This window comes from Mytilus trossulus, chromosome 3 (genome assembly GCF_036588685.1).
Source record: "Mytilus trossulus isolate FHL-02 chromosome 3, PNRI_Mtr1.1.1.hap1, whole genome shotgun sequence".
Lineage (NCBI taxonomy): Eukaryota > Metazoa > Mollusca > Bivalvia > Mytilida > Mytilidae > Mytilus > Mytilus trossulus.
This window is the reverse complement of record NC_086375.1, coordinates 82,027,692-82,099,780: the sequence shown is the minus strand read 5'-3', so window position 1 is coordinate 82,099,780 and position 72,089 is coordinate 82,027,692. Positions and strand designations below refer to the sequence as shown.

The window sequence follows — 72,089 nt, the reverse complement described above, 5'->3', positions numbered from 1 at the left end:
GTCTTTGGGTCCAGGCAAGCATAGGCAATTGCCTATCGAGTGTACCTAGTGTTGACAAAAGCTTTGCCGTAGGGACTTTGCTATGAATTAAATAAGCGGGATGGTAGGGTCACCCGACCCCAGCTATGAAACTCAACAAAAAAAAGTTCCGTAACTTTACCCACCTGGGTCTTTAAGTTCAGGCAACCTTAGGCAAGTGCCTATTAATAATTCCTTATGGGACAAATGATTTGCCGTCGGAAATTTTTTTTTTAGAATTAAGGGGGATAGTAGGGTCACCCTACCCCAACTTTGGACCTCAAAAAAAAAAAATCAGAATTTTTACCCACCTGGGTCTTTGGGTCCAGGCAACTTTAGGCAATATCCTATCGAGTGTTCCTAGTGTGGACAAAAGCTTTGCCGTAGGGACTTTGCTATGAATTAAATAAGGGGAATGGTAGGGTCACCCGACCCAAACTTTGGACCTCACAATAAAAAGTTCCGTAACTTTACCCACCTTGTTCTTATGGTCCAGGCAACCTTAGGCAATTGCCTATCGAGTGTACCTAGTGTGGACAAAAGCTTTGCCGTAGGGACTTTGCTATGAATTAAATGAGGGGGATGGTAGGGTCACCCGACCCCAACTTTGGACCTCAAGAAAAAAAGTTCCATAACTTTACCAACCTGGATCTTTGGGTCCAGGCAAGCTTAGGCAATTGCCTATCGAGTGAACCTAGTCTAGACAAAAGCTTTGCCGTAGGGACTTTGCTATGAATTAAATAAAGGGGATGGTAGGGTCACCGGACCCCAACTTTGGACCTCAAAAAAAAAGTTCCGTAACTTTACCCACCTGGGTCTTTGGGTCCAGGCAAGCTTAGGCAATTGCCTATCGAGTGTACTTAGTGTGAACAAAAGCTTTGCCGTAGGGACTTTGCTATGCATTAAATAAGGGGGGTGGTAGGGTCACCCGACCCCAACTTTGGACCTCAAAATAAAAAGTTCCGTAACTTTACCCACCTGGGTCTTTGGGTCCAGGCAAGCTTAGGCAATTGCCTATCGAGTGTACCTAGTGTGGACAAAAGCTTTGCCGTAGGGACTTTGCTATGCATTAAATAAGGGGGGTGGTAGGGTCACCCGACCCCAACTTTGGACCTCAAAATAAAAAGTTCCGTAACTTTATCCACCTGGGTCTTTGGGTCCAGGCAAGCTTAGGCAATTGCCTATCGAGTGTACCTAGTGTGGACAAAAGCTTTGCCGTAGGGACTTTGCTATGAATTAAATAAAGGGGATGGTAGAATCACCCGACCCCAACTTTGGACCTAAAAAAAAAGTTCCATAACTTTACACACCTGGGTCTTTGAGTCCAGGCAAGCTTAGGCAATTGCCTATCGAGTGTATCTTGTGTGGACAAAAGCTTTGCCGTAGGGACTTTGCTATGAATTAAATAAGTGGGATGGTAGGGTCACCCGACCCCAACTTTGGACCTAAAAAAAAAGTTCCGTAACTTTACCCACCTGGGTCTTTGTGTCCAGGCAAGCTTAGGCAATTGCCTATCGAGTGTACCTAGTGTGGACAAAAGCTTTGCCGTAGGGACTTTGCTATGAGTTAAATAAGGGGGATGGTAGGGTCATCCTACCCCAACTTTGGACCAAAAAAAAAAAAGTTCCGTAACTTTACCCACCTGGGTCTTTGGGTCCAGGCAAGCATAGGCAATTGCCTATCGAGTGTACCTAGTGTTGACAAAAGTTTTGCCGTAGGGACTTTGCTATGAATTAAATAAGCGGGATGGTAGGGTCACCCGACCCCAGCTATGAAACTCAACAAAAAAAAGTTCCGTAACTTTACCCACCTGGGTCTTTAAGTTCAGGCAACCTTAGGCAAGTGCCTATTAATAATTCCTTATGGGACAAATGATTTGCCGTCGGAAATTTTTTTTTTAGAATTAAGGGGGATAGTAGGGTCACCCTACCCCAACTTTGGACCTCAAAAAAAAAAAATCAGAATTTTTACCCACCTGGGTCTTTGGGTCCAGGCAACTTTAGGCAATATCCTATCGAGTGTTCCTAGTGTGGACAAAAGCTTTGCCGTAGGGACTTTGCTATGAATTAAATAAGGGGAATGGTAGGGTCACCCGACCCAAACTTTGGACCTCACAATAAAAAGTTCCGTAACTTTACCCACCTTGTTCTTATGGTCCAGGCAACCTTAGGCAATTGCCTATCGAGTGTACCTAGTGTGGACAAAAGCTTTGCCGTAGGGACTTTGCTATGAATTAAATAAGGGGATGGTAGGGTCATCCGACCCCAACTATGAAACTAAAAAAAAAAGTTTCGTAACTTTACCCACCTTGATTTTTGGGTCCAAGCAAGCTTAGACAACTGCCTATCGACGGTACCTAGTGTGGACAAAAGCTTTGCCGTAGGGACTTTGCTATGAATTAAATAAGGGGGATGGTAGGGTCACCCGACCCCAACTATGAAACTACAAAAAAAAAGTTCCGTAATTTTACCCACCTGGGTCTTTGGGTCCAGGCAAGCTTAGGCAATTGCCTATCGAGTGTACCTAGTGTGGACAAAAGCTTTGCCGTAGGGACTTTGCTATGAATTAAATAAAAGGGATGGTAGAATCACCCAACCCAAACTTTGGACCTAAAAAAAAAGTTCCATAACTTTACACACCTGGGTCTTTGAGTCCAGGCAAGCTTAGGCAATTGCCTATCGAGTGTATCTTGTGTGGACAAAAGCTTTGCCGTAGGGACTTTGCTATGAATTAAATAAGGGGGATGGTAGGGTCACCCGACCCCAACTTTGGACCTCAAGAAAAAAAGTTCCATAACTTTACCCACCTGGATCTTTGGATCCAGGCAAGCTAGGCAATTGCCTATCGAGTGTACCTAATCTAGACAAAAGCTTTGCCGTAGGGACTTTGCTATGAATTAAATAAAGGGGATGGTAGGGTCACCCGACCCCAACTTTGGACCTCAAAAAAAAAAGTTCCGTAACTTTACCCACCTGGGTCTTTGGGTCCAGGCAAGCTTAGGCAATTGCCTATCGAGTGTACCTAGTGTGAACAAAAGCTTTGCCGTAGGGACTTTGCTATGCATTAAATAAGGGGGTGGTAGGGTCACCCGACCCCAACTTTGGACCTCACAATAAAAAGTTCCGTAACTTTAACCACCTGGGTCTTTGGGTCCAGGCAAGCTTAGGCAATTGCCTATCGAGTGTACTAGTGTGGACAAAAGCTTTGCCGTAGGGACTTTGCTATGAATTAAATAAAGGGGATGGTAGAATATCCCGACCCTTACTTTGGACCTAAAAAAAAAAGTTCCATAACTTTACACACCTGGGTCTTTGAGTCTAGGCAAGCTTAGGCAATTGCCTATCGAGTGTATCTTGTGTGGACAAAAGCTTTGCCGTAGGGACTTTGCTATGAATTAAATAAGGGGGATGGTAGGGTCACCCGACCCCAACTTTGGACCTAAAAAAAAAGTTCCGTAACTTTACCCACCTTGGTCTTTGTGTCCAGGCAAGCTTAGGCAATTGCCTATCGAGTGTACCTAGTGTGGACAAAAGCTTTGCCGTAGGGACTTTGCTATGAATTAAATAAGGGGGATGGTAGGGTCATCCTACCCCAACTTTGGACCAAAAAAAAAAAGTTCCGTAACTTTACCCACCTGGGTCTTTGGGTCCAGGCAAGCATAGGCAATTGCCTATCGAGTGTACCTAGTGTTGACAAAAGCTTTGCCGTAGGGACTTTGCTATGAATTAAATAAGCGGGATGGTAGGGTCACCCGACCCCAGCTATGAAACTCAACAAAAAAAAGTTCCGTAACTTTACCCACCTGGGTCTTTAGGTCCAGGCAAGCTTAGACAATTGCCTATCGAGTGTATCTAGTCTGGACAAAAGTTTTGCCGTAGGGACTTTGCTATGAATTAAATAAAGGGGATGGTAGGGTCACCCGACCCAAACTTTGGACCTCAAAATAAAAAGTTTCGTAACTTTATCCACCTGGGTCTTTGGGTCCAGGCAAGCTTAGGCAATTGCCTATCGAGTGTACCTAGTGTTAACATAAGCTTTGCCGTAGGGACTTTACTATGAATTAAATAAAGGGGTGGTAGGGTCACCCGACCCCAACTTTGGACCTCAAAATAAAAGTTTCGTAACTTTACCCACCTGGGTCTTTGGGTCCAGGCAAGCTTAGGCAATTGCCTATCGAGTGTACCTAGTGTGGACAAAAGCTTTGCCGTAGGGACTTTGCTATGAATTAAATAAAGGGGATGGTAGGATCACCCGACCCCAACTTTGGACCTCAAGAAAAAAAGTTCCATAACTTTACACACCTGGGTCTTTGAGTCCACGCAAGCTCAGGCAATTGCCTATCGAGTGTATCTTGTGTGGACAAAAGCTTTGCCGTAGGGACTTTGCTATGAATTAAATAAGGGGGATGGTAGGGTCACCCGACCCCAACTTTGGACCTAAAAAAAAAGTTCCGTAACTTTACCCACCTGGGTCTTTGTGACCAGGCAAGCTTAGGCAATTGCCTATCGAGTGTACCTAGTGTGGACAAAAGCTTTGCCGTAGGGACTTTGCGATGAATTAAATAAGGGGGATGGTAGGATCACCCGACCCCAACTTTGGACCTCAAGAAAAAAAGTTCCATAACTTTACCCACCTGGATCTTTGAGTCCAGGCAAGCTTAGGCAATGGCCTATCGAGTGTATCTAGTGTGGACAAAAGCTTTGCCGTAGGGACTTTGCTATGATTTAAATAAGGGGGATGGTAGGGTCACCCGACCTCAACTTTGGACCTAAAAAAAAAAGTTCCGTAACTTAACCCACCTGGGTCTTTGGGTCCAGGCAAGCTTAGGCAATTGCCTATCGAGTGTACCTAGTGTGAACAAAAGCTTTGCCGTAGGGACTTTGCTATGCATTAAATAAGGGGGGTGGTAGGGTCACCCGACCCCAACTTTGGACCTCACAATAAAAAGTTCCGTAACTTTAACCACCTGTGTCTTTGGGTCCAGGCAAGCTTAGGCAATTGCCTATCGAGTGTACTAGTGTGGACAAAAGCTTTGCCGTAGGGACTTTGCTATGAATTAAATAAAGGGGATGGTAGAATATCCCGACCCTTACTTTGGACCTAAAAAAAAAAGTTCCATAACTTTACACACCTGGGTCTTTGAGTCTAGGCAAGCTTAGGCAATTGCCTATCGAGTGTATCGTGTGTGGACAAAAGCTTTGCCGTAGGGACTTTGCTATGAATTAAATAAGGGGGATGGTAGGGTCACCCGACCCCAACTTTGGACCTAAAAAAAAAGTTCCGTAACTTTACCCACCTTGGTCTTTGTGTCCAGGCAAGCTTAGGCAATTGCCTATCGAGTGTACCTAGTGTGGACAAAAGCTTTGCCGTAGGGACTTTGCTATGAATTAAATAAGGGGGATGGTAGGGTCATCCTACCCCAACTTTGGACCAAAAAAAAAAAGTTCCGTAACTTTACCCACCTGGGTCTTTGGGTCCAGGCAAGCATAGGCAATTGCCTATCGAGTGTACCTAGTGTTGACAAAAGCTTTGCCGTAGGGACTTTGCTATGAATTAAATAAGCGGGATGGTAGGGTCACCCGACCCCAGCTATGAAACTCAACAAAAAAAAGTTCCGTAACTTTACCCACCTGGGTCTTTAGGTCCAGGCAAGCTTAGACAATTGCCTATCGAGTGTATCTAGTCTGGACAAAAGTTTTGCCGTAGGGACTTTGCTATGAATTAAATAAAGGGGATGGTAGGGTCACCCGACCCAAACTTTGGACCTCAAAATAAAAAGTTCCGTAACTTTACCCACCTGGGTCTTTGGGTCCAGGCAAGCTTAGGCAATTGCCTATCGAGTGTACCTAGTGTTAACATAAGCTTTGCCGTAGGGACTTTACTATGAATTAAATAAAGGGGTGGTAGGGTCACCCGACCCCAACTTTGGACCTCAAAATAAAAGTTTCGTAACTTTACCCACCTGGGTCTTTGGGTCCAGGCAAGCTTAGGCAATTGCCTATCGAGTGTACCTAGTGTGGACAAAAGCTTTGCCGTAGGGACTTTGCTATGAATTAAATAAAGGGGATGGTAGGATCACCCGACCCCAACTTTGGACCTCAAGAAAAAAAGTTCCATAACTTTACACACCTGGGTCTTTGAGTCCACGCAAGCTTAGGCAATTGCCTATCGAGTGTATCTTGTGTGGACAAAAGCTTTGCCGTAGGGACTTTGCTATGAATTAAATAAGGGGGATGGTAGGGTCACCCGACCCCAACTTTGGACCTAAAAAAAAAGTTCCGTAACTTTACCCACCTGGGTCTTTGTGACCAGGCAAGCTTAGGCAATTGCCTATCGAGTGTACCTAGTGTGGACAAAAGCTTTGCCGTAGGGACTTTGCGATGAATTAAATAAGGGGGATGGTAGGATCACCCGACCCCAACTTTGGACCTCAAGAAAAAAAGTTCCATAACTTTACCCACCTGGATCTTTGAGTCCAGGCAAGCTTAGGCAATTGCCTATCGAGTGTATCTAGTGTGGACAAAAGCTTTGCCGTAGGGACTTTGCTATGATTTAAATAAGGGGGATGGTAGGGTCACCCGACCTCAACTTTGGACCTAAAAAAAAAAGTTCCGTAACTTAACCCACCTGGGTCTTTGGGTCCAGGCAAGCTTAGGCAATTGCCTATCGAGTGTACCTAGTGTGGACAAAAGCTTTGCCATAGGAACTTTGCTATGAATTAAATAAGGGGGATGGTAGGGTGACCCGACCCCAACTTTGGACCTCAAGAAAAAAAGTTCCATAACTTTACCCACCTGGATCTTTGACTCCAGGCAAGCTTAGGCAATTGCCTATCGAGTGTATCTAGTGTGGACAAAAGCTTTGCCGTAGGGACTTTGCTATGAATTAAATAAGGGGGATGGTAGGGTCACCCGACCCCAACTTTGGACCTAAAAAAAAAGTTCCGTAACTTTACCCACCTGGGTCTTTGGGTCCAGGCAAGCTTAGGCAATTGCCTATCGAGTGTACCTAGTGTGGACAAAAGTTTTGCCGTAGGGACTTTGCTATGAATGAAATAAGGGGGATGGTAGGGTAACCCGACCCCAACTTTGGACCTCAAGAAATAAAGTTCCATAACTTTACCCACCTGGATCTTTGAGTCCAGGCAAACTTAGGCAATTGCCTATCGAGTGTATCTAGTGTGGACAAAAGCTTTGCCGTAGGGACTTTGCTATGAATTAAATAAGGGGGGTGGTAGGGTCACCCGACCCCAACTTTGGACCAAAAAAAAAAAGTTCCGTAACTTTACCCACCTGGGTCTTTGGGTCCAGGCAAGCTTAGGCAATTGCCTATCGAGTGTACCTAGTGTTGACAAAAGCTTTGCCGTAGGGACTTTGCTATGAATTAAATAAGCGGGATGGTAGGGTCACCCGACCCCAGCTATGAAACTCAACAAAACAAAGTTCCGTAACTTTACCCACCTGGGTCTTTGGGTCCAGGCAAGCTTAGACAATTGCCTATCGAGTGTATCTAGTCTGGACAAAAGATTTGCCGTAGGGACTTTGCTATGAATTAAATAAAGGGGATGGTAGGGTCACCCGACCCCAACTGTGGACCTCAAAATAAAAGTTCCGTAACTTTACCCACCTGGGTCTTTGGGTCCAGGCAAGCTTAGGCAATTGCCTATCGAGTTTACCTAGTGTGAACAAAAGCTTTGCCGTAGGGACTTTGCTATGAATTAAATAAGGGGGATGGTAGGGTCACCCGACCCCAACTTTGGACCTCGAAAAAAAAAGTTCCGTAACTTTACCCACCTGGGTCTTTGGGTCCAGGCAAGCTTAGGCAATTGCCTATCGATTTTACCTAGTGTGGACAAAAGCTTTGCCGTAGGGACTTTGCTATGAATTAAATAAAGGGGATGGTAGGGTCACCCGACCCAAACTTTGGACCTCAAAATAAAAAGTTCCGTAACTTTACCCACTTGGATCTTTGAGTCCAGGCAAGCTTAGGCAATTGCCTATCGAGTGTACCTAGTGTGGACAAAAGCTTTGCCGTAGGGACTTTGCTATGAATTAATTAAGGGGGATGGTAGGGTCACCTGACCCCAACTTTGGACCTTAAAAGAAAAGTTACGAAACTTTACCCACCTGGGTCTTTGGTTCCAGCCAATCTTAGGCAATTGCCTATCGAGTGTACCTAGTGTGGACAAAAGCTTTGCCGTAGGGACTTTGCTATGAATTAAATAAGGGGGATGGTAGGGTCACTCGACCCCAACTTTGGACCTCAAAATAAAAAGTTTCATAGCTTTATCCACCTGAGTTTTTGTGCACAGGCAACCTTGGGCAAGTGCCTATCATTTGTAACTTGTGAGCAAATAAGTTTTGCCGTAGGGAAAATTTTATGAAGGAAAGAAAGGGGATGGTAGGGTCACCCTACCCCATCCGGGACTTTGCCGTAGGGAAATGTTTACGGATTATAGTTATTTTACATAGGCTTGAATCTAAATAATTTTTTGTTTAGATTAACCAAATTATTTATGTCAAATCGTTTTTGTTCTATTTGACGTGTGTAGTTCTTACACTTTTCGCTATCTTATAAGAATGTAATAAATAAATTACTAGAGTGATTATTTACTTTAGAATAATTACCTGAACTAGCTAGTTCTTAGGCGAAAAGTGAATATAATGGTTATCAGGTTTTCTGTCAATCGAATAATTTCTATAAGCTTGAAGATCTAATTGTATCGCTACACTAGTTTATTGTAACCTGTTGTTATCAATTGTTATTATTATTATACAGATAATAACCCATCCCTTATCACAGAGAAAGGAGAAAGGGTTAATAGCTAAAACGTTTTTTAGATTCCCGGCTTTAAAAAAAGTTGTATTTAATACACGAATAAATAATTAAACTTTGTATGTGTTAAAATGGAATTACATTTCATCTTCCTACTGGAAATTATTTGTCATCATATTTAGTTATTTGTCATCATATTTAAAAGTACGTTTGGTGTTATTGCAAGTCTTCGGTTTTTATGCATGATCATGTTGGCGCGTTTTCTTATTGTTCGCTGGCTTATTGTTCGCTAGCTTGAATCATCTTATTGTTCGCTGGCTTATTGTTCGCTAGCTTGAGTCTGGTTTAAAAACTTTAAAATTGCAATAGTTTTATTAGCATTTAAACACAGCCAGATTTGAATACAAGTTAAGAAATTCCGGTAAAGTCAATGATATCAAACCAGGGACGTCTATATAAGTCCTTGTATCAAACAGATGTACAATCATGGTAGAGTGGGGCGCTCATATTCGCCGTGGACACAATTTCGCCGTTTTATGATTTTGAGGTGTAAAAACTTCAAAGGATGGTTGAAATGGAAGAAATATGCCGTTAAATTATATTTTTATAACAAATAGGATTATTTTTGAAAATGAGACTAAATTTCGGTACTTACGGCAAAGGACCGAAAAATGGACAACGATTTTCAGCAAATTTCCTGAATGACAAAAACGATTTCAAAGAAGCATTCCTTAGTAATTCTTTGACTGATTGCCCGAAATTTAAGTTTTTTTACACCTTTCAAATGTCTGCTATTCGTCTATAATGAAATTTATTTGATAAATATTGTTTAAAGCTGCGGTTATATGATTTTGAATAGATTTGTAAAAACGGCGAATATGTGTCCCCCGTTGACAAAAAATTAGGAAATTTCAAACACCCTTTAATCCAACTTTTCAGATGATTTTACTCAAAACAAACACGTTTTCAGGCTAAGAATATGTTGCTTTTGAAGTTATCTTCATTTAGAAATATCAGTATACTTCAAAAACATAAAGACCTGAACATAAACTGAAGAAAACATGAAAAGATGTGGCGAAAATGAGCACCCCACTCTATAACAAATTGGGTCATATTGCATTTAGTTTTTATTAAAGATTAAAACTACTATTTTTTACTTAATATTTGAATCTTTACGCCAATTGCCGCTAAGAAAGTAATCAAAAATTGTTTCCTTTTATTTTTATACATTTTCGGAATTACGAATCAGTATTTTATTTTCAATTAATTTACACAATTTAATTATTGAATCTTTATTCTCATCGTGTGTTAAATCTTAGTGTATTAACATCGTGACATCAAACTCTTTCTAATCCTTTCTGTTTACAACATTTATACATACGTTTTGCATTTGCGCCGATTTGCATTTCATTTGCGCCGATTTTTTCTTTCATTTGCGCCGATTTTTTTCTTCATTTGCGCCGATTTTTTTACAGGTAAATAACAGGTAAATTGCAGGTGAAATGATATTTGAAGATGTGGTATGAGTGCCAATGAGACAACTCTCCATCCCAGTAATGTTATTTTGCATCTGTCATTCAAGAACTCTTCCGTTAGCCAGTTGTACATATGTTATGAATTGTCAATCATAACATGTATATAACTGTTGTCTCCTGCTTAAAACCAACAAGTAAAAAACCTAAGATAAAAGCACTTTGTTTATACTAACATGACGAATTGAAAATTATGTACAGCATTCAAATCCATAAAAACGAAATACATTCAAATCATAAAACTGTTCTTGCCGTGTATGTATAGGCAACACATCTAATAATATATTCCTTTCTTATGATTTCGTCTCTTCTATATTTGGCGTAATTGTCGATAACGAAGGCCAACTTTTCTTTGTCCGGCATACGCGTACTGGTCGGGGCATTTCTAGAGTTCGTATTTTCTCACAAGGAAGCTATTAAACCAAGAGTTCCAAATGGTGAAGTTGAAATCATCCCTTTGTTAATTGTATGGACGCCATCACGAATTGGTTGACCGTTATGGAATGTGTTCTTGTCTAAGAATGTATGACATTTGTTATCATAAGGAACGTCAGACAATGTCAAACGTGAAGCAGTCATCGATTTCATTTAGGGAAAGGAATGCATGGTAACCCGAAACATTGGGATAGCCATTTACCAACTGCATTTGTAACTTGATTTGTCTTTATACTTTGTTCTCAGCCAATGTAAAAGTAAGAACTTACCTGTAACTTACCTGTAAATCCAATTAGGAGAAAATATAAAATCGGCGCAAATGAAAAAATGAAATCGGCGCAAATGAAAGAATGAAAATTTTCAAAATCGGCGCAAATGTCATACGCCCCTGTGTACGCTTGAACTCACACCTGCGGCTAAATAGCTACAAGGTAAACGAATTGACCTCAAGCCGAGAAATATACAGTGACCTTTATAAAATAATATACACACTCTGCTCACACATTAGTTGCATTGAAATGATTATCAAAACAATAACGGTAAATAGAACTGAAATATTTTCAGTTCAATATCAGTAAAAATGTTCAATAAATATTTTATGAATAAAATCTCAACAATAATTTATTAAATTTATTCAAAAACATTTACTAGAGATAATTTTATAGGAGTTTAATTCAATCAATACAAAACGGTATATGCATATTCATTTTCGTTCATTCGTATATTATGGTTAATAACTACGACCATTCGTCAGCTGTGCGCTTTTAATTACGTATATTGTCGATAAGCTATAAGAGTTAAACAGATTTTATTTTTTCCCAGAATTCAATAAATCGGGCTAATACGTCACGACCCACTCGAGAATTCAACCAAAAAAGTTACAAATACTTGATTTTCTCCGTTATTAGAAGGAATATAAATTTAAAACTTTGCAAATGTGTTTTTTATGTTAAGATGAACATAATTAGATGATAAGTAAAAACGTCTTCTTTCTAGCGTTTACTTCGTCTGAATCCATCAGTATTTTGAAGGTGTGTTCCCAATTAATGGATTTAGGTAGTAGATATTTCATGTTAACATATCATGCCCGTCTTTCCTGGACTTATATTGTTTATTCTAATTACCCTTTTTGTTATTGTAATTTTTTTTTACATTTTTACATTACCTGAAAACATGATGAAACAGTATTAAAGCTTGCTTACCTTGGATGCATATTGGTCATAAGAAGATAGCTTATGGAGGGACGGAAGATACCAAAGGGACAGTCAAACTCATAAATCGAAAATAAACTGACAACGCCATGGCTAAAAATAAAAAATAAAAACAGACAGACACAACATAGAAAACTAAAGAATAAACAACACAAGTACTCCACCAAAACAACGTGTGATCTCATGTCACTGCTCTGGAAGGGTAATTGTCAACCCCATACATGATTCTAAACAAATACTCAAAATATTGCACATGTCGTGATGTTCAAGGAATGTTAAAATCTGCTGATTGACATGCGACAAGTTACTATAGGTATAGATATTCTATCTAGTCCTTCGTGTATGAGTGGCCGTTCATGTCATTTGCGCGATTATATACGCGTATATAATTTTCAACGCGTATATATACGCGTATATTGTGGTTTTCAACGCGTATATTGTGGTTTTCAACGCGTATATTATCGTTTTATACGCGTATATTGTTAAAATAAACACGTTTATACTTTATTCCAATTTATTTATCATATACGCGTTAATATACGCGTTATTTGCATAAATATACGCGTTAATATACGCGTTAATATACGCGTTATTTGTGTTAATATACGCGTATGAAATCATTATATAAGCGTTAATAAACATTCGTTTGTCTTATTGTTTTAACCAATGAAAGCTGCGTTCTTAAACTGGTTTGCATGTGACAATTGTATAACGGTCCGTGTAACACTTATCAAATCAAAGTTTTAAAAAGTTTTGAAATTTTAGATTTTTGGAATTTTGATCCAAGTTTTAAAATATCAAAATTTCAAATTGTGTTAAAGTTTTGAAATTTTGAAATTTTAACCAAATTATTAAAATATCAAAATTCTAAATATCGTTTATAAATTTGATAGTTAAGAAACTTGATCAAACTTTTAAAATACTAAACATAACGTGCAATTTTGATAATTTCACTTTTTGAAAGTTTGATTTTTTAAATGTTTGCTTAAAATATCAAAAATATAAAGGGGCGACAAGAGCGGTACCTGTAAACACTGATGTAAACACGGCTCTGATAAGAACTATTCTTAGTTATAAATAAATAGCATGAAATATATCAAAACATTCTTAATAACAAAATAAATAATGAAAAGAAGAAGTCGTTTTTTTTTTATGAAACATATTAGACATCACATGGGATAACAGTATCCTGAAATTTTAAGGTTGTGCATCTATCAAAAAAAAAACACGGCTCTGATAAGAACTATTCTTAGTTATAAATAAATAGCATGAAATATATCAAAACATTCTTAATTACAAAATAAATAATGAAAAGAAGAAGTCGGTTTTTTTTTATGAAACATATTAGACATCACATGGGATAACAGTATCCTGAAATTTTAAGGTTGTGCATCTATCAAAAAAAATATAATTAAACCTATTTAATCCGGAATCAACTACGTTGATTTAAATCTCTTATACATGTATAAGGTTAGTGTTTGAGATAAATAATTCAAAGCTATCTTGTGTTCCCAGTGCCCAACATTTAGAAGTACCAGTGAAAAATGACCAACTCGCATGCAGTTAACCAAATAGCATTATTCGCCTTTTTGACGTTCCTGATGAAGGTAGATCCAGAAAAAGCGCTTCGGTCGCATATACAACTTAAAACGTTTTCCTTCATGTTTATCGATTGCCTGATGAACATATATTGCCTTTTAAGATTTATTTCAGTTCCCAGAAATGATACGGAAGGAATACTTAATATATAGCGTCGCAATGAAAGTTGTGCTATGCGTGTTTCAGCTGGCCCCTAGACAAAAAGTGTACTGGTTCAGTGATTATAGACGTAATACTAAACTCCGAAATATAACCAATGAACTAAAATCAAAATCATACAAGACTTAGAAGGACAGAGGCTCCTGGATTGGGACAGGCGCACAAATGCAGCGGGGTTTAATATGTTTCGTGAGATCACAACCCTCCCCCTATACCTCTAGCCAATAAAGAATGAAAAACACACAGTAATACGAACAGTAAAACGCACTTTAATGTGTCAGAATAGGAAACAAAAGAAACTAATCAATATGACAATGATAATAAACTAACAAAGGACTTCTATATATAAGTCTAGCAGTTACTGTCATACGCCAGCTCGATACCTCAATTAAACTACTAGTAGATATGTTTTAACTTCACTTTGGTCAAAAACCTCTTTAATTGTTTCGTTCTTATTTTTCTTGAATTTCAAATTTCAGTTTCAGCGTTCCGTAGGTGAATTCTTTACTTAAAATTCAGCGTTTTACATTGGACTGGTTTTTCGAGAGCAACATTGGTGTACGGCCAAAAATGGAAAAAAAAATCATCATGCAGCTGACAGTGCGGCTTCTCTTTGCACACTCCATTATGACTGGGTGTACATGTGAACTTTTAGTTTGCTCAAAGTCGATTGTCGTACGATAACTTAAAAATACCCAAATAACAAAATTCAAATACGGGACAACAATATCCTTTAATACAAAAAAATCTATTGCTTTTGTTTACTATTATAAAACAGTGGTTGATTTAGAACCTATAATGGAGCTACGTGTGTGATAACCAGTCCAAACGTTGTCTTTAAGGGAGCAACCATTTAAATTTAAAAGTGGGGTAAGGTTGTTTTGTCGAAGCGCTAACTTTTTTAAAAGTTTTTCATCGCTATTAATCAACGTATCTGGTTCATATCTAACATTAAAGGCATGGAGAATTTTTCTTTTGTCCTCTGCTGGCACAGAATATTATATCATCAAATTGAGGATCATAATAATTTTAGTGTACCATTATCGAAGCCCCTAGTGGTAGTATCAAGTAAAAAAATAGTGACTATCTAAATATTGGTTTCCCAAAAGATTACTATTTATCGCTGATATAAACTTTTGAAAACAATTTTCAACTTTCAAAATGTCAACTGGATAGATGGGTGCTTAATGTAGTACAGCGGCAAATATTACATAAACATGAATGAAAGTTGGGTGCTAAATGTAGTACAGCGGTAACTATTACATAAATATAAATGCTCGTGAAAATAATGTTTATGGTATACATTTATATATGATATGAAAGGTTTCAACTTTTACAAAACCAGAGCTATACGTTGGATTTAAAAGTTTACTTTATTTGGCCTTTTCAATTTCATTTGACTTTATTTGCCTTTTTAACTTAATTTGGTTCGAGTGTCAATGATAAGTCTTTTGTAGACGAAACGCGCGTCTGGCGCAAAAAGCGGCAAAATTTATAACCTGGTATCAATCTATGATGAGTTGTTGTAGATACCTTGTAACAATATCTTGGCTCCAATTTTGTGATATTGGATCTTAGTACCGTCTTAATTTCAGCGTAAATAAGATTATATTAAAAACCTCCCACGTTGTGGACTAGCACAACCTTAATTAGGACACCGTGCATTCAGTATCATGAAGCGCTTTTCTTGACCAACCTTCTTACGGAACGCTTAAAGCTGAATATTTAGGGCAAACAACTTACAAAGAATAGATAAAAACGTTTAAGATGATCGTTCATTCTGTACATGAAATGACATATTCTTTAGCCAACATGATTGCAGAAAGTAAGAAGTCGTAAAGCAAAACAGAAAAAAAAATGAAATCAAAAGAAGTAATACATCGTGTATTGGGCTTTTTTATTGCTTAAGAGTTTAGTAGAAAATGTATATATACATGCTCAACATAACCATACTATATGAACTACTGCGAGTTGTTCAGTTTTTACTGTTACTCCTGTTTCTCCAAAAATATGGGTGCTAGAAAAACCAGCAGGTAAAATGGTCAATATCAGAGCCGTACGTCTGGTATCTTCTTTGAAGAAATATTAATTTTGTCATTATTTTTTCACCGCTTACAACTGTCCGTTTTATTTCATACATAAACTTTTAAGTATCAGTATGTTTTTAATTCATATTGTTTCTTATCGTTCCGCTTTTATTTCCTTTCGCTTTTTACAGGTATCCCTCTTATTGCCCCTTTTCTATTTTGATATTTTAAGCAAACATTTGAAAAATCAAACTTTCAAAAAGTGAAATAATTAAAATTGCGCGTTAGATTTAGTATTTTAGAAGTTTGATCAAATTTCTAAACTATCAAATTTATAAACGATATTAAGAATTTTGATATTTTAATAATTTGGTTAAAATTTCAAAATTTCAAAGCTTTAACACAATTTGAAATTTTGATATTTTAAAACTTGGATCAAAATTCCAAAAATCTAAAATTTCAAAACTTTTTAAAACTTTGATTTGATAAGTGTTACACGGACCGTTATACAATTGTCACATGCAAACCAGTTTAAGAACGCAGCTTTCATTGGTTAAAACAATAAGACAAACGAATGTTTATTAACGCGTATATAATGATTTCATACGCGTATATTAACACAAATAACGCGTATATTAACGCGTATATTAACGCGTATATTTGTGCAAATAACGCGTATATTAACGCGTATATGATAAATAAATTGGAATAAAGTATAAACGTGTTTATTTTAACAATATACGCGTATAAAACGATAATATACGCGTTGAAAACCACAATATACGCGTTGAAAACCACAATATACGCGTTGAAAACCACAATATACGCGTATATATACGCGTTGAAAATTATATACGCGTATATAATCGCGCAAATGACATGAACGGCCACTCATATTCGTGTAACTCGGTGAATGTGATGAATATTTTCAACTCGACTCCTCGACGTAGACGCAGCCATGGTCATCCTCATTTTACACCACCTTCTCTGCATGATATCTCTATTAATGACTTGCTGCCATTTATACAAAAGCCGTTAGGTATTCATCACATTAGCACGAAACTTTATTCATTACCCCTTTCAAAACCTCATTCTCTGTTCAATTTATGTTTGGAATCCACTGTTACAAACCCTCATTCAAACCAATAAAAACGTGAAGCCATAATTTCGGATATTGCAAGTCACAGACTTTTCAAACCAGTCCGCATTGGAAAAGATGAAAAGAGTAAAGAGCTGTCCTTAATCTTTCCTTTACCAACAAAGGTTTCGATGGCGTCAACTTAGGCAATATCTTTCATCACAAATTAGTTCAATCGAAAATACCTCCTTATTTTTAAGACCAGTCTGTACCAATCATTTCTTATACCTATACAAAACCTATTAATTTTCAATTACAAACACGTTTTGCAGGATCTCGATATTGACGACTTCAAGTCTAAACCTCCTGATTGCACTTGTACTAATTCCCAATTCACATATAATCCTGCTGGTCACGTTATTACAGGTGACGACGTAGACACTCTATACGAATGGATTAAGGCAGTGAGGTCGTTGATACAAATCAGAATTAAGAAAGTGAATGGGTCTATCAATGCCCATGCTACGTCAATCTTTAAAGGCCCAAATGTTGCAAAACACCTATCCTACCTCCACGACAAATATGTTGTTGTCCCCACAGATAAAGCCCCAAACAACATCGTTTTTGTATGTAAAACTCATTACATTAACTGCTTGATGAACGAATTAGGTATTGACAATTCACTTGAAAACTCAACATATACCCTCACGACACAAACCAAAGAGGAAATCATGGACAATCATAGGTCTGTTCTATGTTCCTTTGGAATTTCAACCAAAGATGATGAACTGGATCTTCCATCATTGTATTGGATACCTAAACTACATAAGTGTCCTTACAAACAAAGGTATATTGCTGGGTCTTCCAAGTGCTCCACGAAACCTCTTTCTAAATTATTAACATCTTTTTAATCAGCAATCAAAGCCGGGCTTCAAAGTTATTGTGAAACTGTCTATTCACGAGGTGGCGGGAATCAGATGTGGATACTCTTTTAGAGTACATACAATCTTTCATCTTGTAACAGTATTAAAACATTTGACTTTTCTACTCTTTACACAAGTATTCCACATTCCAAACTAAAAGACAAATTGAAAGAGTTGTTATTACTTTGCTTCATCAAAAAAGAATGGCCCACGGAGATACAAGTATCTTGTCTTAGGGAGGGATAAATTCTACTTTGTAAAGAACACTCTGATTGAAAGAAAAAAACTCTGAAACTGATATTATCAAGATGCTTGATTTCTTGATTGACAACATATTTGTTACGGTCGGAGGACGTGTTTTTCAACAGACTGTCGGCATTCCAATGGGAACCAACTGTGCCCCTCTACTTGCCGACTTGTTTCTTTATTATTATGAGGCGGACTTCGTGCAGGAACTTCTTAGGAAGAAAAATAAAAGTTAGCAATATCCTTTAACTCTACTTTCCGCTATAAATATGATGTTCTTTCACTAGATAATTAAAAATTTGGTGACTATGTTGAACGCATCTATCCCATCAAACTAGAGATAAAGGATACTACAGATACAGTTAAGTCTGCCTAATATCTTGACTTACATCTATAAAAAGACAATGAGGGTCGATTCAAAACTAAACTTTACAACAAAAGAGATGATTTCAGCTTTTCACTTGTGAACTTTCCATTTCTAAGTAGCAACCTTCCAGCAGCACCTGCATATGGGGTATATATCTCCCAATTGATACGATATTCCCGTGCTTGCATTTCCTAACATGATTTTTGTGATAGAGGGTTGCTACTCACAAGGAAGCTATTAAACCAAGAGTTTCAAATGGTGAAGTTGGAATCGTCCCTTCGTTAATTTTACGGACGCCATCACGAGTTGGTTGACCGTTATGGAATAACCGTTCACAAATGATATCGGATATGTTCCTTACGTGGTACCTACAATCCCCTTCCCTTTCATGAATGTGAACTACCGAATTAGACTTTTTACCGTATTTTTTATCACATAAGAAACACGACGGGTGCCACATGTGGAGCAGGATATGCTTACCCTTCCGGAGCACTTGAGATCACCCCTAGATTTTGGTGGGGTTCGTGTTTATTCTTTAGTTTTCTATGTTGTGTCATGTGTACAATTGTTTGTCTGTTTGTCTTTTTTATTTTTAGCCATGGCGTTGTCAGTTTATTTTAGATTTATGAGTTTGACTGTCCCTTTGGTATCTTTCGTTCCTCTTTTACTCATTTATAAATTCGAAGATGTTTTGTGAGACAAAATTCAATTTTGTCATTTTTGTTGAGACACAATTCAATTTTGTCATTTTTGTTGAGACAAAATTCAATTTTGTCATTTTTGTTGAGACAAAAGTCAATTTTGTCAATTTTGTTGAGACAAAATTCACTTTTGTCAATTTTGTTGAGACAAAAGTCAATTTTGTGACGACAAAATTCATTTTTGTGACGACAAAATTCAGTTTTGTAACAACAAAATTGACTTTTATGAGACAAAATTGACTTTCGTGAAATAAAATTGACTTTCGTGAGACAAAAATCAATTTTGTTGAGACAAAATTCAATTTTGTCAATTTTGTTGAGACAAAATTCAATTTTGTTGAGACAAAAGTCAATTTTGTCTCACATTGGTCAATTTTGTCTCACAAAAGTAAATTTTGTGTAACAAAAGTCAATTTTGTGTAACAAAAGTCAATTTTGTGTAACAAAACTCAATTTTGTGTAACAAAACTCAATTTTGTGTAACAAAACTCAATTTTGTGTAACAAAACTCAATTTTGTGTAACAAAACTCAATTTTGTGTAACAAAAGTCGATTTTGTATGCAAATTAGTTTACAGAAACCAAACTAAACTAATTTGAAAACAAAATTGACTTTTGTCGCTCAATTTTCAAATTAGGTAACAAAAGTCAAGTCTGTGTAACAAAATTGAATTTTGTCATGACAAAAGTGACTTTTGTCCGCTGATAGATAATTTTGTATGACAAAATTTTAAATTTGTAGTATGATACAAATTTTGTTAAACTGAACTAATTTTTGTTGAACAAAAGTCACTTTTGTCCGTACAAAATTGAATTTTGAGTACAAAACCACAAGAGTCCCATTCGGCGCCCCGTACTATCGACCCCCATTACGGGGCGCCGAATGGGACTCTTGTGGTTTTGTACAAAATTAAATTCTGTCATAACAAAATCATTTTTGTCTTACAAAACTATGTGCTACAGACTTGTTTTGTGAGAACTTCAATTTTGTGATGACAAAATTCATTTGTGTAGACAAAATTCATTTTTGTCATGACAAAATTCAGTTTTGTAGACAAAATTCATATTTGTCATGACAAAAGTCAATTTTGTCTAAAAGGTATGTAAATATAAACATATTTGCATACAAAATTGACTTTTGTTACCTGATATGGAAATTAAATCACAAAAGTCAATTGTGTGAGGTAAGATTCAACTTTGTCAGACAAAATTGACTTTTGTGAGACAAAATTACCTTTTGTGAGACAAAATTGACTTTTGTGAGACAAAATTGACTTTTGTGAGACAAAATTGACTTTTGTGAGACAAAATTGACTTTTGTGAGACAAAATTGACTTTTGTGAGACAAAATTCAATTTTGTCAATTTTGTTGAGACAAAAGTCAATTTTGTCAATTTTGTTGAGACAAAAATCAATTTTGTTGAGACAAAAGTCAATTTTGTCAATTTTGTTGAGACAAAAGTCAATTTTGTTGAGACAAAAGTCAATTTTGTGACGACAAAATTCATTTTTGTGAAGACAAAATTCAATTTTGTAACAACAAAATTCAATTTTGTAACAACAAAATTCAATTTTGTAACAACAAAATTCAATTTTGTAACAACAAAATTGACTTTGAAGAGACAAAATTTACTTTCGTGAGACAAAATTGACTTTCGTGAGACAAAAATCAATTTTGTTGAGACGAAATTCAATTTTGTCAATTTTGTTGAGACAAAAGTCAATTTTGTCAATTTTGTTGAGACAAAAGTCAATTTTGTTAATTTTGTTGATACAAAAGTCAATTTTGTCAATTTTGTTGAGACAAAAGTCAATTTTGTCAATTTTGTTTAGACAAAAGTCAATTTTGTCAATTTTGTCTCACAAAAGTCAATTTTGTTGAGACTAAAGTCAATTTTGTCAATTTTGTCTCACAAAAGTCAATTTTGTGTAACAAAAGTCGATTTTGTATGCAAATTAGTTCACAGAAACCAAACTTAACTAATTTGAATACAAAGTTGACTTTTGTCGCCCAATTTTTAAATTAGGTAACAAAAGTCAAGTCTGTGTAACAAAAATGAATTTTGTCATGACAAAAGTGACTTTTGTCCGCTGATAGATAATTTTGTATGACAAAATTTCAAATTTGTAGTATGATACAAATTTTGTTAAACTGAACTAATTTTTGTTGAACAAAAGTCACTTTTGTCCGTACAGAATTGAATTTTGAGTACAAAACAACAAGAGTCCCATTCGGCGCCCCGTACCCATCGGATAAAGGTACATCTTCAGAACAACTTAGCATCTCCTTAGCATAGACTAAATAATTCAACAACAAAAAATATATGGTAAGGATTGGACTTTAATCTTAGACTCATAGACTGGTCAATACCAGCATTCATCTTAGGCAAACCAGATGCTAAACAACAAGAGCTGTTACTAGATATAATATCAAATCATAACTTGCACCAAGCCACAGACAAGTCAACACGTAAATATAATTTTTTTTATCTTATTTTAGTAAACAATCCAACTAGTATCAATAAACTTAACACACTACCACCTGTCGCCTCAGCAGATCGCGATATAGTTTAGGTAGAAATAGTCATCTGACTTTAAAGAGAAACACCAAGAAAAATACTTAAATACAAAGAGGCCAACTGGAACAACATTTAAATTATCGTGCTACAAAACTTAACACCATCAATAACTTGTATGACTCGGGTGATGCAGATACACTATGGAATACCTTAAAAACTATCTTCTCAAATCAATAGTCAAATGTCCCTCACAGAATGTTCACATATAAGCATTGACTACATTTGATAAACACTGAATAAGCTAAGGAAACTCGTTAACCAGAAAAAAAAGTGTTATAAAAACAGAAATGGAAACCCTTCGAAATTTACAAGAAACTAAAACAAACAAAGCAAAGGAATGCATACTGGAAATAGATAGAACAAAGCAAATGGTCCAGATAACATCAATGGACGTGTATTAAAAGAACTAAAATAACAAATCGCACCTATCCTTACCACCATATTTACCAAATCTCTGGAAACAGGAAAAAGCATCAAAACATGCAATTGTTGCACCAGCATTTAAAAAGGTCGAACGATACAAGGCTGAAAATTATAGACCAATTTCACTCTCTTATATATTTGTTGTAAATTGAAGGACTGCACATTGTGACAAGTAACATCGTGGTCTATTTGGAGGCATATGTTATACTCTACGGCCTCCAACATGGTTTCCGAAAATCGAGATCATGCGAATCATAACTCGTTCAATTTATATAAGAACTTCAATAGGAAGTATAGATCAATATAGAAACAGACCTTATTATTATGAATTTTGCCAAAGCCTTCGATAAAGTACTCCACAAACTTTTACTCTACAAACTTAAATACTATGGCATTCAAGATAACACTCTAAAATTGATTCAGGCTTTTCTACCTGACCGTACACAAGCATCAATAACATCAAACGCAGTACCAGTTACATCAGGTGTACTAAAGGAACTGTGCGTAACCTTATAGTCAAACTTAGAATGGAACAATGACTATGACAACATCATATCAAATGCAAACAAATCTCTTGGCTTCCCGAAGAGAAACCTAAAAGTATCTAACACCAATATCAAATCCCGTGACGGTGCATACCAATCCATAGTGAGACTAAAACTTGAATATGCCTGTAGTTAATGGGATACACACACCAGAATACAAAAATAGGCTCAAAATGAAACAGAGGCGTGCGGACCGTTCAATGTGTATCTCTGATTACCTTATACTACATTTGAGCTCATATGTAGTATAACGTAAAATATTTTAATTAGACTGATCCATGTTAAACGATCTACAATAGCTCTCACTCACTGAGCGTCGTCTCAAAACCAGACTAATTATGTTCTACAAAGTCTTCTCATACCAGCAGATTCTAGAACAAGAAAATTACATACCAAATCATTTCGGCAAATATCCACCTCAAAGACAATATCAAGATCTATCAAATAGTTATTTTTCTACAAACAACTTGATAAACCAATTTATCATATATTTAGTACAAAATACAGCTATTTTGTATATCTAATAAAGGTTCTTTTTTCCAGTCTGTATCACCTACCCTGTATCGCATAACCCGTATCGCATACCCCGTATCGCATACCCCGTATCGCATACCTTTTTTTTTTTTTTTTTTTTTTAAACTAAAGTCAGTTTTTTTTTGTTTTTTTTTGGCTTAAGATTTTTTTTTCTAAAAATAGGTCAATTTTTTGAATGACATCATTGTTTGGTATGTGACGTCACGAACATCAAGTTTTTACAACAAATTTTTTGGCACTTGGGCTGATATTGATGTCTCGGGATGATACGACATATGATACGGATTTTGCCATGTATTATTCTCTATGTAATATGTTACCAGAAATTGTGGTAGCATGTAAAAAAAATAAACCTATAGAGATCAGTTGTCACCAACTGCATGTTCTCCACAAATATAAATATATAAATACCAATGTACATATTTTTAATCACTTAGTGTTGACTTTCTTCCGCCGAGTATTCTCAGACAAATTAAAAGATTTTTTTCATATACAATTTTGTTCAAATACTCCGCGCATGCAATAGTTTGAAATCTTCAATAAATTAAGCTATAACTTTATACTAGAAGGATAATCTCTTTTTCTTTATTATGACTTTGTTTTGCTCATCATTCCTATAGCTTATGCTAGTAGGCCTATGCAACATAATTCAAGTTCTAGGTTTTTCTCTCAGTTTCCTTAATCCCTTTATTCTCTTTTTTTATTGGTTATATTGATTTCATCCGTCCACTGAAGCTTCAATATTTTGTGGTGTTCTCTTTTATGTCCTCTAAACTAATATGCGCGATAATCATTATTGTTCGTATTCTGTACGTGTTCTCACCGTATTTAGTGTCGAAACTACAATTTCCAGTAATCAAGGGACATAATCTACCTGTAGATCAAATCTCAAATTTCCAAAAAATCCAACAATCGAAATCTTTTAGAAGAACCATTGATACGTTGTTATATCATACAAGTAATACAGGTGATTATTATTTATATATTGTATATTTAATTTATTAATAGATATCAACAAAACTGTTCAAAAATGCTTAACTGAAAAAAAGCTACTTTCGTTTTCGTATCCAGACTTTCGGTTTTAGACTTAGTGTCAAGTTTTGATGCAATTTAGAATTATGTTTGGAGACTATCGTTAATTTATCCTGCATACCTAAGCTTAAAATCAACTAAATTTGCAACTAGGTTTCAAGAAGAAAAATAAAAATAAGGTAATTGTTGAACACTCAATCAATATCACACAGTTGTCAAATTTCACATAAATAAGAGAATGGAAATGGGGAATGTTTGAAGTTGTGCTTATATAACTTTATGAAATAACTATTTAAATCTAGAAATTTGATAGAAAGAGCTGTCTAAACATTAACTGGGACTTTGAATATCTTAAAAAAAAAATGTACTTTCACTTTTGTCATGTTTGTAAAAAAAATTCTGAAGTTTTCTGATATATTTTTTGGGATAGTAGTTTTAGATGACATTGAAGCCCAATCAACATAAAACTTAGTACACACATTTCCTATTATCTGATCTTTCTAATTTAAATGTCAAATGAGTTTTAATCCCAATTTTACAGTCCACTGAACATAGCAAATTATAGTGTGAGTGGGGTATTCATGTATGTATGTGGTTATGGACACATTCTTGTTTTATCATAATTTTGTTCATATAACTTTTGTTTACACAGTTGCTTTACATACTCAAGTTAATGAAAAGTACAACAAGTTTTATTTTTAAATAAGTGTTCTCTTGTTGAAAGAAACAATCTTAAAGCTGAATAGTGACATTTTATAGATCTGACTTTTTGTCTGTGACTCTACCACAGTGACTTTTTGTCTGCAACTTTTTGTCCTGTGAATTTCTGTCCTACCTTCGACAATGCCTTGGCAAAAACAAAGAAAGACCTTAAGACAGTATACAAAACACAACATCAAACTGAAATTTAGGAAAGCTATTATCAATTGGTGTAATTTTTTTTTGTGATAGGAATAATCAAAAACAGGGTACAAAATACAACATCAAACTGAAATTTAGAAAAACTATTATCAATTGGTATTATACTTATTGGTTATATTGACCTATAATATATAATGGTTTACTTTTATAAATTGTTATTTGGATGGAGAGTTGTCTCATTGGCACTCACACCATATCTTCCTTTTTCTAAGTCATGAAAGATCCAATATAGACCATTACATTTCATTTACAATGACTCCAATAGTTTCTATTTACAGAAACTGCTACATGTATGTGTGTATTTAGATAAAAAAATATATATCCATGCTGAAAGTCAGAAATCTTAAGACAAAAAGCTGTTGAGGTATAAAGAATTCTTTAGAAATAAAGCTTTTCATACTTATATTATTAAACATGTTAAATTTAAAAAATCAGATTATTGTTTTAGATATATTTGAATTGTATCTTCCTGCATGACATGACATTTTTACGAGTCTTAGAGAGGTATAAATAAAGTCAATCTATGACTAAACTTTCACTTACAATAAGTGTTTACTATTGTAGAACTTGATACTAGTAGTGTAGAACACTGAATATCAACAATGGAAGATACCGCTGGAGCTAGTGGTACTGCACAAGGAGGGGAAGCAGAAAAAATGCTACCAACAACTAAGGATAAAGATAAAGGAAAAGAGTCATCAGGAGGAAAGTACATGAAGAAGACAACTCTGACCATTCTCCTGGGGATCCTTAATGTCTTCTTACTGGCCATCTTGATTTTCATCATTGCCTTTTTTGTGAAGGATAAATCCCAGAGAGTGATAATCAACCCTTCAAAGACATTTTGTCTGCCTTGTGATGAGGTATCCATCCACCCTGATGATGACCCAATCAATTTCAGGCAATTTTCTAAGAGAGATGAAAATGGAAAGGAGATTTGTTGTGCAGATGAGGGTCAAAACTTGGATAAACTGATGGAATTGGTAAGCAATAATGTAATACAATCTGAATACATGTCTAAGTAAAAGTCCATATACTTTTCTAGCCTCCAGAGTTCAATGAAAAATCTTTCAACATGTGTATAAAGCTGCTGTTCTTGTATGATTATTGATGTTGTTTGAAGTGTCTCATCTGATCAAGGTACAATGTATTAACTTTTTTTGGCAGTTTGTTAATTGTTAGCACAAGATTTGAAGACCTCAAGTCAGCCATATTATCTTATTATCTTTCAGAATGATGCAATAACAAACTAGTAAAAAAGAAATACACTTCTAAAAAATAATAAATAGTTGTATTTTTATTTTACAGTATGTTGAAAGGAAGCATGCTATGAAAGCATCAGGTATGTATCTTTGTAAAAGCATAAAACTGATGTGGAAAAAAATCTAATGCTTAGTCCAGTGCTGTATTTTTGACAAGACACATTATTACATGTATTTATAAATGTTATCAAAAATAAGTGTAAACACATTTTACTTGAAATACTGAATGGAATGATGCAGTAAGATCATCAACATTATGACTATTAACAACAATATTGAGAGAGTAATAAAAGGTTGGCTACTGGTTTTGTCTCTGTTCAATTTTACATTAATAAGTTATGAAAGTCATAGATTCACACATAATGAATATTATATGTTTACCAGTATTGCAACAATGATTAATAATGAGAATATTTTACAGCAATGAACACCCAGGAACTTCAGGCAGCTTGTAACAGTAAGGTGGATGACTTTGAACCAAGAGTTATAGGAAGGGTAGCTGGTATAGCAAATACAAGTCCAGGTAAGTTAGGGAAATATAGTAAGCAGTGAATAGGTACTGTCCTATGATCTTATAACAACACAAAAATAAAAGTGCACAAATATTTCAAATGCTTGAATACAGCCTATGCTAGATAATTCCAGTTTCCTGATTGATCAATTTAAATCCTTTGTAATGGTAGCTTAAATTATTCACACTCTTGTCACTAAGTTGCCAGGGAATATACATTATATTCTTAGCTCACCTGGCCCAAGTGAGCTTTTCCCATCACTTGGCGTCTGGCATCATCCTGCGTCAGTCGTTGTTAACTTTTACAAAAATCTTCTCCTCTGAAACTACCAGGCCAAATTTTATCAAACTTGGCCACAATCATCATTCGGGTATCTATATAAAAAAGTGTCTGGTGACCTGGTCAACCAACCAAGATAGCCGCCATGGCTAAAAATAGAACATAGTGGTAAAATGCGGTTTTTGGCTTATAACTCTGAAACCAAAGCATTTAGAGCAAATTTGACACGAGTCAAATTGTTAATCAGGTCAACATCTATCTGTCCTGAAATTTTCAGATTAATCGAACAACCCATTTTTGGGTTGCTGCCCCATAATTGGTAATTTTAAGGAAATTTTGCTGTTTTTGGTTATCTTGAATATTATTATAGATAGATATAAAGTGTAAGCAGCAATAATGTTCAGCAAAGTAAGATCTACTAAATAGTCAACATGACCAAAATGGTCAGTTGACCCCTAAAGGAGTTATTGCCCTTTATAGTAAATTTTTGTCAATTTTTTGTCAATTTTTGTTATCTTGTACAAAAATCTTCTGCTCTTAAACTACTAAGACTAATTTAACCAAACTTGTCCACAATCATTATTAGGGTATATAGATTGATAAATGTGTCCGATGACCCTGCCTGAGAACCAAGATGGCCGACATGGCTAAACATAGGGTAAAATGCAGTTTTTGGCTAAAATCTCAAAAACCAAAGCATTTAAAGCAAATCTGACAGGATAAATTTGTTTGTTAGGTCAAAGTCAATCTCCCCTGATATTTTCAGACCAATTAGGCAACTTGTTGTTGGGTTGCTGCACCTAAATTGGTCATTTTAAGGAAATTTTGCTGTTTTTGGTTATCTTGATTATAATTACAGATAGATATAAAGTGTAAGCAGCAATATTGTACAGCAAAGTAAGACCTACAAATAAGTCACATGATCAAAATGGTCAATTGACCCCTTAAGAAGTTATTGCCCTGAACACCTAAATGTCAAATAAACTTAATGTAATTTTTTTCCCTCCAATTGCAAGTTATTTCAAGCATAACTGTCAAGTTTTGTCTCAGTCAGAGCTATAGTTTCAGAGAAAATCACTATAATGTAAGGCCATATCCTACGGCAATTTCAGTCTAATTTCTTCGAAAAATCCTAATTTCAGTGTATCATTATAAATTGCAGTGTTGGCTAATATCTGATCAAAAACTCATGATCTATGCATTCAAACAATTAAATAGAATACAAAAGACAACTTTTAGATGATAAACAATTTTATTGCACCTTTTGGAGTTCATTTGAAGGTCTGTTTTGGTCTGTTTTGGTCCATTTTTCCTCCTTCCTTCCTTTTTCATCCAAATTTGATATCTTTTGTCTAAAAAATAAAACAAATGTGATTATTTCCCCACAAAAATGAAATAAATGTAATGTTAAATCAATAATTAAAGTGTTTTAGCTGAAAGAACTGTCTCTATAAATGTTAAGTCTACACGGAAGTTTCTAGAAGCCCTTATGTGTAACTCGAGTTTTTAGTCTGTTCGCCTAGTGTGACAAATAACGGTTCCCTTTCAGTCAATCATTTATTGTTACTGGTATCAAAGTCTTAAAAATTTATTTACTCATAACAGTATATTTCTAATAGATTTACACAAAGAGTCCACTTTTTTGTATTTTACATTATAAAATGGGGAGAAAGAGTAATACAAAATACCTCAAAATGTTTTTAAAAAGGGTTATGTCCCTTGGAATGCTGGTACAAAAAAAATAATTGGTAAGAATTATAAAGTTTAAGTATGTGAGACTGGATTCTGATGTGTATAAATCCAGGGCAAATAAGTGTTTAGATGATTTATTGTCTGTGCAAAATGTAGACGGCACAAAGGCAAATTGTAAACTTTTGCAGCCAAAAAAAAACCCAAAAACATGATGATAGTTGATACTTACTTTAATGCTGAAGTGTCATCTGCAGACCAATTCACATAAAAGATTTTTCAACAGAATGCTCTTCAGAACATGTGAACACTGAAATAAAAAATTCACATGTTGTATAAACAAAACTGTTAGGGTAATTTAAAATTTAACACAGTAAACTAGATACAGCTTTGTCTGTCCACCCATTTGACTTAGAAAACACCTGTAAACCCCCATTTCAAGGCAATTTTACCTCAAACGTGCTTTCTGTGTCTCAATCCATTCCGAATAGTCCATGTTTAAAATGTATGAACTGGTTTATTAATAACTTTTAAAAATGAAAGTACAATAAGGTCACGAGTGCACATGTAGTTTCCCTAAATAGGTGTAATACCACCATTAATTTTTCCCTATTAGTCTTTGTTAAATTGGTACTTTTAAAAAAATTGTACAGTATTTACCTTTATTTCAACCAAAGAAATACTTTGCATGTGTAAAGTTTAATCCTTTCCAGTGATACAGTGAAAATTTCACACAACATTTCATTGCATATAAGAAAATAATCATCACCAGAAGTAAACAACCCAATTTTTACACTGTTATTTTACTGGTTACCTGCTTTGGTAGCTATGTTACCCTAACGTTCCAAAATATTTTATAAGACCATGAAATAAAAAAGAATGATGCACATAGACTAAGGTGAGCGACACAGGCTCTTTAGAGCCTCTAGTTTAGTTGAATATGTAATCAGATGCATAAAAGTATTTTTCGACCTGTTATAAAAGAAATAATAACACTTAAACATAAAAAAATTATCTGCAAAATTATCAATCAACTTTCAAAATAAAAGAAATGTGGTAGGATTACTTATGAGACAATTATCCATCAAAGTTCAAATGACATAGATGAAATCAAAAATAGGCAACTGAAGGGTGTTGAACAATGGAAAGGACAGCAAATCTGGTGCTCTTTATAGGGACATTAAATTAACCATATTTCTTTTTGTGTTTCATAGATGGTGTTAACCATAAAGTTCACTGGAAGATGACTGGAAATGAAAGAGGCCTCTACTTCAAAGATAACGTCACCTATAGTGATGGTGAGTTTGTAATCAACAAACCAGGATATTATTACGTCTACTCCCAGGTCACACTGGACTTCAGTGCTGCCAAACAAGATCAGACCAAAAGTCTTTGCCACTACCTGTATAAAACTCCTCAAACAGGACAACCAGACAAATTGTTGGAAAACAGCCGCACTCGTTGTAAATTCCAGGGTTCCAGCACACAATCAACAAGTTATATTGGAGCCGTCTTTAATTTCAACGCGAAGGACAAATTGATGGTGAAAGTCAGCGATCCAAATATTCTTGACAAAGCAGACTCAAAGAGTTATTTTGGACTTCATATCATTTAAACACCTATTTATTTTCAAGTGGGGGGTATTCATTAAAAGATATTTTGGATTGACAATCAGAGTTTTAATGCCTTTAGAATTTTCTTTGTTTGGGAAAAATTAATGAAACTTTTCATTATTTTTTATAACTAATTGTAAAATTGAGATGAAATATTTAAACATATTTTAAATTGAGACAGTTGTGACAAGTGAATTACAAAATGTACTTGAACAGAAGAATTAGAAATGATTGTTTTTGTCACTTGACTAATAAGCAGTGCCATATTAAGATTTTGTTTTTGTGTTGATTAGATTTTTTTATTTGTGTTTTCTTTATTAAGTGCTTCACTTACATTAGTTTTTGTTGTTATGCATTCCTTATAACATGTTTTATGGTCACATGGTATATTTCCTTTTTAAATAACTTGTTTAAAATTTTCTCATCCTTTATTTGATTTCTGAAAACATGAAATATATGAACAAAAATAAAGCTTATTGAAAATTTCTGGACCTGCCACTTTAAATGACCTTACTAAAATATAATTTGTCTTATTTAGAGCTGAAGTTAACTTCTACAAATAAAGAGGAACACTTGAATTCACTGAAAAAAATGTGTGACTGAAAGCAAGATCTCTTTTTTTAATTTTTACTTTATTTAAACAGGAAATATGCACAGATTTGTGACATAATATATTTTTAATACCCTACTAAATCGTTTTGCTTTGATTGTTAATGTACTAGCATACAATAAATAGCTTTATGTAACTTTTTACACTGAATTATTGTCATATTTACTTATTGTACTCATTGTACAGATTAAACCCATATTATCTTACTGGTGTGTTAAACATATATAATAGTTTTAAAAAAAGAGTCTTAAAGACAGATCAAGATATGTGCTTAGCAAATGAGAAATTATGATCATGAACATTTAGGTTATGACCCCATAGTGCTAGCAAATTTCCTTTGGATACAAACACATTTTTGTTTGAAAAATAAAAGTCAAGAAAAATATGCAATCATTGATTATGAATTATACTCATATTGTTGTTCCTTAAATGTTTCAACACAACTGTATTCAAATTGATATAACTAACTAAATTGAGATGTTTTGTATACATTGTTAAAATGAGTGTATAACCAAGGTTTATATCTGATTTGTAACTAATTTCTACTGTATTGGTGAAGGACATGATGCACAACTTGTAATTTGTTGTTGATTTTACAGTTTTATAGAGAAATAATCACCAAAAATATTTTGTATATGATAATGTATTTTAAATTATGTAGTTCATTTTTTCTTAAGTGTTGGTTAGCATAGCATTCCTAACTTCTATGGGCAGTTTATACTACAATGTACCTCTAAAACAAATCAAATGAATTAAAATGAACAAAATTTAAAACATGCATAGTCTATGGGGATTGTTTAATTTAGTTTTGATATATCTTTTAAAGATAGATAATCCCTTCCTGCCTTAAATTAAATTTAATATTCAGTTCCTAAGATAAAAATTGAAAGTTAGAAACACCTAATTTTTCCTGAAAATGTAATGTAATCGTTACAAGGACATTGATTCATAGTTGTAATTATTCATAAATCATTGTAAAAATGCAATATTCTTTTGTAGCATTATATCAGTTCAAAGAAGCATTTTAAATGCTCAGCTTGAAAGCTTTTATACTAATGTATTTTAATCATATAATTTAATCTGTGTTTTGTCCTGTTTTGTAAATAAGTCTTTAGTTTTTATAAATAAAAAAGCCAAAAAAATAATTCATTTCTTTTTTAGCTCACTTTAAGAAAAAGGAAGATATGGTATAATAGCCAAAAAGACAACTATCCACCAGAAAGATATTTACATGGTCATATCTTTTCTAATTAGCTCACACACATTAAATAGTAGCATCACATGACATTCTTTGTTAAATATTATGGGATCTGATGTACTTACGGATTTATATTTCCACGGTATTCAATAAACACGCTGGAATATCTCACCTTCTTTACTAACCATTGCTATTTTGTTGAAAGTTCTAAATATAAAGCTTTACTACAACTATCACATAAACTATAAAACATGATCCAAGAAAAATGAGGCCAAGGTCATATGAACTAAAGGAGAAATGCATATATACCTTACAATCCTTCAATACACTAAATATAGTTGACCAATTACTTATTATTATTTCTAAGAAACAGACTTGACCAAGAAAAACTAAACTTTGATTAATGAAACATGAAATTTAGGTCAAGGTCAGATGAACAATGCCTGGCAGATTGTACAGCTTACAATCCTTCCATACAAAAAATATAGTTGACCTCTTGCTTATAGTTTTAAGAAAAAGAGACCAAAACATAAAAACTTCACACTCAGCAATGAACTGTAAAAATGAGGTCAAGGTAAAATAAATCCTGCAAGACTGACATGTACATCATATCATTTTTCATACAATACACAAAATATAGTATTAGAAAAAAATTGATGAAAACTCAAAAGCTTAACTTTGACAACTGAACCATGAAAATGAGGTCAAGCCAGGCAGACTTGTTCAGCTTATAATCCTTCCATAGAACAAATTTAGTTGGCCTATTGCTTATAGTAATGAGATATGGACTTGACCACCAAAACTTAACCTTGTTCACTGATCCATGAAATGAAGTCGAGGTTAAGAGAAAACTGTCTGAAAGCCATGAGGACATACCAAATAAAGTTATCCTTATACCCAAAATAAGAGAAATTAACATTTAAAACAATCAACTTTTTTTTTCAAGTATCACTCAACCATGAAAATGAGGTCCAGGACAATGGTCATGTAACAGACAGAAACTCTGTAATATAATGCGTCTATATACAAAGTATGAAGCATCCAGGTCTTCCACCTTCTAAAATATTTAGCTTTTAAGAAGTTAGTTAAAGCTGCAAGACAGGATCACTGTCTCTTTGTCAAGATTTCTGTGATAAAAGTTACAGGCTCAACAAATACACTCTTCCAATCTAATATTTGTTTACTGAAAAATATTAAATCATGTTTGACAATCCCATCTTCAGTTGTGTGAAATATTTGTGGCTCTTTTCAGGAAATACAAATTAGTCTTCTGAAATTTAGAAACAAACTTGATGTGAGCATGCAATGCCATGTGACACATTAACAGATGCATCGATTAACAACTGTCTGTTCACTGAATAGAATACACGTTCTTATATACACTTATACATAATAGCTAAGTATGGCATTTTCAGGGCAGTTTTCTCAGGACATAAAGATAAGAACTTTAGAAATTTGAAATAAAGGTTATGTGAGCATGCTTTACCATGATATGCATTTTAGTTTATTAGATGAGAAATTACATATTGAGTACCTGTATGTCCTTTTATATGATAGCAGAGTTTTGATGTTTTATAATGGCATTTGTCTGTTGTCTTCTTTGTTATTTTTGCCAGTCTATCAGAAGATAATTCCTTTATCAACATTAATGGTCAAAACCTGCTGCTTTTGTTTGCACCTGTCCCAAGTCAGGAATATGATGTTCAGATTGTTTGTTGTTGGGGTTCACAAGTATTTCTCCTTTTGTTTTTTATATTGATTAGACCCTTAGTTTTGTTTTACACAAGTAATTTTGGGTCCTTTTATAGCTTGCTGTTTGGTGTGAGCCTAGGCTCTGTGTTGAAGACACAAATTATAACTTGGATGGAGAGTTGTCTCATTGGCACTCATACCACATCTTCTTATATATATATATCTAATAATTGACCTTTAATACAGTTTTCTTTTGAGATTATTGGCCCACCTTCTTTGTTTCTAAGAGTTCCCAAGAAGGAGTGTAGTGACAGAATAACTATAAGGTACTAGCCAAGATTTGTTTTCCTCCGACCATGAAGAATAATGCCTTCAAAGGGGTCAGAAAAAAGGTTCAATTATCAAACATCTGCCTGTTAACCAAATACTTGTATATTCTTACAAACAATGGCCATGAAGAAATGACATCCCATTTTCTCAGGAATTACATCAAAGTCAAGCTTTGTGAGCATATTTTAGTGATATGTAATTTTGGAAAGGATTTTTTGGGGGATTCTCTTGATAAGTGCTATAGATGTTGCTTTACTGAAGCTAAACTTCACAGTATTAAAGGACCAGGACCTAACTTTCAACCATACTTTTTTTTTTAAACTGACGTCTTCCAATAGATACAACTATTTTTTAACTGTTGAATAAAAAGTATCAAGAGTTCTCTGATTATAAAATCTATAAATGCTATACTTGCAGTTTTTAATTTGAACTGCAGTTGAAAGTAATATTACCAATGCAATTCCATAATTCAAAGCAAACAAACATTATCAATAAACAATAATTTAAAATTTTGAGACAATTCAAGGTCGTTACTCTTGAAAGATTACCATGACTATCTAACTAGCCCATATTATAGTGTTTGTAGAAATGTAGGATGATTCCATCAAGAAATAATTACCACCATTTTCAATATAATTATGGTACAATAACTCAGGCAACGGCGAAAATAAAAGCAATGCACAAATTTCAGATCAGCTTGTATCAGCTATAATTGCTTACATCCACTTTATTTGAACTTTGGTGGAATGTTATCTTATTGGCAATCATACCACATCTTCTTATATCATATAGTACTAAAAAATTGTAAACAGTGAAATCTAGTATCAAAGAAAACATATTTTCTACATTTATCAGAATTAATGCCCATGAAAAATAAGATTTGAGTGTTTAAAAACAGTCATGCGGAGAGTTAAAAATGACACTGACTGTTGATACAAATCACCAATAAGCACTTAGATACTGTATAACTGGATATTTTTGCAGAAACAAATTTTGTGCTTTGGGTAACTGATGTGTGCATTTTTCTTGCAATTCTCATTTTTGTAATTTGTTACAAACATTACCAAAAAAAACCAAGGAATATATTCCCTGTACATGCTTTTATTGGAATGCCACAATGCCATAATGGACCATTACAAAGAATAAAGATAGTATAAACAATCAACCAGAAATTGAGACTTAATAACTATTAAACATAGATAAATCATATAAAATAAGATAATAAAAGACAGACTTTATTTAACAAAATAAAATGTCAAAACAGTACACAGCATTAATATTTCAATAAAGAGAAAAGTCTATTTAATCACTTCAATAAATCTTAAAGAAAATTACTGGATCTACATGATTAGTAATTCAAATTAAGGTCTGCTGTTCTGGACATAATTATTTGCAGGTTTTAGTTTTTGCAATCTGCTGTTGACCATGATTTACTGTAAACATTAGATAACCACAAAAATGTCCAGTTATGCCGTATTTATTGACCTAATGCTATTTGGTTGATACTTCCAATATAAAAAGACTGAGCAATGAAATGCCATATGGAATACCGGTATACTATTTCTATACAACAGAAAGAATGTAGTATGCCATAAAATATTTAATGATATCATACCACATTCACACTGATTACTGATGCACAAATGATTTAATGTTTTCAAATGATTGTTTATGAATATATAATAATTTGTCATCCTTTATGAACTAGTCACTTCCTGTTTGATTTGTTCTGGTTTTTCAGGACAGGATTGTCTAAATAATTGAACACTAAGTTTGTATAATTCTTGGTCAATTGGTTGAGCTGGATAGGAATGGATATGGTCCATAGTCTGAAAAGTAAAAATCAATTATTAACCAAATAAATTTATCAACAATCTGAAAAATTTAACTTTATTATTCTATTAGAAATAAAAGAAATCAATTGTCGGAAAATGACTTGACTTCATTGGTGTAAAAGAGCTTCACAACCAAATTTTCAATATTTTTAACTGGATTTTTTCCTATTTTTATAAAGAAAACGAAGTCAAGTAGAATATAAAATTTAAATTAAAAAACATACAATTCAAATCTAAACAACTAACCTTGTCAACTTTACACAGCTGACGTCTAATTTCAAGGTCACGCCTTGCACATAAAGCTCTTCTAAATGGTCCTATATTGCGTAGTAAGTTCTTCCTTTGTTGGTTTTTACTTGTAATGGAGGCATGGAATACAGCAATATCACTTTTAAATCTAAATTTATTGTCTGGTTTAACATCTTCTGTCTTTTCTTCAGTTGTATTAACATCTGAAAGAGACAAATTCAAATTAATGTCCATGATTGTTGTATTTCATCACTAGTTAGTAATATCATGGTATCGGTACTGATGAGCAATATAAATAATTTGTTTATTAAAGTGTCACATATAGATTGCAATAAAAATAATTCATACACAATATACGTACATAATAAAATAACCAATATCCAGCCAAAAACTGACTTACAAGACACTATGTTATACCAAATACATATTTACAAATTAAAATAGCATAAAAATAAAAAAAAAATTTTAATATACGTCTTTTCCACAAATAAATAATCCTGTGCTTGAATCACTAATTATTAGTTATATAAATATATAAAACATATACTCATTTCACAAAAAATGATAAAAATTCTCATTTCCATTTATAATTGATTATCAGTTTATAAATCACATTGTGTAATAAAATAAAAATTAAACTATTTATAGAATATAAACTTTTAAAAATGTAAAACTCTTTTATTTGTCTAAATTAGGCATAAAATATATATCTTCAAATGCAATGTTGTGTAAAAAAGTAAACCCCCAACTCGTCATATATACAGATGAAAACTTCTGCGCTCAGCTGAATAAATAAATGTTTGTAAAGGGTTACATGGCACCCTGTGTCTATTGCATGCAATTGCAGCTGTCAAAGTAAAATTTAATGTTGGCTGTAACAATAGATAAAATATTTTTTCTTGAACCATTGGGTCTATCTACAACTGCCCTAGAACAAAGTTGACCTAAATGTTTCTTTCTGAATCTTTGCTTTTGTTTATGACTGCCCTAGTGCAAAGTGAACACATTCTAAACAGCAGTATGTTTCTTAATCCCAAAAAATTTGTTTAAAATTTTGACATCAAATTTTCTTTGCTTACCTGTGCTATCTTCCTGTTTAATGCATTCATTTTGTATTTTATTGAATAGTTCTTCTCCAGCATACTGTTTGGACACACCTATCTGGGCAAAAATATTACTAGCTTTGAATCTGTTGAGAGCAGAACCTGTGACAGGAGGTTTAGGCCTCACATCTTGTTGTAAGCTTGCCCAGTCAATATCTAGGGCATCTATACCTGAAAAATAGCATTATATCATTGTTTTTTTCTGTGCACACTTGTTTCTGAATGGTGTACAATATTCTTAAGACTATATCTAAAATATTGTGTCTCCCATTTTACATCCTATATATTTGAGCTTAGTGAACCTGTATTATAAGGGTACATACAAAGGTATGTATACATTTGATGAAATAAATATATGGAGTTCATGTCCATGTATTGGTCAATAAGAAATCAACCCAACTCAATAATAATATCAACACGTCAACATATGTCATAAACTGTTATCACAGAGATATGTCTTATTTGACTGTAATTATAAAATATATTGACTACAGTATGGATCAAATAGTTTATGAGGAAGACTCTTTAAATTACAAGCTAAGTGGTTTAACTGCACAGGTTTGATGTCACTTTTCATTTATTTAGACAATTTAACTAGCTGATGGAACTGGTTGAAAATGTTTTAAATCACTGATTCTTTAGAAAAATTGACATGACTATCACACAAAATTGATTCATTTAGAAAGCTTATACCCGTTGAGGTATTCACATGATTGTAAAGTAATATCTGATAATATAAGCTCCAACACCAATATCCCTTAGTCTTGACTCAAACTTACTATGCTTCTTATCATGATCTGCCTCAAATTCTTCATCACTGGAAATTGAGCTTAAAGATAAGTCATCTTCTGATTCTGAAATGACAAAGCAAAGCATTGTATGTAAACATGTTAGTATAAATAAATATGTTTAAACTAATAGTACACGCTGCTTGACTGATTATGATTGCTTATTTTGTGGAAAGCCTTTAAAATCAAGGAACTACTATATGTATAACAGAAAATTATAATAAGTTTATTAGAGATTGACCTCAAAATGTAAACTTAATGATGACCAAAGTAAGCTTCGTTCATTGTTTGCTCAAAGACGGGGGTTTTATGACTACCCGGCAATTTTTTTTTTTCTAATAATCTTGAATCACTTTCAAATTGTCTGTAATTGTAGAGGAGCTTTATTTGATGACTAAGAAACTATACTTTCCATCCAAGAAAGGGACTCTTAAAATAAGTAAGCCAGACGTAGAAGCAATTTTTCAGGAGAATGTGAATACTTAAATCAAATAGCTGCAACTCAAAATATGTTCCTTAAATATTTTATCAAATGATGTTCAGAAAAACCTAGGTTTACTATTTAACCCTTTTGTGTTAATAAGAGGACATGAATAATAAGGCATAGGCAGATCCAGGGGGGTTGATTACTGTAAATTCAGAAATTATTGCGAGGTTTTTATTATTGCAATAATTAAAACTCGCATTTTGTAATATTTAAGCTGATTAAAGCATGACTATTCCAAAAATTGTTAAAATTAAACTTGCATTTAAATTGAAATTGACAAAATCGCAATAATAAATGCACGCAATAATTTCTGAATTTACAGTATATAGGTAATCACTGAAGCATGACTGGAGTGCCCCCCCTTAGGAAAAGTTCTGGGGCCGCCACTGTAAGGTACTTACCATCTTTAATATTAATGTCCCCAAATTATGAGACTAACCTGCACCAGATTCTTCTTTAACTTCAGGTTTTATTTCTTCTGTTTTTACATCAATCTTACTGCTGCTTGGTTCTTCTCTACCTTGGCCTCGGGGGTCAGATTCAGACCTAGGCCTACAAATGACATTTACATTTAATATGGCTATCAAATTTTAGTCCACAATTTATCTTCTTTTTATTATTCTTATTATTGTTAATCAATCTTTTTAAATAAACACAGTAAACAAATTGGAATTCTTAAGCTAGGATGCTTGTTGTTTCGATTTCACTATAAAATGTTCCATTGGAAAATTACAAATAGAATTAGTATTTTTTTTAATTTTTCAGCATCCAAGGAAGTTGGCAGTCAATAGAAGTGCAAAACAGGTTTAGGATGTTGATATGTGATCTATACAAATCTAATAATTTACAACACCTATTATTTTTTTATGGTATGAACATGTTTTAAAAAAAAAAAGCATCAGTACTTTGAATAAAACAAAGCAAGAAAAAGTAAGCTTAGGAATAATTCCAACTCAAATTAGCTGATTTGCAACAAAGGTTTATAACATTTCTTAAATGAATTAACTATATTAGCATATCAACAGACATGCTATTCAATAATAGCTGGTGCACAGTTTCAGTATGTGTGCAATCAATCTGTGTCTGAGATCTAGGTTGACAATGGAGGGAGGATTTCATAATATAAAATAGTTACCATCTTTTGTAAATTTTGCTGAAAGATGGAAAAATTTGAAAGTCTGGAAAAAAAGGTGAAAATTCCATAATGACAGGTACAGCTTCATTTGGTCTGAGACCACAATTGTCGTCCCTTGATTTTCGTTGTCCACAAATATAGTCCCCAGTGTTGACAGTGGGTTACTTGCCAATATTTTTAAAACCCCTTCAAAATTTATTGCTCCATGTTTTATGCCTCAAATTTTAAGATAGGGGTAAAATTACCCTGTAAACAATTTGGGTTCAGAATTTTAAAGGAAAGTAGTGACTTGGTCTAGCTGAAAAAGGTTAAAAATTAGCACTTCCCAAGCTGTCAAAACATTTCAAGACCCCCATAAACATAAAATATCCATATTTTGAGTTACAGCTGATGAAGTTTTATAATTTTGATATAATTTGTCCTTAAAGTAGTACAACACACTGTAAAAATTTCATTGAGAAAGTGCAGGTGGAATATTTTTAATTTTCATTTATGTTCTAAAAGATTTATGCACTACGAATTAATTGTGGTCTCACACCATTATATGTGCATTCTTTCTGTGAAGTTTTTTTTAAGGTCCTGCATTGGAAGTTGATGAATTGATTACATAAAATATGTTACCTCTTTCCCTGTTATACAGCCAAAAATCAGACTATTAATTTCCCTTCCTCAACCAGTTCCATCTTTATATTGATAGTTACATTTAAAATTCAATTCTATTTAACTATTTAAAGCTGCACCACAATTAACTTAAATCTTTATAGTTGCATATTGATAATATATATTCATATATTTAGTTCTCATATCTAAGAGTTGACCAGTGGGCTCAACATTTATAATGGAAGAAGGCATTACATTGTTAACAAGATTACATTATAAATTACCTGGTTTGTTCTCTCTCTCTATCCCTGTCTCTTCCTCTGTCACGGTCCCTGTCTCTTTCACTATCTCCTCTACTTCTTCTCTCCCTCTCTCCACCTCTCTGTGGACTTCTTGACCTTGACCTTCTATCTCTGTATCTGCTGCCATCTGACCTTCTGCCTTTGCTGTCATGGAGACTGTGTTTGCTACCATAACTACTGCGGCTCCTACTCCTTCTACGTCTACCTCCCTCACGTAAAACATGTTCAGGAATCGCAGATCCAGTCTATAATTTACACAATTATAATATTATATCAAACTTCTTTTATTCAAGATATGGTAAACTGGAGAAATTTATTCATTCTACATTTTCTAATAAATTGTGGCATATTGGTAGCTAAAATATAATTTTTTGAATACATATAGTTTATGAATACCTTGTTTTCATTGAAACCTTTTTAAAAATAAAGAATCAATTTGGCTGAAACCTCTGATTTTTTACATTACAAATCATTTGCTGCTCTTATTTAGTTGAAACATTGACAAATTTGTAACATTGAACAATATTTTTTTCAAAAGTTGTAACTTATTGATGTCTATCAATTATAAATTAAAGTATCAATGACCACCAGCTGAAACTTATTGAAATAAAACTAAAAAGTGAACAAACCTGCTGGGGTTCTCCCTGTTTAAGGATAACATCTGCAGAATCATCTGAAAAACTACTATATCTTCCCCCTTCTTCGTCAACACTTCCTCTCAACTTTCTTACTGTAAAACAATCATATACACAATAATATATATGACAAAATAATACTGTTAAATTATTCTAACAATGCATGGATACAATACTTTAAATGTTGTTGGTGCAAAAAACAGAGTTCATGCTTCAGACATAGGACAGAATGCAAGCTTTTGTTAGTCACACATAGTGTTTCGTCCTCCTACATTTTTGAAATTGTAATAATATTATGCTTGGAATCTTCAAAATCTGAAAATTTTAATAAAATATAGATATGTTGTATAAGTCCATCATACACAGTCATTTTCCTTGTAAACCATTGGCAAACAAACTCAGCTGACATGCAATGAGGTTAAAAAAAAATAGAATTTCTGATGAAGAATATTACAGATAAAAAGAGAAACCAGTGTCTTATAACCAACTGCCTAATGTTGCAACAAAACAACCATTACTACCCTTTTAGTCAGGAAGAAAAACAAGTCACAAAATAGGACAGGGTTAACATGCTGTTTGAAACTAATTGTATAATCTTTATTCCACAACTTCATAAATAGTGACAGAAAAAAAATAAAGAAGCTTCTGTTGTAAAAAGAAAAAATTGAAAATTCACAAACAGGCTCCTGACTCTTTTATACAAATAAATGCTGAATCCTGAATGTGTCCATAGGATAAAGATGGACACAGATGATGCCCCTGCTTGCAAATAATGTTGTAAACTCAAGAAGAGCAAAAATGATCCAGCCCAAATTCAAACTTTGTCTGTGTTTTATGTGTTATTGTGTATAAGTTTCATAACAATTGGTTACAGCAAACTAAGTTAAAGAACCTTAACTAATTTTGAAACGTACGTGTGTATGTACACATGGACAAAGGTAAAACTTAATGCCCCTCTATCAAGACAGAATAGGTCCACCATTATCTAATACAGACATATATACCTGGCTACCTCCACTTGTATTTTGTCCATCTGATGAGTTAAGCCTTTTTCAACTGATTTTTATAGTTCATTCTTATGTTGTAGTGTTACATCACTGTTCCAGTTTTAGGGGGAGGGTTGGGATCCCACTAACATATTTAACCCTGTCACACTAGTTACATGTGCTTGTCCCATGTATGGACTTAGCTCATGGTTGAAGGCCGTACTGTGATCTATAGTTGTTAATTTCTGTGTCATTTTGGTCTCTTGTGGAGAGTTGTCTCATTGGCAATCATACCACATCTTCTTTTTTTTTATATATATGTCGTGTACATTTTATTGTTTTGTACAGTTTATTACTTGTACAAAAACTTTGTATGAGTAATTACTTGTATAATACCTGTACAAATATAGTTGTACCAGTAATTACTTGTACAATTTTAGTTGAGAAAAAGATAATAACTTGTACAACACTATTTCTAAGATTTGTATGTGCTTCTACTTTTGCTTTAAACACAATTTGTCATTGAAAAACTCCTTTCTTTGAGTTAGTAAGTCTGAGATTGTTTTCTAAATTGTCGGGTATTATTTTTCTTTTACTGTTTTCTCGTATTTAATATCTATTTGTTTCTTTATTTTTTTTTATCATAGAGCGTATGTATTTTTAAAATTTATATTGTGTTTGGTTTTCTTTTCTCTTTTTCAAATGTGTATTATGTACTTAGTTGGGTTTTTTTTGTTGTTGTATGGGATATCCAAGTACCCGGGACCGTCCACTCTGTTACATGTAAGTATTTCTGATTGTGTCCATCTAATGACTTAAGCCCTTTTCAACTGATTTTTATAGTTCGTTCTTATGTTGTATTGTTACATCACTGTCCCAGTAAAGGGGAGGGTTGGGATCCTGCTAACATGCTTATCATGTTCTGTGTCATTTGGGCTCTTGTGGGGAGTTGTCTCACTGGATATTACATCACATCTTCTTTTTAGATTTGAATTATTTTTGAAATGCAAGAAGAATTCAGACACACGACGAACGCAGAGTAACAACTTTTAAATATGTTAATCATCTTTTGCCATGCACTGTTTTTATCAAATGGTAAAGTTCATCACTTGCACAATATAAACAATATGTCTCCTTTGCGAATGTGTTTTTCAATTACTGGTACATTCCAACCACCATTCTGTCATAAGAAATATATTTAAAGTGCTGTCTTTATAGAACTGAATTTGGCTTCCTTACATGACAAATATTCTCTCTGTACTATCTTACGCGTATGAAAGCAAATTATTAGAGTTGATTATTTCTTGATATTTTTTTCTACACTGTTTCCATCTTGACACTAAAGTTTTGATTTGTTTTTTAAGTTTTGCTTATCTATTTGTTATTCAATAAGCACACGCTTGTTGAAAGTGTATACCTTTATGTCTCAGTAATAAAATATTCATAAGGGAAACGATTTTTTGAGAACATCAAATATAATGATTTGAACAAGTTATTATCTTTTTCTCATTAAAAATTGTACGAGTAATTACTTGTGCAATTCTATTTGTACAGGTAATAACTTGTATGATGGCTTCATACAAGTAATTACTTGTATAAAATGTTTGTACAAGTAATAACCTGTACAAAATAATAACCTGTACACGACATATATACAGATTGAGAATATTAGATAACTACTACAAATTCCAGAGAAATCTATGTATTCCTTGGTAATACCCCTTACCTCTATCTCTCTCCTCAGTCCTCCTCCTCTTGTATTCCTCCTCTCCTGCAGGGGATCTCGATCTTTTCTTTTTCTTCTGTTCTTTTATCTCTTCTACTGGAACAGGTGGGACAGGCTAAAAAAGAGAGCAAAATACTTTAAAACTTCAAAAACACACAACTTGAAATACACATTCAGCTTCAGTAATGATGATTAAACTAAATGTGAAAAAGAATAGTTTCATCAGAAAGTTGATGATTAAGATTTTTTTTCTAATTCATAGCTGAAAATTTAAAACAAAAACAATATGAAACCTACATGAAATTAAATAAAATTTCTGAAGCAGACATTTACACCAATGTACAGAAGTCATCAACTTAATAACCACATATTCAAAAATAAAGCAATTACTGTTATATATTATTTTTTGTGCACAATGAAACATAATATTCTAAGTCTTGGTATTTATATTCACCTAAAGTTAATTGAACATTTGATCTGTTGAAGATTGTAGTTGGTGGCGATGTATTTTGTCCAACAATCATTACAAAATGAGGATATTTTGTGTTAACTTTCCATGAATGTGCATCCGGCAGTGGTGAATCAAAAATTTTCATAAGTGGGGGCCCACTGACTGACCTAAGAGGGGGCCCGCTCCAGTCAAGCTTCAGTGATTCCCCATATAAGCAACCAAATTTTTTCCCAAAAAGGGGGGCCTGTGCCCCCCTCAAATCCACCTCTGCATTGGGTATCATGAATACGTGAAAAGTTAAAAGAAAACAGATACCTATGCTAAATAAGGGAATTAGCTCACACAGGTCCTTTAATTAATGACAAGTGATCTACCAATGAAAACACTTAATTTCATCATTGAATGGCCTTGTTGATCAACCATTTAACACTAAGTAATACATACACTAGTTTCCTTCTGTTTCCTTTCTGGTCTCCTTTCAGAACCATGTGACTTTTCACTCATAGTATCTTTGTCTAATTCGACATTCCTAGATTTTGACTTTTCACTTTTGACCTCTGGTTCTTCTTTGACCTTGACCCTTTCAATAGTACCTACACTATGTCTACTCTTAACTGATACAGCAGGAGAAGAATCTCTGGCTCGTTTAGACGTTGGCGATGGAGATAATGATTTACTCCTATCTTCACTTAAGATTCTTTTCCTAAAATTATAATAAAATCAATTACAGATAGTTCTTACAACATAGTTTATTTCCACTCATATATAATAAAATAAATGTCTGCCATAAATGGCAAATATGATACCAATTTTAAAAATTTGATAAAAAGAGAAAATATCCAAAGAATATTATTTTATTCAATTAAAATCATAAGAAAAATTATAGTTGTAATATTAAAAGCTAGTTTATTATTTTCATCAGAAGGAGAGGTTGATAATATAAATTATGTACTCATTTTCCTGCCCACCCAACATCACAATACAAAAAAAAACGGTTATTCATTTTGTTGAACTATCCAAAATAGCCATTTTCCTTAATATGAAATTTCACCTGGTTTCTTTTTTCTCTTCAATTTCTACTGGTTCCTCTGGTTCTTTTTTAATTTCTTCTTCTTTAATAATTGGTTCCTTTTTAACTTCAGATTTGATTTTTTCTTTGGCCAGCTTATCCTCAAGTTTCTTTTGTTTTGCTTTCAATTTTTCTTCTTTTCTTGCTTTCTTTTCAGCTTTTGTTCTTTTCTTTTTCTCTTTATCATTTTTCTTTATATCCCCCTTTTCTTTTTCCTTTTTACCATCTTTGTCCTCTGTTTCCTTCACTTTTTCAACCTTTTCTTTCTCTTTGATATCTGTAACCTTTTCTGGGATTTCTTTCTTATCTTTTTCTTTTTCTATCGATTCTTTTCTATCTTGGCGATCAAAATCTCTAGTTTCAGATATTTTCCTGTCCTTCCTTGGACCATCTTTGTCTAAATCCCTGCCGCGGTCGGCAGAAAATTCACGCTTTTTAAAAGACTCTTGTTCTCTACGATCTGGTTTGTCCATACTTCCCTCCCTTGGATCAGGTCTGTGGATATCAGCAAACCGATCTCTTTGATCTCTAGATCGATCACGGTTATCATTTCTTCTGTTTGATCGATCATACCTACAACAAACATTTTATATATCTGTAAAGAATGAATCACTACTTTTAATCTATAGTTGTGCTTTTTGTGAATGCCAGCTAGCAGTGGCTCTGCTGTACCAATAGTTAATTCCTATCAAAACATTGGCCTAAAAGTTCATTGAATAAAAAGGAATTATTTTAAAATTTTATCATAATTTTAAATAAGCACTATTAGACATCTGTTGTGAACAACAAATACTTTTTATTTTATCTCATAATAGTAAATAGAAGGTGCCCCTTTCCATTGGAAGAAATAAACAAATCTAGACATAACATTTTTAGAAGTCTCATTTACAATCCCCTAAACCAAAGCATTAAAAAGTCTTATTTTTGTTAAGTTAAGATATGTCTAGACACATAACAAAGAGGGATGGAGCATGCAATGAAGGTTGACCACACCATATATACCATACTAGTATCACATTCATATTTTACTGCATGCCAAATTGAAAGCAACAAAGAGCCAGCCTTTACAGCTAAACTATTTGAGTGTGTACTTCTTTTTCAGGTGATACAAACTGGTCATACAGGTGTTTTAGTTAACCATGTGTAACCAATTACTTGATTGGCTTTTTATCCAAACAACTTTTTTCCCTTTCCAAAATAGTACACAAAGATATAATTGCTTTCATGGTTTAACTTGCAAAAACTGTACTTCACTGTTTATTTTTTCGTGTACACACTCAAATATATATGCTGTGAGCTATTCATTACTAAACATTCCATAGAACACTTTTTGACATTGAACAGAATGATTTGATTTGGGAAATATACATAATATCGTTCTTACCACCAGCCATAACTGTCAATAATAAACAGAAAACAAACTGACAATTTCCTACAAATATTAGTTGGTTGATATTCTTTAGTTTTTTCTTTAAAACTGATAGATATATGGTTTACATATAGCTCTCATGCAATTACAGTGAAAACATATACACTTCAAGACTTGTTAATATTAGGGTAAAAATTATTTCAATATCAGACTGTCAGAATACAATCATGCAATATAAAATAAAGTGATTCACATGAGAAAATCCTGTCTAGATTAAATTTTGTTATTAATTATTTGATCAAATACTGTGTGCACATCAAGAAATCAGATTTTTTTTTCTCATACTGCCTGTTTATGGCCAAAAAGTTAAAACACATTCACTTTAAATTACACTTTAGATCAACATAGAATTATAGTACATTTTATAAAGAATTAATTTTCCTTTGAGTACATGTTAAAGTAGAAATCATCATTGTTATCATTTTTCCCTCCAAACAAAATAGATAAGAAAAATATTTTTTGAAGGGTTGCCATCAATGAAATATCTTGTTATCTTATCATTGGATTGGCCTGGCGTATGAATATGTTTGTTGATTAACGCAAAAATATGTACTCAATGAAAATCTGGTAATAATAAACTACACAACTCTTTTTAACAGTCATATGAAATGTTTTGTGTTCATTATTTAATTTTACAATTAATGTGGAGTGAAAAATATGTTTGTTAACATCAAGCCGGTTTGTTATTATCACCGCTATCTTGTTTACATTAGTTTCATAAAGAAATTCGGTTAAGGTCATCTATCGAAAAATAAGCGAGCAACTACTGGAAGTCCTCTTGACCAATCATATCAACATATTTTCTTATATGCAAATCAAATAAGAATTATGAGATAGAATATCAAAATATTTGAATACAGTTGTCATTCATCGTAATTCAAAGAGTTTGGAGTTAATTATTTAAAATAAAATGTAAATATTCTATATAGTTGAAATTGACATGGCTATTAGTAGAAACTGATGGTTAAATATAGAATCAAGCCAAAGCTTTGTCTAACGAGGAAGTAAAATATGTGACAGCTACCTATCAACACTTCTATCCTCAGGTCTGTCATTCCTTCTGTCAACCTCTCGTGAGAAGTCTCTGTGGCCTTCACGTCTGTCTCCCCAGTCAGGTCTATCAGGCACATAAAATTCTTCTCCCCCTCTTTCCCACTCCCCCCGTCTACTAGCTCTCTCTGGGGGAGGTAATGGTGGGGGCGCATCAAATCTTCCACCTACAAAACAAATATCTAATGAACCAATGATCATTCAGTATAAACTTTGGAAAGTATTGTAACATTTTGCATAATAATAGTAAAATCAATGTGCAAAAGAAATTTTACCTTTATTTCATATGTTTTCTTTTTGTTTTTGTTGAATAAATGGATGAATAGTTGCTTAAATGAATATTTTCAAAAATGCCTCATAATATAGTAACAGTGTAGTATTTCTTATAAAACTTATTAAGATTTAAAATCTTTAAAATTGATAAAATGTCAAAGTGAAGACAATGTAATTCAGTGTTTGTTGCTGTATATCATGTTTGTTTTTAGTTTATTGGTTTGTACATAGATCATACTGTTAGTTTTTTGTTTGAATTTGTTAACTTATTTCATTTTGGGGCCTTAAATATATTGCCTTGCAGAGTAGGTTTTACTCATTGTTGAAGGCTGTACATTTACCTGTAGTTGTTAACCTTGTATGTCATTTGGTATCTGGTGGAGAGTTGTCTCATACACCTTATTGCTATTTGTCTGCCATTACTAGACATCACAAAAGTTCCTTTAAAATTTTGACGTCATAATAGAAAATATCTGATGCCACAATGGAAAAGTGATTTTTTGTATGATATCAATAGTTTAGGCGGGACAGATTCTCGTGCCAACCAGGAGAAATTCTCGGGTCAACTTAAACAGATGTCAACTTGGACAGATTTCCTAATAGCAATAAGGTGTATTGGCAATCATAACATCTTTTGTTATTTTTACATTAGCTACAAAAACAAACCTCTGTGTCCACCTCTATATCTATCTCCTTTGTTGTAACCTCCTCTATTATAAGGTTCTGCAGGAGGAGGAGGAGGATGACCTGAAACATTCATTGACTCATTTGAAATCAGTTTGCAGTGAGAGATATCTTAAAGGTACTGTATAGACTTTCTTATATAATTTTTTTTAAGGTTTAGTTGTACTTATAATTATACCAAATTATTCTGTTTTTTAATTGATTATATATACATGGAAATACATCAATATTTCCAAATTCTAAAATAATTTTATGACATAATTTTCACTAGAAAAATTCCAAATACTTTTACAACAAATAATTTTCATTGTCATTCAAATGAAAAAAAAAGCACTTTTGTGTAAAACATCAAATTGGCAAGGGCTTCACATAAAAGTCAGGAAAGATGTGAAGCTCTAATCAATATACAACAAATGTACATAATTGAAGTAATAGTTGTCCTCTCTTTTTTAATTATCTGATTGATTGTGACAGGAATAAAACATTATTCATAAATTTTTGCTTAGGGATTTCAAATCACACGATACAAATAAAAAACAAATTCTGTGGAAAATCTATATTTTTTACTTCTGTCTGAAAGAACAGCTCTATTGTTCTTTACTAAGAAAACCTAAACACACATTTTTTTGCCTTGACATTTGATACTAACCTGGAGCATTCCAATTGTCCCAGGCAGGGTCTCTGTACTCAGGGGGTGGGGGAACTCGGTCATCATATACAGCAGCTACAGTAAAAACATAATATCATTATTTCTATACTTTTAACTTGATATTTAAATCACATCACAAAGATAAATCTAAGAATTTCCTTATACTTCTATCTGTCAGACTTATTGAAAGTCTAATTGTGATGAAAAACTAAAATTTATAATGGCTAACACAACAGAACTTTTCTACAGATTTATCTCCTATTGTTCAAACTATTTGAACTTTTGTCAGTTCTATTGTCCCATTGAATAAATACAATAGCTATTTTTTCTCTGTGTAGTAAATTCACCATCTTCGCTAGCCAAGGTTTACGATCCACTTTCGCTCTCTTCACCCTTGGCGGATTGAGATAAAATTTCGGAGACACAAGGTAAAGATTTTTATTGGTTGCAGTCAAAACTCGCTGCATCCAATCAAAAAGCGCCTTTAACATGATCACGAGTAAATGTATAAAGTGTTTCTTAACAATTACCACGTGTTTATTGTGCAACAAGTCTTTACATCCCTAAACATACGACTATATTTAGTGACAACTTGAATGTTTTTATTCGTCCAATAGAAGTTCCTGTGTATGTTTCATGCACAAATGCATGAATGTTGACGTATATTTTCATTTCCGGCTTTATCAAGCGTGTAGAATCTATACGCTACCGTTTTTTTACCTCCAACTTGAAGAGTTCAAGTGCTACCATTGGTCAAGAATAATGTATTCGGAATGGGCGTGATTTTTATCTTCCGATAGATGGCGCAACATTGTTATCACAAATGTTGGCTCAATCCGCCAAGGGTGAAGAGAGCGAAAGTGGATCGTAACTCTTGGCTAGCGAAGATGTAAATTCACTGGGACCTATAATTTTTTTTGAAGAGAAATTCATTACTCTTTGGCTCATCAGCTTCACTTAGAAACTTTGTTCGTATAAACAAATGGAATTTTATAAAATTGAGAATGGAAATGGGGAATGTGTCAAAGAGATAACAACCTGACCATAGAAAAAAACAACAGGAGAAGGTCACCAACAGGTCTTCAATGTATCAAGAAATTCCCGCACCCAGATGTCTACGAGACTGCAACCATAAAGCACAAATGCTTAAGTGAATATAGAGTTCCACACATATAGACAGGGTTTAAGCTAGGATTCTGAAGGCCTCACAAAATATTTTTAGTCTTTCCAAATTCAGTGACAAAATTGATTTCAAATACTTTCATCATTTTAAAAACCTTTCCGTTAAATAATGAGGAAATGACAAGCCCTAGCAAAATCACTGATATAGATCAACAATAGACAATATACAAATCTTCATAGCCATAGGTACTTTGTTTCAGCAGAGACAACAATGTACAGCATCAGAATAAAATATTATGTTTGAAAAATGATTGAACTCTTCTACATCATTTCTAATATATACATGTAATGAAGCAGTATTTATATTTTACTTTATCTTAATTATTCTATAACCATACCTTCAGGATATCTGGGTTCTGCTCTAGGATCTATCCTTGGATCCCCTCGGTCTCTATGATCTGCCCTTAGTGGAGGCGCTCTAGAATCTATCCTTGGATTAAATCTGTCCCTCTCAAAACGATCACGGTCTCTGTCAAAGCTTTCAGGTCTACCTCTCTGTTCAAAATACCTATCATCATACCTAGTTCTTGGTGGTTCTACTCTTGGTGCAAATCTGTCATCATGTACTTCTCTTCTGTCTTCAAATCTACACAATAAATGTTACAATATTATCTAAATAAAAGAATCTTTAGTGAGCAAGTTCCCATACCCAACATCCCCAATATAAAAAGTATCATTTTTGAGTATATCTAGTGAGAAAGCTCCCATATCCCATGTCCCCAATATACAGAATATCTTAAGCGAGCAAGCTTCCATACTCCATGTCCCTTATATAAAGAGCGTCCTTGTACTTGATCTGTAACTTATTAAGATTAAACTATACATTTATACCAAATATTAAATCAGGCTTAAGAGAATATAAGTATGGAAAAGTGATTTGCTGAACTGATAGATGGACAAACAGAAAGAAGGACGGAGTGCAAACATTAAGCAGGCTTCAACTTTGTTGGAAGGAAAGTAATTACTCAAATGTCTGATCAGGTCTATTAGCATTGAAATGACTCACCTGTCTGCTCCCCGATCTAAATCAGGTCTATCAGCATTTCTGTATCTTCTATCATCCGGTGAAGTAAATCGTCCAGCACGTCTTGGATCATCTTTTACTCTGTCTCTTCGATCATACTTTTCCTCAATTTCACGTCTATCTGGAGGAGGTGATATCCTTCTCTCTCTGTGATACATGGAACCAGACCTTTGGGAACCAGGAGACATGTCACGTCTGGATTCCACATGACTGTGGCGACTTACAGGTGATGCAGATCTCCTACGATCCCTAAAGCCAGGGCTGTGTTTGTCACGTTCTTTCTTAGACTTGTAGTCACTGAAATCACCAGGTGATGATTTTCTTTGGTCTCTTGCGAGTGTGTCCCGACTCTCAGGGCTCCATTCTCGCCCTTTTTTATGTTTTTTACCCTTGTCACCTTTCACTCTCTCCTTACTGTAATCTGACTCATCAGATCCAGATTGATACTGTGGTTCATGTTTGTGTTTGCCTTTCTTTGTTTCTCTCTTTCCCTTCTTCCTTCCCATTTGTCCTTCAGGACTTTCAAAAGAGGAAGACCTCCCTCTATGTTCTTGAGGATGAGATTCAGGGGAAAGACTAGGTCTCACATTGTCAATGGCTTTGACTCCTTTTTTAGATTTCCTCTGTACAGGGGATTGTGACCTTTCATATCTTTCATCAGGAGAATGTTGTCGTGACATTTCTTGTGACCATGACCTTGATCTAGAATGTGACCTTGAAGGTGACTCACTAGGGGTTCTTTGTTTTTTTTTAACTATTATTGTATCTTCTTCCTCTTCTGATTGAAAACTTAAACGAGGTTTCTGCTCAGCAGCTTTTGATTTCAGGCCTTTCTGTTTAGATTTCTTAGGTTTAGACTCTTCTTCTGACATCTCAGCCATTTTCTTTTCAAGAGCCTTTTTCTTTTTGTGTTTCTTCTTCTGTGCTACTTCTTTTTCAATTTCTTGTTCAAACCTTCAAAAAATAATTTAAAAAATATCAATAATTTAACCAGCATGTGTAACTTAATTAATAGCTTCTTTGGTTATGAGATTGATCCTTCAGTGAAGTTACTAGCAGTGATAAATATAAATAATGGTGCATATAATTATAGATAAGGATCTCTGATTTACAGTAAAATCATACATATTAAGAAACTTCAACTTATAATTATGAACAATTGTATGTAGAGTAAATTTGTACTAACTACATTGAGGTAGCCGGACATGATTTTGTCTTTTTGTGTCACCACTGAATGTGACTGACCGTGGTACTTGCAATAAACAACAGGTGCCAACAGTGGAGCAAGTACTGCTTACCTGCTGTAAGCACTTGATGTCACCCTGGCTTGTGATTGTATTCATGGCAGTCTTTTGTGAAGCTTTTTGGTTGACATGTTTATGATTTCATATTGATTTTTTTCCCTTTGAGTTATTTTTGTTTCTTTGACTTATGGTGATTGCCCTCTTGTTATATTCTCCTTCTGGTTGGCATCTCAGAATACAGAACGAACAAAAGGTTTTAATTTCAAACTTTGGGTTTTTAATTTACTTATCAATACTTGCTTTTTTACTTTTTTCTCAGGACTCTGTGTAACTTGCATCACTTAACTTGATGATTTCACCATTACTTACTTTTTTACTTTTCTCTCAATACTTGGCATAACTTGTTTGCTTCACCTTACTTGGGGATTTTACCTTTACGACTTATTTACCTTTTTCTCACGACTTGGTGTAGCTTGCTTGGTAATTTCACAATGACTTACTTTTTGACCTTTTTCTCAGGACTTGGTGTAACTTGCTTCACCTTACTTGATGATTTCACAATAACTTACTTTTTGACCTTTTTCTCAGGACTTGGTGTAACTTGCTTCACCTTACTTGGTGATTTCACCTTATGTTTCTTCTTGTCCTTCTTTTTACTAAAATCAGAATATATATAAAATCTTTATTATAGAGATCAGTTTGTGTTTTCATCACACACAAAAAATCTTGGGAATCGTTACATATAATATTCAGAAATGTTGAAAAATTTAACACAGTAATGAAAAAAAAATTAACTTCATGTGGAGTTCTACTATGAACTGGCATGTACCACAGTAATGGAAAACAGGTTGAGGTCTGATGTAATATGGCGTATTGTCAATCTATCAAGGTGTTGGTTTCCTCTTGATATCTTTAAACAACTTTATTTTATTTCGGAATGCAGTTACTTTATATTTGAAATTGGTGTATGAATATTTAAGTTGTAATTGGCCACAGAACTACTTATTTGCATACTCCAGTTGAGCCAATAAAGCATTGTTTTCCCCCTTTAATTGTCTTTACAGTTTGACCTTAATTTATCCTTAAAATCATTAACTTGTGTTTAATACCTTGGGGACTTCTTTTTCTTTGTCTGGGGACGTTCATCACTACTGTCATCAGAACTGCTCAACTAAAATAATAAAGACATAAAACTATTAATCATATTAAAAGACTATATCATCAGTGCATTAGCAGAAGCTAGATCATTTATTAAGATTAAGGATAAATCTTTTATCTAAGACGGCACAAATGAAATTGAAACCAACAAAGAATATGATATCAACAAATTGGAATTAAAAAAAAATAGTCACTAAAAAATTGGAATTTAGAGTCAAGACCAGAAAATAATAACCACCATTGTTAACAACCAATGGTTATACAGTTCCTGGTAAAGAAACTAAAATAATTTAAGGGGGTGAAAATAAAGTGATTAATTTCTTGTCATTAAAAGCAGATTTGGACCACCCTTTGAGAGACAGTCTCAAAAGGAAGGATTTCAAAAGTTAAGGAAAATGAGAAAATCTCCATAATAGAATATGTGTGTTTGAAAGTATTCTTTCTTTTCAGTTGATAACGTTTAATATATACATTTGTAGCGCATTATTCTACCATAATTTAAGATATAACTGATTTCTAAAAACATTAGAAATAATACTTTTGATTTATTTTTATTTTTTTCTCAATAGTAATGTTTTCTCTTTCTTCTAGTCCCCCTAGTCAATAGTATTTTTAGTTGTTACCTTTTTCTCAATAGTAATGTTTTCTCTTTCTTCTAGTCCCCCTAGTCAATAGTATTTTTATTTGTTACCTTTTTCTCAATAGTAATGTTTTCTCTTTCTTCGAGTCCCCCTAGTCAATAGTATTTTTAGTTGTTACCTTTTTCTCAATAGTAATGTTTTCTCTTTCTTCTAGTCCCCCTAGTCAATAGTATTTTTAGTTGTTACCTTTTTCTCAATAGTAATGTTTTCTCTTTCTTCTAGTCCCCCTAGTCAATAGTATTTTTAGTTGTTACCTTTTTCTCAATAGTAATGTTTTCTCTTTCTTCTAGTCCCCCTAGTCAATAGTATTTTTAGTTGTTACCTTTTTCTCAATAGTAATGTTTTCTCTTTCTTCTAGTCCCCCTAGTCAATAGTATTTTTAGTTGTTACCTTTTTCTCAATATTAATGTTTTCTCTTTCTTCGACTCCCCCTAGTCAATAGTATTTTTAGTTGTTACCTTTTTCTCAATAGTAATGTTTTCTCTTTCTTCTAGTCCCCCTAGTCAATAGTATTTTTAGTTGTTACCTTTTTCTCAATAGTAATGTTTTCTCTTTCTTCGAGTCCCCCTAGTCAATAGTATTTTTAGTTGTTACCTTTTCTTAATAGTAATGTTTTCTCTTTCTTCGAGTCCCCCTAATCAATAGTATTTTTAGTTGTTACCTTTTTCTCAATAGTAATGTTTTCTCTTTCTTCTAGTCCCCCTAGTCAATAGTATTTTTATTTGTTACCTTTTTCTCAATAGTAATGTTTTCTCTTTCTTCTAGTCCCCCTAGTCAATAGTATTTTTAGTTGTTACCTTTTCTTAATAGTAATGTTTTCTCTTTCTTTGAGTCCCCCTAGTCAATAGTATTTTTAGTTGTTACCTTTTCTTAATAGTAATGTTTTCTCTTTCTTTGAGTCCCCCTAATCAATAGTATTTTTAGTTGTTACCTTTTTCTCAATAGTAATGTTTTCTCTTTCTTCTAGTCCCCCTAGTCAATAGTATTTTTATTTGTTACCTTTTTCTCAATAGTAATGTTTTCTCTTTCTTCGAGTCCCCCTAGTCAATAGTATTTTTAGTTGTTACCTTTTTCTCAATAGTAATGTTTTCTCTTTCTTCGAGTCCCCCTAGTCAATAGTATTTTTAGTTGTTACCTTTTTCTCAATAGTAATGTTTTCTCTTTCTTCTAGTCCCCTTAGTCAATAGTATTTTTATTTGTTACCTTTTTCTCAATAGTAATGTTTTCTCTTTCTTCGAGTCCCCCTAGCTGCTGTAGCTCTCTTTCTATTTGCTGTCTTTTCTTTTCAAGCTCCAACTCCTTCTTAAAATCAAGTTCTAAAATAATACAATAGAAATGGTTTACTTGATCAGCATATCAATATTTATAAAACAATAATTAAAATTGAGAATGAAAATGGGGAATGTGTCAAAGAGACAACAACCCGACCATAGAAAAAACAACAGCAGAAGGTCACCAACAGGTCTTCAATGTAGCGAGAAATTCCCACACCCGCAGGTGTCCTTCAGCTGGCCCCTAAACAAAGATATACTAGTTCAGTGATAATGAATGCCATACTAATTTCCAAATTAACTGTATGTACACATAAACAATATCCCAGAATTTGTAAATAAGCTTTTTAAAGTGTAAAACTTATAAACTGTTAAAGTATTTAAAATGGAGATGCTTAGAAATAACTCAAAGAGGTCAATAGCTCAGTATGGAATTGTCTAACAATGTTGATGGATATACAGTAGATCAGGACTTGTTGTCACTGTTTACAAAATTAGAATAGAGCTTTATATCAAACTTACAAATATAACTATTCTGTGGATTCATTTATTTTCGTGGATATTTGATTTCATATTATTGTCAAACTTTCTATACAAATCCTTTATAAATTTGTATTTCGTTAAACATATGAATTCATGGTTCACATGTACCCACAAAACCCAGGATTATTGGTATCCAACGAATAATAGTTAATCCACAGTATGCTATCACAGGTATATTTTTAGAAAAAACATATATTTTTAAAATGTTAAACTCAGTCCATTAATTTCGAAATTATTCATTTAAAAAAGAAATTCATCATGATTGATCTCATTAATTTTTCTTGTTTTTTCAGCTTTAATCTTTTGTTTACGGCTCTTATTGAAAACTGTTTGTACTATCTTAATACATGTTTAGTTCAATATGAAAGCTATTTTCCTAGGTCTTATATCTTTCTGTTCACAGTTCATTATTTCGATGATCACTAGGAAATGCATACATTTTAATTATTTTAGCATGAAAGAGAATGACAATAAATTAATATGATGAATAAGGAATACAACTACACAAGCTATGTATCATGGTGATGCATGTTTTTTAAAGAGTAACCTAGGTGATATTTACAAAGTTGAAAGGTAAAGATCTCAAGTCTGAAATAAAGCTAAAAATTAGGCAAAGCAGATGGAAAATGAAGTAGAATAGCCCCTCCACAAAAAGGACACAAAAATGTGAAATCTATTACCCTATAAATTACAACATGGAGTTCCTTTTCAGTTGATAATATTTACTCATTTGTAGCAAGCAATTAAGCCATGCATTCCAATTAAGCTTATTTCTCAACTCCAGAAATGGCTCTAAGGGTGTGGAAAATAACCTCATGCTTTAGAATTGAAAAAGCTTTAAGTGTTAATATCAAATAGGAATATTTATATTATTTTATAATGATATAAGTAAATATTCAAACACTGAAAGTTTTCTTTGGTCTAACAGGTACCCCCATGTTTCCAGCTAGCAACTGAGCTGTCACAGTCTTTGCTGTTGTCCTGTGACTTTTTAACAACAACAGTTGACTGAATTCTTGATTCTGGACCTGTCTTACTCTTGCTGCCTTTCATTTCTTCCTCTCCTTCGCTCCTCTCTGAATCACGTCGACTTTTTCTGGCTATTTTACTAAATTCGTCAGAACTAGAATCTTCATCCCTGAAAAATAACATAAATCATATTTAAAATCTATTTATAGCATATATTCCAAACTTTCTCATTAGTATAAACATTTTTTTTAGGTTTAGGAACATGACATTGGGTAATTGTTATAAAGGTGAAATAATTATGTAGCATGTGTCAACTTTTTATTGCCAAAATGTATTACACAATAATTATTATTATGTTATATATTTTGAATAAATATGAACAATTCAACAGTGCTTGTGTTTTCAAGAGTTTGTGAGTTTGTGGTCTCTATCTGTTGTTGCCATATTGTGTGAAATTCTAACAAGCCAAATCGTTTGATAGCCCTTGAAGCTTTAAATCAAAAATGAAATACATGTGATTAAGTATTCCTATCAATCTTAATTGACAAACACAACCAAAATAATAACTGTTTCTTTTTTCTCAGAAATTAAAAATATACTGATCATTCAATCAATAAAAGCAAACAAAAAAGGAATGCATGAGAGAGAAAACTGTATAACACAGCTTTCTTCTGTGCTCACAAAATATCCAAAAAATCTTAATTAGCCCAAAGACTTCATAAAAGAAACATTAATCTGGCATTTAGAAATGACACAAATTGTTAACAACATTTCATCCTATCATCACTTTACCTCATATATTTCTCATACCAAACATGTATATATGAATAAATAACGAAACAAGAATGTGTCCATAGTACACGGATGCCCCACTCCCATTATCATTTTCTATGTTCAGTGGACTGTGAAATTGCGGTCAAAAGTCTAATTTGGCAATTAAATTAGAAAGATCATATCATAGGGAACATGTGTACTAAGTTTGAAGTTGATTGAACTTCAACTTCATCAAAAACTACCTTGACCAAAAACTTTAACCTGAAACTTGCACTATCATTTTCTATGTTCAGTGGACTGTGAAATTGGGGTCAAAAGTCTAATTTGGCAATTAGATTAGATAGATCATATCATAGTCAACATGTCAACTTCATCATAAACTACCTTGACCAAAAACTTTAACCTGAACGAAGGAACGGAAGGACGGACGCACAGACCAGAAAACATAATGTCCCTCTACTATTGTAGGTGGGGCATAAAAAATATCATATTTGCTCTTATTTTATGTTTAAAACCTGAATTTTGTTTATATATAAAGCAATGAAAAGTAAATTTTATATTTATGTTAATTTTGTAACTCATTTTTCACCACAAATCCAATATATTAATTTGTACAATAGTGGAATCTACTTGTTGTTACCTTTCTTGCCTTCTCTTTACATGTTTAAATTTGCATTTAATTCCATAGTAACATTTTCCAGCTAAAAAGTTTCTGCATATCTGTAAAAGTAAATATAATGGTATACATGGTATAAGACATCTTTTAAAGAAGATTGACAATTATAAATATATAAGATTATGTTGCTCTTCATTGGCCCTATGGGGTTCTGTGAAACCCTGTATCTGCTCTGTGATTGCTGCTGTTAGTGTTAAAATACATGTATATTGCTAAATACCGAAAACTTTGTCCATTTGTTCAGTAAAATCTTGAGACAGTATATACGTATATCTAATGGAAAAGTACTCTGGCATTTCAGTATAGAACTGATAAAATCTTGAAATTCCAAGAACTTCACGAGATTTATGGATTTTGAAAGTGTCTGACTGCAAAACCATCAAGATTCCTCAATAAATTAACCACATTATTTAAAACATTGAACAAATATAAGTTATATCTTAAATAAATATAACTTGTCAAATAAAATTACCAGTATAAGTGTGATTAATTTGAGGTAAAGAGCTTTATATTGGCTTGTGAAAATCGCAATAACTGAAAAGGCCATCAGCGCCATTTTTTTATTACCCCGATTACATTCTATACATTCTGTGATGAAATGAATGCAGTTATAACACATTTGAAGTGGCTGATTACAAGTTCGATACCCTGGCCTCACTCATTACATAGTTAATCATGTTAATAGTTTGTATGATATCTATCGATATTATTAGAAACTATTGTGATAACAGCAAGAACAGTTTTAATACATGTTTGTTTCAGAAAACTTTGTATCTTTACTAACTATGGCCATATATTTAGAGTTAATGCTAGGCCTTAAAATGATCAAAATTTAGGATTGCAATGGACTTCTTCTATGTTTGTTTTTTTTAAATGTAATGATTAAATACATTTAACTGTACCAATAGAATTATTTGTATCAGTAGGACCTAAGACTGAAAATGTATTCTTTAATAATATGGGGATGAAGTTCTCTATTTATAACAGAAGAAAATTCAAAAAAAAAATCTGGGAAAATTTCACGAATTTTTCATTGTTCTAATGAACTCAAAATCGTTCAAAATATTGTTTGTCACGTTTTTGATTTTCCAAATCTGCGCAGAAATCTACATCCGTTTCCTGTCTTGTTTGCATGGGACTTTGAATAAAATGTTTATTTATCAGTCTAAGAAAATTTGATTGTTATAAAAAAATTTTACCTGATGAAAGCGTGTCTTTGTTTACATTGAATATGACGTCATAACTTAAATAACATCACAACTAAACCCCTTACAAAAGAAACAAAATCGGAAATGTTATGGTATTTCCGTTTCTTTTTTTAACATGTTTGAATTAAAAAAAAAAATCATACAGACTGCATCACCATTCACAGTAGTCCAAATAATTATGACATCTAGAAAGACTTCGACGTCAAAGTAAGGCGTCAAAGAAAAAAATATAATAGCCTTTCAAGACGTCATAATTATTTGGACTACATTCACAGGTAATGCCTGCCTCATATTAATAGAATATTATATGGCGATTAAATAATGTTGCCAGTGTCTTGTATTTTGTTTCTCTTCTTCTTCTTTAGGTTTTCAGTAGTCCTTCAATGATCTGAAGATTATTTACTGTTTGCCCGCGCAGCGTGGCCTATATATATATTTACAAAAACAAAAACAAAAATATTTGGAAATAAATTTGAGGTGCATAATTTATTAAAATTGTGATTAAAACTATGTACATAGACTCTGGCTCAATTGAGACAATATAGAATAGAACGATCTAACTATGAGCTCAGGTTGTAACTTGTAGATTAAGTGATCTCGAATTTATCAGGTCAGGAATAACCACCAATTGGTGGATTATATCTCAATTGTCGTATAATCCACCAATTGACATATAATGGAATAGACCAATTGGTGTATAATTCTTTGTTTTTCAAAACAAATTATTCCACCAAACTGGAGCATTGTTTTCTAAAACCATATTATGGTATGAAAACTTGTCAAACATTCCTAGTTTAGTATAGTGACATTACATATTGCATTTAATCAATAATTGTATTTGAAGTTTCTTCTATTATTATCTTGTCAATTCTTGATTGGCTAATTTACCTGTTATCACCTGTCAATGGACTTCATTACTGTCTGCAGTCATGTGATCATGAGTACAACTCCACAGGTGAATGGAGCTCTTTGTTAATACTTGACTTTCATTATCAAAAGTCAATCATGGCCAATAGTACAATTATTTCAACAACAAAATTGTTGTACACATGCATTCTCAAGAGATGCAGCAGGCTTTGACAAAACTGAAACTTTCGGAGGACTCAATAAGGGTCATGAAATAGGTTGCAAGTTGCAAATTCATGCTCCTATCTCACACTAGCATTTAATTACAAAAAACTTGCATTATACATCAATTGGTCTATACCATTATACCTCAATTGGTGGATTATACGTCAATTGAGGTATAATCCACCAATTGGTGGTTATTCCTGACCTGTTTATGTTTATAAATGTGGTGTTTCATTCCAGCATTTAAGCTTACACTATCGTCGTATTTCCGACTGGCGCCTGCTGCACCCGGTCCTAATCTTTCAAAAACACTTGGCTTTCGTCTGTCACTTTCGTCTTGAGTTGATTGCTGGTTATCAACTGTAACTCTGCGTTTCAATTTGCTCATTTCGCATTTTCAGTTTCGAAAGCACTAATTACAACTTCCGGTGAAGCTAATATATAATTTTGACCCAAACCAGGTCAAATCTCCGGGAAAAAAACATTTCACATTTATGTCGAGCCTGCGACTTTTGTCGCAAAATACTTATAGACACAGAGATCCTACATTCCGTCATCTTTAGCGGCGGTTGTGCAGTCTACAAATATTTACTCTGTGTTTAAAGGTTTTGATATTTTAATAACTTTCTTAAACTATCCTGAATTTCTACCAAACTTGGTTAGAAGCTTGTTGGTTTTTATTACGTCTTGCAAGGCTATTCAAATTTCTTTTCTGGGACGCTTTGTCTATTTTTGTATTCAAATAGGAGTTTTTATATAAACTTGTTTTTCAGCATTTCAAATAATTAAAATTCCCCAACAGTAAGCATGGATTATTTAATTTATTTTGAAAATGCCTAGTTGACACTGAGCACTTTCAATCTTTGAAAATTGGAGAAGAGGCTTATTTTTGTAACTTTGGATGTTTTGGAATTCAATTCTGGAAATATGCATCTAAACATTACGATAATTGAATAACATGTGGTCGTATATACAAAGCGAACGCCATACTTTATATGACTTCTTCGTCTTCTGTTCAGTCAAACCACTAATGTTTATATATTGTGACTTGGATAGAGAGTTGTCTCATTGGTACACATTCCACATCTTCTTATTTACTTAAATCTGCAAAATTTGCGTTAGCAATGTTTTGTTTCTAAATATTCCCTCAACGGCTTTTGGAGTCAGGCTTTGAACCTCTGCCTGTCGCGTGACCTTAGAAAACACCACATCGCGGCGACACTGTGTGCAGCGCAATTGACCACTCGACCAACTATAAGCAAATTATACAAATACAGTTTTTGTAAGTCGAGTAATGCCTTCTTCATCTGCTTTATCCATGGTTGTACTTGCAAATGACATATTTTTTAATAGCCGAGTTTTTGTGTCTTTTGTTGGATTCTTGCAATATAATATCACAGTTCATGTCCAGTTCTGGTTTTCTAGAGTACATTTTTTTATGACTGGAAGGGCTTCACAGTCTACACCCCAGTTTTATTTAAAGGTAATGTATATCCTCAGTGGCGGATCGAGGGGGGGGGGGGGTTCCGGGGGTTGGAACCCCCTTTTTTTGGACGATAAATGCATTTGAATGGGAGCATATAGTTGGAACACCCCCCCTTTTTACTCTGGGTTGGGAAACTTTTTTAAAATGGCTGGATCCGCCCCTGGTCCTTGTGGTAGATAACATGATTTTTATTTCACTTACACGTATACTTTGCAAAATAATTAAGTATATCATGGCTAGTCAAAAACTGGAACACCTCGAAAAAAACATATTGAATGATCTACAGCCCGACTTTCGATCTAAACGCTCATGTGAGGCACAATTAATATCTTTTATATATGACCTTGCAAAAGACAACGAACTGTTGCTTACAGTATACATGTAAGTAATACAGACCAAAACTCAGAAACTTCACTATAACCACAGAACTATAAAAATGAGGTCAAGGTCAGATGACACCAGCCAGTTGGACATGCACACCTTACAGTCCCTCCATACACCAAATATACTAGACCTATGGCTTATAGTATCTGAGATATGGACTTGACCACCAAAACTGATCCAATTCAACTGAAAACGCCGCCGCGGATCACTATCCTTATGTCGAGCTTTCTCTTACAAAATTCGCAGGCTCTAGAGAAAAAATATCTCGGATTGTAAGAAATATGATAAGGAATACATCAATGGTCCTTACACTGGAAAACCACAACAATTGTGTTTGGATTGTGTATATATAATATGTGAATATAACAGGTAGAACATGTACTGATGTAGCAAGTGATAAACTGTAGATAATAACTGGACAAAATAACCCTCGAGCCTTCTATTGATAGGATGACCTATGATAGTCAAAATTACCTATGGTCATGCACCTATGGTTTATATAAACCTGATAGGAAAGATGTCTAGTATAGAACTGATAATCTGATTGTATTGTTTATATATAAGGCAGGTTAAACATCGTTTGATGATCTTTGATGTGCATGCAGATCAAGTCAGTGTACTAATGTTGTCAACAACTATCAATGTCATCTTTGCTAATCTATTATTTTATCAGCTGCGCTGAAATATGAAAACTATTGTCATAATCCTTAAATCTTAAAATAAGCTAATGTGTTATGATTGCCAACGAGTTAAATCTCCAAAAGAAACCAATTAAATGACACTGAAGTTAAAAACTATAGGTCATCTTACGGCCTTCAACAATGAACAAAGCCCATACCACATAGTCAGTTATAAAAGGCCCCGGAAAGACAAATGTAAAACAATTCAAAAGCAAACAGTACATAAATGAATCAAGGTATTTTCATGTCAGGGAAAATTATCATGCTGTTAAAAGCTGAAGTTCAGCCTCTTATCTATGTCCGCAATCAAAGGTTGCAGACAAAAAAATATATGGAAGAAAAGCGTAAGTAATAAAATCACGAACAAGTTGGTTTTATCTCTTACCTTCTTCAACCATCCAAGCTGCAGAAAAAAAAAACCACGAACAATAAACGTATAATCAATTCTTTGACATTTGAGCATCTGATGTTTAAATGTCTTACGAAGTGTCAATAGAACTGTTAATTGTCACTATACGTTTGACATTATAACAAATCCATCTCCCAAAAATTAACACTGAATCAGAATTGTTAAATCTGAACAACCAATAGGGTAGTTCTGTGTTAACATACTTCAAATATGCCAATAAATAAGGGGAAAATCAGGGGAAGCTCAAAAAGTTGTCCCATATTTTTGGAATTTTTGTATTTTGAAGTACATTTTTAGCTCACCTGGCCCGAAGGGCCAAGTGAGCTTTTCCCATCACTAAAAAATGCGTTCGTCGTCCGTCGTCGTTAAATTTTACAAAAATCTTCTCCTCTGAAACTACTGGGCCAAATTTAACCAAACATGGCCACAATCATCATTAGGGTATCTAGTTTCAAAAATGTGTCCGATGTCCCGGCCAACCAACCAAGATGGCCGCCACGGCTAAAAATAGAACATAGGGATAAAATGCAGTGTTTGGCTTATAACTCAAAAACCAAAGCATTTAGAGCAAATCTGACACGAGAAAAATTTATTTTCAGGTCCAGATATATCTGCCCTGAAATTTTCAGATGAATCGGACAACCCGTTGTTGGGTTGCTGCCCCTGAATTGGTAATTTTAAGGAAATTTTGCTGTTTCTGGTTATTATCTTGAATAATATTATAGATAGAGATATACTGTAAACAGCAATAATGTTCAGCAAAGTAAGATTTACAAATAAGTCAACATGACTGAAATGGTCAGTTGACCCCTTTAGGAGTTATTGCCCTTTATAGTAAATTTTTAACCATTTTTCGTAAATCTTAGTAATCTTTTACAAAAATCCTCTCCTCTGAAACAATTGGGCCAAATTAAACCAAACTTGGCCACAACTATCATTGGGGTATCTAGTTTAAAAAATGTGTGGCGTGACCCGGCCAACCAACCAAGATGGCCGCCACGGCTAAAAATAGAACATAGGGATAAAATGCAGTTTTTGGCTTATAAAAAAACCAAATCATTTAGAGCAAATCTGACAATGTAAAATTGTTCATCAAGTCAATATCTATCTACCCTGAAATTTTCAGATGAAACGGACAACCCGTTGTTAGGTTGATGCCCCTGAATTGGTAATTTTAAGGAAATTTTGCTGTTTCTGGTTATTATCTTGAATAATATTATAGATAGAGATAAACTGTAAACAGCAATAATGTTCAGCAAAGTAAGATCTACAAATAAGTCAACATGACTGAAATGGTCACTTGACCCCTTTAGGAGTTATTGTCCTTTATATTCAATTTTTAACCATTTTTCGTAAATCTTAGTAATCTTTTACAAAAATCTTCTCCTCTGAAACAACTGGGCCAAATTAAACCAAACTTGGCCACAACTATCATTGGGGTATCTAGTTTAAAAAATGTGTGGCGTGACCCGGCCAACCAACCAAGATGGCCGCCACAGCTAAAAATAGAACATAGGGATAAAATGCAGTTTTTGGCTTATAACTCAAAAACCAAATCATTTAGAGCAAATCTGACAATGTAAAATTGTTCATCAAGTCAAGATCTATCTACCCTGAAATTTTCAGATGAAACGGACAATCCGTTGTTGGGTTGCTGCCCCTGAATTCGTAATTTTAAGGAAACTTTGCTGTTTTTGGTTATTATCTTGAATATTATTATAGATAGAGATAAACTGTAAAAAAACAATAAATGTTGGCAAAGTAAGATCTACAAATAAGTCAAAATGACCGAAATGGTCAGTTGACCCCTTTAGGAGTTATTGCCCTTTATAGTCATGTTTTAACCAGTTTTTCGTAAATCTTAGTATTCTGCTACAAAAATCTTCTCCTCTGAAACTACTGGGCCAAGTTAATTATAGATAGAGATAATTTTAAGTAGCTAGAATGTTCAGTAAATTAAGATGTACAAACACATCACCATCACCAAACACAATTTTGTCATGAATCCATCTGTGTCCTTTGTTTAATATTCACATAGACCAAGGTGAGCGACACAGGCTCTGTAGAGCCTCTAGTTATATTTTTTTACTGTCACCACCCTATTTTTTAACTATGGACCAGACACTGTTCTCTGATGGGAAAATATGTTCCGATACACAATTGTACCTTTCCATCATATCAGTCATAATTACATATTTTTAACAAGAGGCTCCCAAGAGCCTGTGTCGCTCACCTGTATTTACCAAAAACTGCAAAATGTCTTTAAAATTACCAAATCAGAGCAGCAACCAAACAAGTGGATTCATCTGAAAATTTCAGTGCAGGTAGATTTTGACCTGATGAACATTTGTATTACCATTTCAGATTTGCTGTAAATGCTTTAGTTTCAGAAATGAAAGCCAATAATTGCATGTTCTTTTTTAGCCATGGCGGCCATCATGGCAGATGGGCATGGTCATCAGATACAATTTTATACTTAATATTCTATGAATGATCAAGTTTGGTTTAATTTGACTCAGTAAATACAGGGGAACAGATTTTTGTAAAAGATTCCAAAAAATTACAAACATTCTTAAAAAAAATGAATTTAAAGGGCAATAACTCCTTGTTGTGATAATCGACAGTTTAAGTCATGTTTGACTCATTTGTAGGTCCAGGGACTTTCCTTTCTATACTAATATAGAAAGTTCATAGTAGGTTTTACTTTGCTCAACATTATTGCTATTTACATTTTATCTTTATCTATTATAATATTCAAGATGATAACAAGAAGCTGCAAAATTTCTTTAAAATTACCAATTCAGGGAGAGCAACACAACAACGGGTTTTCTGATGCGTCTGAAATTTCAGGGCAGATAGATCTTGACTTGTGATGAGAAAAACTCAATTGTTTGATTATCTGATACTTTCGTGACAGGATGAACATTTTTTTTTAAACACCTTGTCATATTTGCTCTGAATGATTTAGTTAACGGACGATGACGACAACAGTCGACGGACGCCAAGTGATGAGGAAAGCTCACTTGACCCTTTTGGATCAGTTGAGCTATAAAAAAAAAAACAATATCAAAGTCAGTTTAGTCGAGTAATTGTCCATAAGCTCAAAGTAAAAAATCTTTGAAAACTTTATCATTATGATGTTTTTTTAGAAAAATATGGCTTTCTTATATTTATGATACACCATACAATTTTCTTTATTTTTTTTTTATTAATTCTGAATTAAAGAGATATGGCAGTATTAACAATGAGACAATTATCCAGCAGAGTTCCAAATGAAGGTGATGTAGTTTGCCCTTGGCCTTCTTGGTATTAACCATTGCAAATGCTTTGCTTTTTTAAAAGATAAAACAAATGAATATATTATTGTATAGTGAGTGTTTTAGATATCAGACAATAGATTGTTTGACGTTCAGTGGTAGTTATCTCATGGACCTTCATCATTTAAAGATTGTATATTTCGACCTTTTTTTCGAATAAATGAATTATCCGTATTTTTAAGGTTTTTACCCCCTCCCCCCGTCCCCTTCTTCCAAAGTTTTATTAGAACTTTAAGCTTGAACATTTTAAAGGTTCATTAGAACCATGAATCTTTGACCACAATTTATACTCATCATTCCTGACACATTTTTTAATCTTTCTTATCATGTGTATGTCGGATTGTCCACATATATCGGATAAATTATCTACATTTATATGTACTAGTTATACATGTACAGATATACATTAGTCATCGACAACCTGTTACTATAGCCTTGTTAAAATCCATATCCGTCTTTTTCTATCACTTAAACTTGAGCTGCTGAACTGAACGACCGTCTGAAACCATGAGGGAAATTGTACATATACAGGCAGGACAATGTGGCAACCAAATTGGCGCCAAGTTTTGGGAGGTGATTTCCCAGGAACATGGAATAGACGCAACTGGAAGCTATAACGGGGACAATAAAAACCAACTTGAAAGAATAGAAGTGTACTATAATGAAGCTATGGGAGGAAAATACGTGCCTAGGGCTTGCTTGGTGGACCTAGAACCTGGGACAATGGATTCTGTAAGATGTGGTCCATTTGGTGCCGTCTTCCGTCCAGATAATTTTGTTTTCGGTCAAAGCGGTGCGGGAAATAACTGGGCTAAGGGTCATTACACAGAAGGAGCAGAGCTAGTGGAATCCGTTCTTGATGTGGTCAGAAAGGAAGCTGAAAACTGTGACTGTCTGCAGGGATTCCAACTAACCCACTCTATTGGTGGCGGAACTGGATCTGGCATGGGCACTTTGATTATTGGGAAGGTCAGAGAGGAATATCCTGACAGAATAATGAAAACCTACTCAGTTGTTCCTTCTCCCAAGGTATGTATTGTGTAAGCATTGACCAACTTACAGGTTATCAGCACGCATTTGGGGTGAAGGGGTTGATTATTAGGGTTTATATATCGATGGCGTAGGAAAAGAATGAAATGGGATTGGTGCAAACTTATGAATGTCCCCCCTTTTTTCCGGCTTCCTACGCTCGTGTATATGTAAGTCTATGTTGACAAGAATAAGTCATAGATTTAGAAATAGAAAATAATCATAGTATATTTGTAATTATTCATCTGAAAGTTTCCTCGTCAATTTCTACCAACGGTTAACACCTTTAATCGCCGCAAAAAGAACTTATACACGTTAAATTGATGTGTTATTACATCCGAGTAGCCTGATAATATGCGTATGTATTTTGACAAATGCTACGGTAATATTATTTAGTTTCCTCTCGCACTATGTATTTCAAACAAAAGCAATACAAAACAAAAACGTTATGGTTATAAAGATATGGCTATCATGAAAACCAAGCTGTTATATAAAGAATGCAAGTTTCCGCTAAGGCCGAAGACTTTTCAATTTATTTTTATTTAACATCCTTTTGTAACTCACTATCTTTTTGAAAAAAGTGAATGAAATCAAACAATAAAATTGATCATATATCAAATAACAAGAATTAATCAGAAATCTATATAAAAAAGGACAACACATGTTGCCACAATACAATGTTGTAATTCCACAAAAATGTCGCATATCAATGAGACGTCTCGTGAAATTATATCGATCGAAACATCTAATGCATACCGGCATAACATGTGGCAATCTCGAATACTGTTTACTTGTATGTTCAAGCCGACACTACAACTATCAATTTTGTATTGCATTCCTAATGCAAGTGTCACATTTAATTTGTAGATATCAAGATACTTTTCCATTATATTACTATATCAATAGTATCTGAGACTACTATTACTATATAATGATTCGACAAAAGACAAGGCTATGTATAATACAAGTCATAAAAATGTAAACTTCCCATGCAACAACAGCAAACTCATACGCACGCAATTCGGGATAGAGAGAATTACAATAATACACACCGCAATCAATCTCAGTATACAATGAATGCATATTAATTTATCAGACATATATTGATGATAACTCATTTTCAGATACCGTTCCGCATAATTTTTTGAACTCTTTTCTGTGGTTCTGATAGTTAACTTTTTACATTTGCAGGTTTCTGAAGTGGTAGTAGAACCATATAATGCCACATTGGCCGTGCACCAGTTGGTTGAGAATACTGATGAAACGTTTTGTATTGACAATGAGGCTCTATATGATATCTGCTTCCGTACTCTGAAATTATCGACGCCATCATATGGGGATTTGAACCATCTCGTATCACAGACGATGTCGGGAGTTACAACTTGTCTCCGTTTTCCAGGACAGCTAAATGCCGATCTAAGAAAACTAGCTGTTAACATGGTACCTTTTCCTAGACTTCACTTTTTCATGCCTGGATTTGCTCCGTTGACAGCTCGTGGTTGCCAGTCATATCGGGCTTTGTCCGTTGCTGAGCTAACTCAGCAAATTTTCGATGCTAAAAACATGATGGCTGCTTGTGACCCAAGACACGGACGTTACTTAACAGTTGCAGCCATTTTTAGAGGTAAAATGTCCATGAAAGATGTCGAGGAACAAATGCTAAACATCCAAAATAAAAACAGTACATATTTTGTTGAATGGATTCCGTGTAATGTTAAAACAGCTGTTTGTGACATCCCACCAGTCGGCCTTAAAATGTCCGCTACATTCATCGGGAACAGTACGGCAATTCAGGAATTGTTCAAAAGAATTTCTGAACAGTTTACTGTGATGTTCCGTAGGAAAGCTTTTCTCCATTGGTATACTGGAGAGGGTATGGACGAGATGGAGTTTACGGAAGCCGAATCTAATATGAATGACTTGATTTCTGAATATCAACAATATCAGGATGCCACTGTAGAGGATAATATGCTTGATGACGATGACTTTGAAGATGAGGGAGAAGCTGAAGTCGCTTGATTAAACCCTATAAATCGAATATTCCAAAGACATTTATTTTGCATTTTTAACATGTTTTACTAAGTTTACTATTTGATATCACAAGTGAAGCCAAATGTCAGATCAATGTTTTGTAAAAATAGGGTAAAATAGCTGTGATTTTTACGCCAACATAGCAGTTTTTGTGCATGATGGGCATAATTGGTATACAAATGAGTACTATCATCCAAGGTTCTAGAAGAAAAGAAAAAAAATAACATTTAAAGCTTTTTAGAGCACACTTTGAAATAACAATCATAATGATTTAGATAGTACTGTTCGAAATAAGGAGAACACCTCGCATAATTATATAAGTATAATCTTAAATTAATGCAGGAATTGAAATTGAATTTGCTAAGATGTATTTTAATCATGGGCGCGTGTGTTTGTTTTCGAAAGCTACATGTCTTGCTTAATTTTTTAAGGCTATGGGTTGTGTTAAATTGTCAGTTTTATATGTACATTATAGATGGAAAGAAAGAAAGCGGTTGAAGAAAGTTGAATATACCTTGTGTAGATACTCTACAATTCATAAAGGGAAACTGAGACTACTAAACACATAGTAGTCTCTGACAGAAATAAGCCATTGACATGAACTACGTTCCTTGGTGTATAATCTTAACATGCAGGGTAAATATTCTGTAGGGAGAGTAAAAGTGAAGTTTAACAAAATAAAGTTGTATGTTAGTTCTCATGACAACTACAAATAATAAACTGTTTTGATAGATTAGAACTTTTGGTATACTGTTCTGTATTTTCTTAAACATTTTTATGAAATAAAAAAATATTTTGTACACCTTTATTATCATGATAGTGATGACATCAACTGCCATTGATAAAACAAAGAATTTGAGAACATCTTGGGTATGCGTTCATGGAACAGCAAACCAACAACAGCAATAGATAAGTCTACGTACCATATGTCAAGTATAGAATAAAACAATCATTTCAAGTGACTGTTTATATCAAGAACACTAAACTTATTTTTACAATATACAATCAAATTTGGATCACTGTATCATTATATTAGATATGTCATGTAGAATTAAGGAGGCATAGTTATACGTCCTTGCAGAATCAGGGTCCTACGATTTTCTGAAGTTGAATTTGACAATGTTTTAGATTCAACTGCAAAGAATAATAAATAGAACTTCGGAATATCACAAAATACATGAAAATTGCAAGGCCGAATTACTAACCCTATGGAAAACATATGGAGTAACTCAGATGCTACGGAATGACTTTC

General features: G+C 33.6%; 3 protein-coding genes and 1 long non-coding RNA gene across 10 annotated transcripts; 2 read left to right on the top strand and 2 right to left on the bottom strand.

The window, feature by feature from the left end:
• The first annotated feature begins 23,979 nt into the window (after positions 1-23,979).
• Positions 23,980-32,214, top strand: LOC134712620 (tumor necrosis factor ligand superfamily member 6-like). 3 transcript variants are annotated; one of them, XM_063574351.1, is made up of 5 exons: positions 23,980-24,118; positions 25,669-26,087; positions 26,413-26,446; positions 26,788-26,889; positions 30,061-32,214. In XM_063574351.1, the coding sequence occupies exons 2-5, from the start codon at positions 25,707-25,709 to the stop codon at positions 30,459-30,461; spliced, it is 918 nt and encodes a 305-aa protein (XP_063430421.1). In that variant the 5' UTR covers positions 23,980-24,118; positions 25,669-25,706; the 3' UTR covers positions 30,462-32,214. The 3 variants fall into 3 exon arrangements, with proteins under 3 accessions (XP_063430421.1, XP_063430422.1, XP_063430423.1); XM_063574352.1 differs by having other exon boundaries at positions 23,992-24,109; XM_063574353.1 differs by lacking the exon at positions 23,980-24,118 and adding an exon at positions 24,221-24,362.
• On the bottom strand, positions 28,165-29,620 carry LOC134709770 (uncharacterized). Its single transcript, XR_010106036.1, has 3 exons — positions 29,507-29,620; positions 29,079-29,156; positions 28,165-28,509 (listed from the first exon to the last, which is right to left on the bottom strand). It is a non-coding gene; the product is annotated as an uncharacterized LOC134709770 (long non-coding RNA).
• Positions 32,215-35,508: 3,294 nt separating the features above from the next.
• On the bottom strand, positions 35,509-61,934 carry LOC134712619 (zinc finger CCCH domain-containing protein 13-like). Of its 5 annotated transcripts, none has more exons than XM_063574345.1 (23): positions 61,755-61,934; positions 59,187-59,266; positions 57,736-57,941; positions 56,193-56,305; positions 54,300-54,361; positions 53,760-53,846; positions 51,929-52,900; positions 51,261-51,508; positions 49,741-49,815; positions 49,074-49,154; positions 48,109-48,301; positions 47,040-47,051; positions 45,638-46,228; positions 45,031-45,289; positions 44,136-44,250; positions 41,418-41,518; positions 40,771-41,033; positions 39,887-39,904; positions 39,191-39,303; positions 38,256-38,330; positions 37,453-37,647; positions 36,371-36,576; positions 35,509-36,118 (listed from the first exon to the last, which is right to left on the bottom strand). In XM_063574345.1, exons 1-23 carry the CDS (start codon positions 61,887-61,889, stop codon positions 35,987-35,989), a joined length of 4,332 nt encoding a protein of 1,443 aa, XP_063430415.1. In that variant the 5' UTR covers positions 61,890-61,934; the 3' UTR covers positions 35,509-35,986. The 5 variants fall into 5 exon arrangements, with proteins under 5 accessions (XP_063430415.1, XP_063430418.1, XP_063430420.1 ...); XM_063574348.1 differs by having other exon boundaries at positions 57,832-57,941; XM_063574350.1 differs by having other exon boundaries at positions 57,841-57,941.
• A 6,246-nt stretch (positions 61,935-68,180) lies between these two features.
• On the top strand, positions 68,181-71,645 carry LOC134712617 (tubulin beta chain-like). The gene is made up of 2 exons (XM_063574344.1): positions 68,181-68,806; positions 69,998-71,645. The coding sequence occupies exons 1-2, from the start codon at positions 68,285-68,287 to the stop codon at positions 70,823-70,825; spliced, it is 1,350 nt and encodes a 449-aa protein (XP_063430414.1). The 5' UTR covers positions 68,181-68,284; the 3' UTR covers positions 70,826-71,645.
• Positions 71,646-72,089: the final 444 nt, after the last annotated feature.

Bases quoted from the DNA above. Each gene is read 5' to 3' on its own strand.
- LOC134712620 (XM_063574351.1), top strand. From the start codon at position 25,707: ATGGAAGATACCGCTGGAGCTAGTGGTACTGCACAAGGAGGGGAAGCA. The intron at 26,088-26,412 runs GTAAGCAATAAT...TTTATTTTACAG, and splicing joins TGGATAAACTGATGGAATTG to TATGTTGAAAGGAAGCATGC. The intron at 26,890-30,060 runs GTAAGTTAGGGA...TGTGTTTCATAG, and splicing joins TATAGCAAATACAAGTCCAG to ATGGTGTTAACCATAAAGTT.
- LOC134712619 (XM_063574345.1), bottom strand. From the start codon at position 61,889: ATGAGCAAATTGAAACGCAGAGTTACAGTTGATAACCAGCAATCAACT. The intron at 53,847-54,299 runs GTATTAAACACA...TTCTGATTTTAG, and splicing joins AAGAAAAAGAAGTCCCCAAG to TAAAAAGAAGGACAAGAAGA. The intron at 44,251-45,030 runs GTATGTATTACT...TCTCTTTTTTAG, and splicing joins GGAAACAGAAGGAAACTAGT to CCTGTCCCACCTGTTCCAGT.
- LOC134712617 (XM_063574344.1), top strand. From the start codon at position 68,285: ATGAGGGAAATTGTACATATACAGGCAGGACAATGTGGCAACCAAATT. The intron at 68,807-69,997 runs GTATGTATTGTG...TTACATTTGCAG, and splicing joins CAGTTGTTCCTTCTCCCAAG to GTTTCTGAAGTGGTAGTAGA.